Genomic DNA, 70,201 nt, shown 5'->3' on the forward strand with positions numbered 1-70,201 from the left:
TGTAGAACAGAAAAGACAAACATGGACAAGTTGTGAAGAACAAGGCATGAGTGATCGTACAAAGCTCTAAGGAGAGTTTGCTAGACGCAACACCTTCACTTAAACACGAGGTAATCAGTAACCTGATAGAGATTGTCTTTGTGCATAACTTCATGTTGTATCAGTTGGTTGTTAGCGGGAGTGCTAGGAATGGCTTCTTCAGAAGACTGCTTACTAGCAACTGTATGGTTTTGAGATATTCATATACCAATGCAAGTATGTCAAAAGTTTGATCAGTGCATGTGAGTAACAAAGGCGTGAAGATGAATCCACACTGATGAGAATTGGAAATGTTCTACCTTAGAAGATGATTCAAGAGATTGTGTAAATGGTAACTGGTACGGTGGACTGATCAGTTGTCTGAAGATGTGTTGTACCAGCAAATCAGATATATGTTATGTACTTGCAAGTTGTGAGTTTTTTTTTAGTATCACACATGCAAGCTGCTGAAAGGATTGTCAAGTATTTCAAAGGCACATGCAACATAAGGTTGATATTGTTTAAAGGAGCTAGCAGAAACTTGAAGAGATACCGCCTTCTGAATCACCGTGAAGGATCTGGTGACTATTGCTTTCTGGGGACAAAGCTGATCTTCTGCTACGCTCAGAAGCTTTTTAAGGTACCTTGTTCAATTATTGAATTTGAGGTTAATGCCTTGGGAACTTGTTTCAATCACCTGATGAGGATCAAACAATTGAGAACAACGTACGTACATTCTTACACCATGCTTCAATTTTGTGTGATAATTGATTGTTTGTTAATATTGTTGTAGATCATGTATTAGATATTAAAATTAAATTACAGTACCCTGAATATCAGTTAATTCATAGAGTAGTTGTGGAGAAACTGATAGTAATAGAACATTAGGGCATGTTTATAGGGAGATCAGTTTAGGGTGTTCTTAGAGTATAAATATTGTAAAAATAATGTAAGATCAGTAGTTAAAGAACTTTTGTTAAGAAGTTAGTTATTGGGAGAACATGTGTAAGATCTTAAAATTTAATAATATAATATTCTTAAACATATTACAATTATAATAATTTAGAAAATAACATTTTAATTGCAAACTCAAAAAACTTTAACTAAAATTCAAAATACAATACCAAATTTTTATGAAAAAAAAAACATTTTAAATAATTTTTTTTTTTAAAAACAAACAAACATATTACTTAATTAATTAAACAAGACAAACGTTTTATTTAATTAATACATAGATTAATGTCCAAATTTATTCCAAATATTCTCAATCAAATCCTCCTTTAATTTGCGATGTGCTTGTTTATCACGAATTATTGTATGGCCATCACCTAAACCCTCAAGATTTGAAGGTATAGTTACTGAAAAGGTAAGATCCGGAGTAGTTCCAGTTCCATCTTCTTGTTGGAATTCTTGTTCGTCATAGAGTGTATATGAATCTCGTTCATCTTCGACAATCATATTATGCAGTATGAGACATGCTCTCATAATATATGCAATTTTACCTTTTGACCATAAAAGAGATGGATTTTTAATCATGGCAAATCTAGATTGCAGGACTCCAAATGCACGCTCAACATCTTTTCGTGCATCTTCTTGACGTTCTGCAAACAATCGATGTTTCGGGTGTTGAGGTTGTGGGATGGATTTAACAAATGTTGCCCATTCAGGGTAAATACCATCCGTCAGATAGTAAACCAAATTATACTCATTTCCGTTGACATAGTACGTAACTTCGGGAGCTCGACCGTAAATAATGTCATTAAATATTGGTGATTGATCAAGGACATTTAAATCGTTACAAGTACCTGGAGCTCCAAAAAATGTGTGCCATATCCAGATATCTTGTGAAGCTACCGCCTCCAAAACAATTGTTGGCTTATCGGTGCCTCTTGAATACATTCCTTTCCAAGCGGTTGGGCAATTTTTCCACTTCCAGTGCATACAGTCAATGCTTCCAACCATCCTGGGAAAACCCCTCTGTTCTCCATAAAATAGTAGCCTTTGAAGATCCTCTGGTGTTAGTCGGCGTAGGTATTCAGTGCCAAACAAGTCAACTATCCCGACGACAAAATGTTCCAAACATTTACGAGCAGTACATGCAGCAAGACGTATGTATTCGTCAACCGAGTCCGACGCAGTCCCATATGCTAAAAGTCGAATTGCTGCAGTACATTGTTGTAGGGGTGATAGACCATTCCGGAAGGTTGCATCCCTTTTTGGCTTAAAATATGGAACTTCTTCACTGAGACGATTCACAATACGCAAGAACAACGGCTTGTTCATTCGAAACCGTCGTTGGAAGTGGTGAGCATTGTAAGTCGGATTATCAGAAAAATAATCGTTCCACAAACGTTCATGCCCTTCTTCTCGGTTTCTATCGATATATGTACGTGGTTTCCTTTCGACCGGAGTTTCCTCTTCAACAGCTTGAAATTGGTTACTAAATTGCTCTTGAAAGAATTGGTTTAAACTATCATTATTGGGATCATAATGGTAATGAAATTTGTTGGAAGAAGATGCCATAAAAGGTATGTATTTATAAGATGAACAAAGAGAGAAGAGAATTGTGTGTTTTTGGTGAGAGAAAGAAATTGGTTTGTTTTTGAATAAGATGAACAAAAGATAGAAGAGAAGCGATGAACAAAAGATAGAAGAAAATGTATGTTTGATTTTGATGATTTACACTCTTGTGCTATTGTCATATATATATATATGACTGTTAACTTGTGCATGTGAGTGTTTACAAGACTGTGAACTTGTGAGTGTTTAGTTGGTGCATGTGAATAATCAGACAAACTTAAAAAATTTCTTGTGACTCTTGTCTTTTTAACTAAAATCCAAACAAAGAAAACAACAACATCCTAAACAAAAAACCAAACAAGCCGTTCACGGGTTCACCATTCCGAAGCAAACGACAACAACAAACATTCGAAACAAATTTACTTTAGCTGGATCACTTGATCCTTGAGCTGGATCACTTCGTCCTTGAGCTGGATCACTTGGTCCTTGAGCTGGATTACTAAAAGCTTGAGCTGGATCACTTGGTCATTGAGCTGGATCACTTGGTCCTTGAGTTGGATCACTTGGTCGTTGGGTTCAGCTTCATGGTTCTATTTATGCCATCGTCATATTCAGAGAACATATCTTCTTCAACCTGAAACCAAAACATATATCTAAGTTTCCGAAAACACATAGATAAGTATAACATAAACTAGAGTTAAAACATAAACATAACCCGATTCATTAAAAACATAAACTAGAGTTAAGACATAAACATAACCCGATTCATTAAAAACATAAACTAGAGTTAAAACTAAACATAACCCGATTCATTAAAAACATAAACTAGAGTTAAAACTAAACATAAACATAAACATAAACATAAACTTCAAACGAACACCATCAGCAGACCCTAAAGCTAGAACAGTTCAACCATTAGCTTCTTCTTTAGAGCTTTTTCATCTTCATCTAGCGTTTCTTTCTTGGCAAGGAGAGTGTCAAGAATGGACATCTTTTGAAGTTCTTTCATGCCCTCTAAATCCTTCTTTTTGATCTCCTACATGTGACTAAACTCTGCCGATGGTGTAGCCTTCTCTTTAGCTTTGTTCCTTGATTTTTTCATTGTCTTTATGCCAGCAGGCCTGCTCTCGTGCTCACCCACAACAAACGCTGAAGATGGTGCAGCATCATTGCCTTTTCTTTTGTTAGAGCTGGTTGTCTTTGGAGTGGGGTTCATAGGCTCCAAATTAATCCATTTCTGTTCATAGCGAAGCACATTCCAAGCATACTCCATACAAAACTTCCTCTTGTACAGCTTAGTGTAGAGTTGGTGAGCATTCTGCAGAATATCCAAATCATTCATGCCACTAGCTTTCTCACCCTTTGCCTCTGCATAAGCTCCACAGAACTTACTAACATCCCTGCTGATTTTTTGCCATCGTTGTCTACAATGGTCAGGGAGCCTTGGTTCACCACCACCAAGGACATGATCACTTGTTGCATAATAGTCACCAATGCGCTTCCAAAAGGACCCAAACGGTTGATCATTCCCAACTATTGCATCCTTCGATGTGTTTAACCAGGCGCTTATTAGGACTAAGTCATCTTGTGCGGACCATATCCTTCTCTCCCTACGCTGTTCTGCTGTCTCTTCTGTTTGACTAGGAGGTTTACTCGGCTGTGAACTAGTTTGTGAACTAAAAGATGGGATTTGAGACTGACTATTAGGAGTATTATTCGATTCCGTAGCAAAAAGAATTAAAACGGAAGAAGGTGAGGAAGAGAGATTATTGGAAAGTTCTTAGAGATTGGTAAAAAAGAAGGAAATAAGATTGGTTAATATAGAGAAGTTAAGAAGATCAATAAATTCAAAGTTTGGTGTTGGTAGAGAATTTTAATTCTAAATAACCATTACCTACTTCAGTCAAATCAGAAGTAAATAAAGGTCATTTAGTGTTTTAGATAATAAACAAACCAAAAAAGTTTGGTTTCGTTAAAGAATAGAACTCACTTTACAACTATAGTCTACACTATCACAACTAAACAACCAACATATACCATCGCAATCACCATCACAATAACCAAGCAAACAACACTTTAAAGGCAACTACAATCACTTAAAATCTGTGAATAACCAGTTACTACACAACTACACAAACCACTCAAACATATTATACAATAGACAAACCAATCAACCATCCCATACCATCACAACTAAAGTTCAGTTTCGTTAATACCATGCGTTAAACCAACCTCGACCGTCGCATACACCATCACAATAACCAAGCAAACAATACTTTACAAGCAACTACTCAAACATATTATACAATAGACCGATCTATCTTTAAGTGATTCAAACCATTAGACTATAGTATTACATATAATGAGTTTAGACTATGGTCGAACATTGCATTACATATAGTGACTTTGACTTACCTTTTACTTTCGAGTAAGGAATGCTGTTGATGGTGGTCCGATTTAATTTGCCCTCCTTAACCTCACCTACATGCCTCATAAACAAACCAAAATCGATTAATGTTGATTTTCAATACAACGCACGCAATGAGATTAGGTTTATAATACACAAAATCGAAACCCTATAATGAATGAGTGTTGCCTATCGAAACCGAAACCCTAAATTGAAACCTAATCGAAACCCTAAATCGAAACCTAATCGAAACCCTAAATCAAATTTTCCCCAAAATCAAAACCCTGTATCGAAACCTAATCGAAACCCTAAATCAAATTTTCCCCAAAATCAAAACCCTAAATCGAAACCTAATCGAAACCCTAAATCAATTTTTCCCCAAAATCGAAACCCTAAATCGAAACCCTAAATCAATTTTTCCCCGAAATCGAAACCTAATTCAGAGATGAGATTAGGTTTATATCGCCGGAGATTAACTTGTCTATAAAGCCGACAAGACAGAGGAGACAGAGAAGACGACGAGATCTTGAGCTTGGCGAGACAGAGGAGATCTCTTGACTTCACGAGACAGAGGAGACAGAGGAGACGACGAGAATCAGTGGATACGAGGAAACGAGGAAACGAGGAGACGAGGAGACGAGGAGATTGGTTGACTTGGTGTTTCAATGGCCGGAATACACACCGGAAACCGTGACGACGGTGATGAGAACACAAATCTCTTGCCGTTTCGCCGTTTTCCCGTTTGCGAGAGAAAAGAAAAACAAAACTTTCGAGACTGAACAAAATGAAAAATGAAACGAAGCTTCGGTTGGAAAATAATTCTTCCCAATCAGAGAGAGACACGTCACACAAGATCAGGCCCAAGAACAGATCTTGAATAAGATTAATAAGGCTGATCTTAAGTCCACTATTCAGATTTTTTCATCTTTAAAGGGCCTAAGAACACCCCTTTTGATGCCCCGATAAACATGGCCTTGGAGCACTGATTTGCAAATTGCTGATTTATTTACAAAACCATTGGACTTGGATCAACACATGATTCTGAGAAAATTCATTGGTGTTTGTGAGATCTAATATGTTCGGTGAGTTGTGCTGATCAGATACAGGGACATGCATCAGAACAAGCCATGGAATTCCTAGAATGTACAAAGATCAACACTCTGTCTAAACAAAGAGTCAGTGGAAAACAACTGCCTGTCATGCCAATTCACATTGGTGATCTCGTAAAACGTTTTCGTGAAGGAGGAGGTCAAAGAGCTGAGGAGAGACATTATTATACATTCCATTCTCCAAGAAGTACCAGTGGTTTGATTTTTTTTTTTTTTTTTTTTTAAAAAGGGAGTAATGTGGCTGGTACGTCTGCAACAGAGTCCTGAAGAATAATAACAAGGGAATGCACAAATATCCACGGTTTAGAAGTCAAGTGATATCGCTGATAAAAATCAGGAGATTCAGCAGAAGATCGTTCAGATCATCAACTGTGAAGATCATTCATGTTTGTTGGATCTAAGCTCTAAGGTAGTGTGTCATGCAAAGTTAAAAAAAAAAAAAAACTTGATACACTACTGTCAATGCACTCTCCAAAGGAAATTCCAGCTGCCTACTTCACGTTGATGGTGAACCATGAGAATCAAAGGCATGCCAGAGCGAAAGACTAGCCACTGATCGCATAGTTGTTTTTTGAAGATTCACAAAAGGTTGTGGTAGTTTCTGGTGAAGTCCCTAACAAATAGTTGGCACACATCATAGAACAGATCTCAAGGTATGAAAACCTCTTGTTTTTAAGAAGTAGAAAATTAATAGAAGAATGCTCTTAATGGTCTATTGCTTTTTTGGTTCCCTCACTTCCTGTGATTAACGATGTTTGGATGTCTGAGGTTGTGTATAAAAGGATGAAAAGAAAAAAAGTGTTGTAAAATCAATGTTTTGTAGTTAAATTCATATGATTGTTTGCTGAAACACAAGGCTGATTGTAAATATTGTTGATGAGAAATGTTTGTATGTTTTCAACAAGTGTGCGCTGATGTGTGTGTTAAGTGTTTCAGGTTCACGCTCATTTGTTTCAGCTCACAAGAATGATCATGATTCCCTAAGTGGTAAAATCCATAGAGCAGCAATTGATCAAGGGTCTGACTTTTTGAACGACGGATTGATCATGTAAGTAGGATCAAAGAACTGCGTGTTCATCTAAATATTTGGGTGTACCAGGAGTATTGAAGGATTTGAAGTAGTTGTTACTAAAACTCACAACTTGGCACTAGTGGTGAAAGGGCTTCAGAGGATTGTTGTTGAGTCATCATGCGTCTGAGGACGATTCGAAAGACTGGTACTCATTTTGTATCGATAAATGAGTATAGTGTCAGTTCCATGATACGAAAGAATGGAGTTACATGTACCAGAGGCCAATGAGTGCTCCTAGACAGAAGATTGTGCTTGCAAGTTGTTTTTTCATGTATGTACAACAGGTGGTTGTTCATTAGAGTTCCATCATTGATCAACATATTTGATGAAAGGGACTCTTACCTGAAGATGGATTGTGCTACGAAGCAAGTGTCTATGTCCTGCTAGTTGTTTGACGTATCGTCTATATCACCGAGGAGACATCTTTTTGAGTTATGAGAGCATCTGCACAAGTGTGTTGAAACTTCAGTGTCGTGGAGTCAACAAAAGAGGGTCAGGTGATCGTCTCACCCTTGATGATCAACAGGTGCATATGATTGTGATGAGACATGTTATCTACAGTGAAAACAGAGTTGTGTGATACTCTGTTTCAGGTCGTTAACATCCATTGAAGAACGAACGCTTGTGTTTGGTTCCAATAATGATGGATGAGGATGTGTTGGGCTTCTGAAAACTGTGTCTGAGATTAAGCCTTACTTAACCAAAGGTATATGAGTTGTGTGGGCTAATCTGTCAACTGTCAGGGGTTTGATCAAGACAGTGAATGTTCCTGTGAAGTACTATGCATTTGGAGTCTCACATGTACTATCACACTTTGTGTGATTGTGGTGGAGTAAATGGCTAGGCTGGTATTAGACATGTGAGACTGATGTTAGGTTAGTTAACAGATGATCATATGCTTAAGTTCCCTATAGATGACGAATTGGAGAAGTGATATGTGCTTAGCTGATCTGATTAGGTAAGGGCAACAAGACTCTGCGTAGAATCGTTCAGAGAAACTGGTTTAGATGCAAGAATGAAGGATGTCTACAGTGAAGCAAAGGTTTGAAAGTGTATAACATGATACACAAGTTGTGGTTGCAAGAAGAATTGAAGTGCTTACACACATGAAGCTGTTTCAATAGGCGACAAGTCTGATTATCAAGTGCTTAAGGATGCGAAGCATTGTTAACAGGTAAGTGATTCCCATAACTCATTATATTGTTGTGATACATTTGTCTGTTTTTGACTTAGTTGATCACTCAAGCTGGGGGAGAATGATTCTCGTTTTGGTTATTGCCTAATGTTAAGGAGTTCTGAATTTATGGGGGAGAATCCTTGTAACTACTTGGTTTAGGGGGAGAATCATTGTTTATTGGGGAGACTTAATTGATTAATTGTTTGATCTTAGTTTGCTAATGATTGAGAATATGTCAATTGATTAAGTCTGATTAGAGAGCTATTAAGGTCATGGTTTCCGTTGCAACCCGCTGGGGTTTCTGATTATTAGGTTCTTAATCATAGTTCTGTTTGAACAAGCTGTTGATTGATTTTGCTAGATAATGACTGTTGTTTTGTCTAGTTGTTGCTTGTTCTGTTTTGGCTTGTGTTTGTTGGAGTGTATTTTCAGGATGAACCAGAGATATGCTTGAGTATCAAACTCAGTTAAAAAGGGGGAGATTGTAAATGCAGTTTCTGGAACAACTCGTTGAGAGGAACAAGTCGTTGTGCCGAACAGAGTGTTGTGTCAATCAGGAATCTGCATCAGATCACAAACGTCTGAGTTGCTGATGTGGATGTGTGAGCTGACATGGCAGGACGTGAGTGGATGTGTGTATGTGTCAAAGAAGGTTGTTGACTTGGCATTGAAGATAGAGACGAAATTGTACTTGAAGATATGAAGAATATTCTCTACAAAATATAAGGAAAGGATAAGCTTGATGAGCAAGCAGTTTCCTTATCCCGTGATACTTGGAGATTCGCCTTCTAAGGTTTCTCAAGTATTGTATATATATTCTAGGAGTAGGTCACGAGCCAAGTTGAGCACTCTAGAATATTGATACAGTTGTAAACTTCGAAGCCGCAAACATAAGGCTTAGAAGATGTGTTTCCAGTTCTCTATGACGTTAATCAGGGAGGTGATTAAGTGCGCAGAGAATTGTTTTTCTTTCTCTTAGATCTACACTGGTGAGAGTCTAGATAGAAAAGAGAAAGAGTTGGTTTTCTTCTCTCATAGATAAAAAGAGAGAGGGTTGTTTTTTTCTCTTAGATCTACACAGGGTGTTGTGTTAGATAGAAAAGAGAAAGTTTCAGATTTATTCTTAGTCGGGGTCAATCCTATTGGGTAGAATAGGTTGAGTAAGGGCCAAGACAAAATTGTATCATTGTGAGAGATAAATTTTGTTAATAAGATTGAAGAGAAAAGCGTTGGTTTGATGCGTTTCAAGTGTATATCAGTGTGTTGTGTGTCTCTATACCTTTACAGGTGGTGTATACCGCTTAGAAGGTTAATTTGATTTCTGTTTAGTTTTTATCTTCTTTTTCCTCATGTTAAATCATCTTATTCTCTCCCACTTTATTATCCATTGCCCTTAAACTCACAGTTACTTTCCTCAGTAACGTGACTACAAGTCATTAATTTTTAATATCCATCATGATATATTTGATAGGGAGAAAGTGATTTTGTGATCAGTTTGGTTTTAATTACAAAAATATATTTCTACATTTCCGATAGGTGGTTGAGCTTAGTTAATGCATGAAATGTGTGTCAGAGGATTAGAGTTTAGAAGAGGATTAACCCAGAACGAACTACATATGAAGAGGATTAGAGTTTAGAGACAAAGGGTTACTTCATGGGTAATTAATTGATTCCCATATAATTGTTTTAGTCATTTTGTGCTATCAACTATGTTAATGTGAGATTTTGATGATTTATTAGTCTTCTCAAGTACTATGTGTTGGTTTGGTTTAATTTTCTCTATGTAGTTCACGATAATATATGGTGTTGTATTAATGCTAACGTTGAGAGGAAATAAAAAAATAGATACCAAAGCAAGTGAAACAAACGAAAGAGAGTTGTGAGTTCGGTCAACATGGTGTCATGCACATCCTATTAACGATTCTTAAATAAGTTGGTAAATGGTGCAAGTGGAATAAAATTTCCTTCGTATTCGTGAACAAAAGTGTATCAAATTGTTTAGTCTCTAATCGTTTGACGAGTGATTTAGCAATTAGTAACGTAAATAATACACATATTTTCCAAATGTTTTAGAAATGCAAGTTTTATGATTTGAAGGTTGTCAAAGGGTAGGGACCAAGGTTCGAACGCCTGGCGTTCCAATAATTTATTGGTGGATTGGGATATCCACAGTGAAGGATTAGGATCGATGCCCTGCAGGTCCAGCTTGAGGCCTATGGGATTAAGCTAATGGGGGCTAGTGGAGTCCACGGGACGGGTTATCATATAAATTTTTTTATATGACAACTCGTTCCGTGGACCCCACTAGCTCCCCGCTAGCCGCCCCAACGGACCCCAAGTTGGCTTTGCATGGCATCGATTCTAATCCCTCACCGTGGAAAGGAACTATTCATCCAAATCCACCAGTAGGTTATTGGTATGTCAGGCGTTCCTCGAACCCTGGTCCCCACCCTTTAAAAACTTTCCCACAGGACAAGCTGTCACCAATTTATCTTAAAATGTTTTTTCAGCTTCTTCTTCTTTTACTGTTAGATAAAATTTATAACTATTTAAGTTAGTATTTCTTAAATGCGGATTGGAGATATAATTGTTAATAAATTTTATTTGACATAATTTTAATAAGATTCTGAAAGTAAAATTAAGGATTATAATATATAAAAATTTCGCATATTAATAAATGATTTATACATAATTTAAATATAAATGAATACAGAAAAACATTTGAAATTGTATTTTAATATAGTTATACTTATAATCACATCAACTATGATGATAATCTAATAACAAAAGTTGATTTTTTAAACACTAAATAATCACATAAATCGGGCGTAGTCCGGATGTTTCCTTAGTATTAATTAAACAAGGATTGTTAAAGGCTACATGCTTCTTTCCTAAAAACACCTCTAAATAGAAAAAGTGTAATCTCTAAAGTGAGATTAATGCCTTAATTAATCATTTATAAAAGTTTGAGAAAAAAGTGGTATTAAGTTTGTTATCAGTGACTAGATGAATAGTTTTAAGTGCGACTATTGCACACAATAAAAACCCGACTTTCCACCCAAAAAAATAAAATTGTGACCGATGACTATTTTTCTTTCATTCCCATTTTGTGTCTTTTATAAATTTTAAAATTATTTATTAAAACACTTTTGGCAACACTTTTTCTTTGGCCATGACTTATGATTACTAACTTTTAGGTCCCAAAATGAACTAAATTGTTCACTATTCACTACTTTATGAATACTCCAAACAGAAAAGAAAAAAACATGTAATGGACTGCATATGTGTTAAACGTTAGTGCTAACTTTCAAATGTATAATTTCTTTGATATTAAAGAAGAGTAACGTTTATCTTTTATTGTTATTAGAATACAACAACACTCTTTAGGCAAAAATGTTGGGTACATAATACATCAGGTATGATTCTACTGATAAGTAATAAAATTAAATTTTGGAAAATGGATCCAAACTTTTATATAGGAATTATAACTCTTGTCAAAATACCATATGTGTTTATTTTTATTGAGATTCATCTTCATTGATCAATTCCAGCCTCATATGTATGATCTATGCTCAAGTTAGAAATTCGATAACAATAAACGTCATCTTTTTATATGTATACATTGTATCTATACTTTTTTTTTATCTTAGTGGGTTAGCACACATGTCTGTTATGTGTATGTATATTATTCATTAATTAGTACACATTTTTTGTAGTAACAACGTTAGTTACAGAAAAGTATCTTTGTTGCCATCCAGGCTAAGTTATTTATTTGGGTAGACTTTAACATTGTTGTAAGAGATTTACATTATAAACAAGAGTGGGCCGAGTGGCTGATATACTTATCAAAGTCGACACGCTTCTTCTATCCTAAAGGCACCTAATTAAGAGAGAGAGAAAAAAAACGTAACCTCCAATCCACCATATCACCTTTTTAAGTAGACATGCATGCTTAGAACTCAGGAGAGGGTTTACGCCCCAACACATTACATTACGTAGAAACCCCCCATATGCCTCTCATATGATAGGTTCAATAAGATATATATAAAAAAAATCAAAAAATAATAAAAATGAATTCCTTAAATTATGAATTGTTTTACCTTCTTATGCGCATAGTTTATGTGGGTTATATATATTGGCACATTATATGTAGTAACAACATTTTTTACAGAAGATAATCAACATATACATATTGTTCGTTCCCAACCGAAATGAATTCTTTTAGGTAGAATATTAAAAGAACACTGGTGAAAGTACAACAGAGATATAAAGGGAATAGGTAGCTGTGAAATATCTCTGAGGGCTGATATGCTGACGTGGCGTGACGTACTGACGTAGAGAAATATTATGGATACAATGACAAGGTGTATGAGAAGGAAGGAAGAAGAGATCAAGATATACTCGAAGATATTGAGAGTATATTTGATTAGTTGGGATAAGGGAAGATATTCTCTTAGGGATAAGGAATATTTCCTTTTAGTTAGGATACACAAGATCTAGGTTAGAGATCGTGTGTATGGGGTTATAAAATGACGAGGACTAGCCGCAAAAAGAGCTAGCACTCGTGGGATAAAATTGTGAGTTTTGTAAACCTTCAAACAAGTACAAAAGCTTTGAAGGTGAGTGTGGGTAGTATATTCTTTTAGATCTACACAAGGTGGTGTTAGATAGATAGGAGAGTGAGCTTTGTTTTTCAAGTCTTGTAAGAAACGAGGGTTTTTATAAGATTGATTAAAAGTGTTTGTTTGCCGCGTTCCAAGTATAGTTTTTGTGTGTTGTGTTATCTATGTACCTTTACAATTGGTATCAGAGCGGACACCTGATAAAAGTCTGATATCTTTTTCAACAGGTGAGATCTTACGACTAGGGTATGGAGAAATCACTGAAGGTTGTTACGTTACAAGGGCCATTGAAGTTGGATTCGGAATGTTTCGGTTACTGGAAAGTCTCGATCCAGAAAGTCATCTCAAGCATCGACATGGAATCTTGGTTTGCAGTGGAGGATGGTTGGACTCATCCAAATGAGAAGAATGAAGATGGTGAATTGGTGCAAAAACATAGGAAGAAGTGGACTGCTGAAGAAAAGGCTGAAGCCAAACACAATTCACATGCCTTGTCAGTCATCTTCAAATCTCTGCCAAGAGATATCTTCAACCAAGTTCAAGGTTGTGTGTCGGCTAAAGAGGTTTGGGACATTCTCGTAGTCACATTTGAAGGAACTACTCGAGTTAGGCGCACGAGGTTGGACAATCTTGCATCTGATTTTGAGAATCTTCAAATGACTGAAACTGAATCTGTGGCGGATTACAGTAGTCGGTTGGGTGGTATTGCTCAAGAATCTGTTGTTTTGGGTAAACGATACAAGGACAAGAAGCTGGTCAAGAAATTTCAGCCGCACAGATCTGCTATTGATGTGTCTTTGAATTCAGATGAACTCAAGTACAATCAAGTTGTTGGGATGATGCAGGCGTTTGAGATGCAACTAAAGAAGAAAGAGAAAGTGAATGCTAAGTCATTTGCTCTTAAAGCTGCAGAAGAACAGAAGCTTGTTGAATCGCAGGAGCTTGAAGACGAAGAAAAGGTTGGTCTGTTGTTTAAGAAGTATTTTCGCAAGATGGAAAGAGGTCAGCGGAAGGGAACTTCATCACTTGCAAGTGCAGATCCTGTTAAGGGCTTCAGGAAGAATGATAAGTCAGAACGTCAGTGTGCTGAGTGTGAAGGATATGGTCATTACAAGGCTGAGTGTCCAAACAACAAACGGAAGCACTCTCTACAATGCTATGGATGCAAGGGTTTTGGTCATACCAAGACTGATTGCCCCTCCCAAGGAAGTAATCAGAAGTCCTACATCACATGGAGTGAAAGTGATTCTGATGAAGAAGATAACAAAGGTGAAATTCTGAACAATTTTGTGACTTTGCTGGGAGTAATCGAGGAAGATGAAGAAGATGAAATTATGCTGTTGAAAGAAGACATTGACAAGACATTTGAGTCAGACTCAGATGGGGAAGAGGCAGGTTTATCGTTGGAAGATCAATAAGTCTTCTTATTCAGACCATTGTGCAAAAGACTCAAGATAACAGTGAGTTGTCTGCCGAGAGTGATACGCTTCAGATGAACATTGCATTGTTGGCTAAGGAACAAAGTGAAGAAAAAGCCAAGTCTCTGCGTCTTGAGAAGCAATTGGAAGAACAACTGAAAAGCATTAGGATGCTGAGTAAAGGAACTAAAGATCTGGACTTCTTGCTCAGTACTGGACAATCAAGCACTGCAAAGTGGGGTCTGGGTTATCAGGGAATCAACTCTGACAAGTCAACACAGTTTGTTAAAGGGCAGAACCCTAAACCAAAACCCAAAGCACAACCTGTTGCACCAAACGAACGTCATAATCAGATCCCTAAGGTAAATCTGCATTCCAGGCAGATGTTTGTGCAGCGTGAGGTACCAATGAAGCAAACATATGGTCAACAGAGCTATCCCCAGGCTGCTCAGCGACCTGTTGGCCTTAGCAGGAGAAGAGGATGCTGGTACTGTGGTCATCTAAATCACTTCAAGGCCCAGTGTTTCAAGTTTCAGAATCGTGTGACGAATCTAGTGCAGAATGACAGCTTCTACCCAGCTGTTAGAAGAGTTCAGCAAGGGTTTGTCAGAAAAGATGATCTCTACTGTCATGTTGCATACACAGCAGATAGAACTGAAGTTGATCAGGCCAAGTGGTATTTTGACCGCGGATGTTCCAGACATATGACAGGGGCGATTGACAATTTGTCTCACGTAGAAGATGTTGCTGCTGGAAGAGTAACGTTTGGAGATAGAGCAAAAGGGAAAATTCGAGGAAAAGGTACAACCAGTGGTGACACTCAACCCCAGCTGAATGATTTGTTCATGGTAGATGGATTGAAGGCCAATCTGATCAGTGTCAGTTAATTGTGTGATGAGGGCTTAGATGTTACCTTCACCAGGAAGGACTGCAAAGTTGTTGATTAACAAGGGTCTGTCAGACTGAGAGGTAAAAGATCTGGGAATAATTGCTATATGTGGAAATCAGAAATGTCGTGCTTTAATGCCACCGTTGAGTTAGACACAGAGTTGTGGCATCAGAAACTTGGTCATTTGAATGTGCGCACGATGTGGGATCTTTGTAAACTTGGTCTTCGTGATAAATCTGACACTCTTGAATGCTTTCGTATCCTTGCCTTGCAGATTAAAAGTGAGAAGTATTCCATTGAAACCATTCGAAGTGATCATGGTGGTGAGTTTCAAAACGACAAGTTTGAACAATTCTGTGGACATCAAGGCATTACTCATCAGTACTCTGCACTAAGAACGCCGGAACAGAATGGTGTTGTTGAATGTAAGAACAGAACGCTGCAAGAAAAGGCACGAGTTATGCTACATGGAAATCAAGTGCCTCATCGGTTCTAGGATGAAGTTGTGAACACAGCCTCCTATATCATCAATCGAGTGCATGTTCGCTCAGGGACCAGCAAGACTCCCTATGAGCTTTGGAGAGGGAAGTCTCCAACTGTACACTATTTCCATGTGTTTGGATGCCTGTGTTATATCCTAAATGATAAGGATCAGTTGGGTAAGTTTGACTCTAAGAGTGATGAAGGTATCTTTCTGGGTTATTTCGGACATAGCACTGCCTTTCGCGTCTACAACAAACGTCTGAGATCTGTTCAGGAGACTGTCAATGTAGTGTTTGACGACACCTCTTTCCTGCGAGTGGCTTTGGTGCCTATTGTCTCTGACACAGACCTGGTAACTGATGCTGAGAAGTCTGTACAAGAAGTTGTCAGTCTTGTTGTCCCTGAAAGGCATGTATCACCATCTGTTTCAGATCCTATGCCTTCTCAGGTTCATAGGAATCACTCCTCTACTGATGTCATAGGTGCGATTCAGGGGGGTAGGGTTACTAGAGGAAAGCAGATTGATTTTGCTCAGTTGGCTGGAAAGAAACAAAAGGTTGTCGTTCCGGAGTCCGTCTCTCAAGACTCTGATGTAGTGCAATTTGCATGCTTTGTCTCTTCCATTGAGGCAAAGAATCACAAGGAGGCGCTTCGTGATGAGTTATGGGTTGCTGCTATGCAAGATGAGTTGGAACAAGTTGAAAGAAGTGATGTTTGGGAGCTCACTCATCGTCCTGCTGATATCAATGTCGTAGGAACAAAGTGGATATTCAAGAATAAGAGTAATGCTATTGGCTGCATTGTGAGAAACAAAGCACGGTTGGTAGCTCAAGGCTATTCTCAAATTGAGGGAATTGACTTTGATGAAACCTTTGCTCCGGTAGCAAGGTTGGAGTCAATCAGGTTTATGTTCGGTATAGAATGTGCTCTTAAGTTCACTTTGCATCAGATGGATGTTAAGAGTGTCTTCCTAAATGGAATACTGCAAGAGGAGGTTTATGTTGAGCAACCAAAAGGCTTTGATAATTCGCAGCATTCTGAGCATGTTTATCGACTGAAGAAAGCTCTGTATGGTCTAAAGCAGGCACCGAGAGCATGGTATGAGAGGTTGACTACGTTTCTGATGGATCACGGATACAATCGAGGGAGTGTTGACAAAACGTTGTTTGTTCTCAACAGCAACAACAATCTGATGTTTGTTCAGATTTATGTGGATGATATTGTTTTTGGTTCCACGTGTCAGCCTCTTGTAAAACAGTTTGTGGAAAGAATGTCTCAGGAATTCGAAATGAGTATGGTGGGAGAGTTAAGGTACTTTTTGGGATTGCAAGTTGAACAATCAGCTGATGGGATCTTTGTATCTCAAAGCACTTATGCTAAGGAGCTTGTACAACGCTTTGGCTTGGATAAAAGTAAAGAAGCAAAGATCCCAATGGGAGCAAACGACAGACTCTCCAAGGACGACGAAGGAGAAGATGTAGATGAGAGACTATACAGAGGGATGATTGGAAGTATGTTGTATTTGACTGCTAGTCGGCCAGACATATGTCTGTCAGTAGGGATCTGTGCACGCTATCAAGCCAAGCCCAAGATGTCGCATTTACTAGTTGTAAAGAAGAACATCAAGTACATCAAAGGAACATTGGACTTTGGCATCTGCTATACCAAGGATACCAACACCGGTATGAGCGGATACTGTGATGCTGATTGGGCAGGTTCTGTGGATGATCGTCGTAGCACAAGTGGTGGTTGCTTCTTTATGGGAAACAATCTGATCTCATGGCACAGCAAGAAACAAAACAGTGTCTCTCTATCAACTGCTGAAGCTGAGTACATTGCGCTAGGAAGCTGTTGCATACAACTTCTATGGATGCGACAAATGGTCTCGGACTATGGTATGGATTCTGATACTCTTTTAATTCATTGTGATAACTTGAGTGCAATTAATATTTCAAAGAACCATGTTTAGCATTCACGAACCAAACGTATAGATATTAGACACCACTTTGTTCGTGAACTAGTTGAGGCGAAACTGATCGAGATTGACCATGTGAGCACTGATTTACAGTTAGCTGATTTGTTTACCAAGCCTTTGGACTTCAACAGATTTGTAAATCTGAGGAAGTCCATTGGTGTTTGTGAGTTCTAACCTGCTTTACCTAAGATGTGTTGATCAGAGACAGGAACGCGTGCTAGGACAGATCATGGAAATCCTAGAATACATAGAAGATCAGCACTCTGTAAGCAACTGTGGGAAATAGCTGCCTGTCATGCTGGTCTATTCATCCTGTCAAATGTTTTCATGTTTTAAGGAGGTCAAAGAACTGTGAAGAGACACACTAGTACATCCTCAAGTGGAAAACTCTGTTTGGGGACAAAGATGATATCAATGATTGATAATGCTCATGAAATCACTATGATCAGTTCAGTGAAACAGCTAACAGAAGGCTGAGACATATATATATATATATATATATATATATATATATATATATATATATATATATAATATGTGTGTTCTTCAAAGAGAGAATCTCTAGCTGCCTTAACATGTTGGGTTGGATTGTAGACTAAAGGCATGACAGTGTGAAAGACTACTCACTTGCATCAAGTCTCTGATCTTCAACAATTCAAGAGGTTGTGATAGCTCCTAGCAAATGTTCTGAACAAGTGGTTGACATAACAAATGTATGGTTAGTACTGTGATCTGTTTTTGATCTGCTCATATGTGTTATGTCTCGATCTGGGTGTTTTCATGTTCACTATTTGTGGTTGTGTGTATCTGATGTTTTGTGTTCATGAACAGATTCAGTTTCCTTTAAAGGGGTGAAGAATGTGATTTATTAGGATTTTGTGATAAATGCAGTTGAGGTTAAAAAGGAAAAAGTTTCGATGTACCTTAATAGATTCATTGAGTGTTTTCAGGATCGACAAGGTTAATGGGCCAAAGTTCACCAGCCCAAGGAGGTTCATGAGGGTGTATAAAAAGAGAGGCTAGGGTTTTGAGTTCTTCTCATCATCCTTGCAATTTCAGTTCTTTGTCGATTAAGCTTCTAAGTTTTCTTTCTCTCTGATTATGCTCTCTAACTCTTGATCATCATGAAATCGGTCTTTAGTGGTTTCCATTATGATTCCAGTTCTGATAAGGAACTTCACACACCTCCTTCAGCCTTGCCTCCGCTGTCGCCTTTCCTTTCACTTGATCCTACCACGGCGATGGTTGTCTATGAACCTCGAGACGAATCAACAGCAGCACCCCCGATACCTGAGATTCCTTCTCCCAGGCCATTGTTTGCCGAAGCAGATCACGACACCTGCGACTCTTCGTCTTCTCTACCAAGAAGGACGAGATCCCGTTTTCCCGTGGTCGATCTCACCGGCGATGTTCCCGTTCCTACTGTGTCAAATCAGGGAATCTCGTCCCATCTGCGCAAGCGACAAGCATCTGCTGAGACAGACAGCCGCGACTCCAAGCGTCCATCTCTTAGCAAGGACAAAGGTGTGTCAATGTCTCGCAGTGCTCCTTCAAAGGATTTTGACTCGAAACGGTTCATATCTGCTGATGCTGCTCGAAGGTATGGCTTCTTTGCTTCTCGAACTATTGCTGCTGAGGTTCGTTATTCTCTGAGGGTAGATGATCCAGCTAGGGAGCTGCTTGATCAAGTTGGTTTGTTGAAAACTGTCACACAAATCGGATCTTATGATTCCGATGTAGTCTATGAATTCTGGGCAAATCTTCCGGCAGTGAAGGTTGAAGGGAACCCAGTTGATGTATTGGTCAGAGACTTTGTGTATGAGTTTTCCCCAGGTCGTATTAATGCCCTGTTCGGGCTTCAGGCAGTTGATGTCCGAGAACAGAGACCGCAGACAGCTGCAATTCTGGAGGAGGATCTCGCTCTCTTCTTATCTGGCGGTAAAGTGAAGACATGCGAACAATTGGTGTCAACGGCAATCAAGGACCCAATGATCAAGTAATTGAATAAAATGTGCTGCAGCAACTGGTCTCCCACAGTGAATACAAGGTATATTTCAGCAAAAATGGCCATGGTGATCTACATGATCATTCATCGCATTCCGTTTGATTTTCGGAGGATGATTTATGATCAGATCATCCAGTTGGGTCTGCAAGCTCTGTCAGGATTTCGTTTACCGTTTCCCAGTCTCATCTATCAGCTGTTGGAAGTTCAATGACCTGTTCCATGTCTTAAACCGGAAGAGCCAAAGAAGACCAAGGGTAAGAAGACTGCACCACGTCCTACGGAGTCTCCTCTTCGAGCTGGAACGTCTGTAGAGCGCAAAGCCATCCGGTTGGCCATTCAAATTCTGCAGGACACCTTGGACGCTGGTAAGTTGTCACATCTCTGATTATACTCTTATGTGTTTGTTGATATTTTTGACTAATCTTTGCGAAACAAGCAGGGGGAGATGAGTCTGATTCAGATGTTTGAGGGGGAGTTTGAGCTGTGGGGGAGCTGTTGTTTTTATGTTCTCTGCTCCTTGTTGTTGTTTTTCATTTATTTTTCAGACTTATATTTCTTTTGGTTTTGTGCGATACTTTATGTCCGATACTTTTTGCTGCGGTCGTAATGCTTACAAGTTGTTCGATTAATCTTCGGATGTTATTGCGATCTGTGAGGCACTGCTAGTATACAGCTGTACCTGTTTGTTGTTTTGTTGCTGGTTGTCTCTGTTTTGACAGGTTAAATGCATGGATGCTTGTTTGACAAGTTCAGTCATAAAGGGGAAGATTGAAAGTGCAACAGAGCTCTGAAGGGAACAGGCAGCTGTGAAGTATCTCAGAGGGCTGATATATTGTCGTGGAGTGACATGCTGGCGTGGAGAAATATTGTGGACATAATGACAAGGTGCGTGAGAAGGAAAGAAGAGGAGATCAAGATATACTCGAAGATATTGAGAGTATATTTAATTAGTTGGGATAAGGGAAGATATTCTCTTAGGAATAAGGAATATTTCCTTTTAGTTAGGATACACAAGATCTAGGTTAAAGATCGTGTGTATGGGGTTTTAAAATGACGAGGGCTAGCCGCAAAAAGAGCTAGCATTCGTGGGATAAAATTGTGAGTTTTGTAAACCTTCAAACAAGTACAAAAGCTTTGAAAGTGAGTGTGGGTAGTATACTCGTTTAGATCTACACAGGGTTGTATTAGATAGATAGGAGATTGCTTATTTAACACATTCCAAATATAGTTTTTGTGTGTTGTGTTATCTCTATACCTTTTGGTACAAGGGTACTTACAAGAAAATCGATATTTTCAAGAAAATCGATATTTTAAAAAGAGTGGTTGATCACTATCGAATATGGTAAATTATTTCAAGAAAAAAAAACCAAAACTTAGTTCAAACCGCGTTTGAAATTATTCTTCTAGTCGGTGGGCTGAGAGAGAGATAAAGTTAAGTCTAATTTATTTTCGTCTCCGTTTATTTTCATTAGATAATTCACTTATATATTAAAGATAAATCAACTTTCGTGGTTCTTTCCTAAAGACACCTCTAAATAGAAAAACTTGTACGAGAAGTAGTAACTTTGTGTTAGTCGCTGAAGAGTCAAGTACGCAACCCAAATATTTTCACCTTTTTCCAACTATAATTAGGGATGTTTAGAAGAGGTTTTACATTCCAACTCGTAGAAAACTCTTCAACAATATCGCAGTTCTATAATCTCATTATCTTATTTTTTTTTTCCTTTTTCATTTGAAATCTTTGTGGAAAAAATGGCTGATGTTGCAAGCACTAGCGGGTCGTCCGATCCTTTTGTTTTACTAGCTAGAGAAATGTGGGAGGCGAGATCTAATTTTGATAAGAAATGTGCGGAGTTAGTGAGACTTCAGCAAGCCGCTGAACCTAGGCGGGAGGTGGATCGTAAGAAGATGGAGTTGGAAGAGCCGTACGAGAAGTTCAAAGAAGTTCTAAAGAAAATGGTTGCTTATGCGGAGAACCCAAAGTAATACATAAATATATATAGGTTATATAAATACTTTGCTTGTGATGCTCTCTTATAAATAAGTAATTGGTATAGATTGCTATTTAAGTCCAACGAGACTTTCTTGTAAATAAATAACAGAGAATTTGTTCTCTCTAAAACTCTGATGAGTTTAATATATAAAAACAAGGATTTTATGAATTTGTTCAATCTGTGCCTTTTCTATTCTTCTTTTCTTCTTCTAAAACTCTTAAGAGAGAAGTAGTACTAATAAGTTTTTGTTAGTAGTGAGTAGTGACTAGATGGACCATTATTTTCACCTTTTTCCAATAGAGAAGATTGTTTATACCCCCAACACATTACATTAAGTGGTCGTTTCACATGTATGATTAATTGGTTGATTTGACATTTATTATTGACCTAACTAAGTTCTAGTGAGTTTAACAAAGAGAATATGTTTCCGGTTCAATAAAGATATCTGAGCTTCTTTATTATGATATAAGAGTAGTTTTCTTGGGACACAAGACAGTGAATAAAGAAATGAAAATCATTCTTATTGCTTCATCGTTTTGGAGTACTTAATTGTACCTTGGATTTTTATTTTTATAGGAAAAATTCATAATTATGATAAAAATTAAGTCTTTAGATTATGAAGTTTCTTACCGAATATGTAGATTTATTTCGGCTATAGTTTTAAAAGTCTATTAAATATTTAAATACTAGTCAAATACCGTTTAATTTGATTTTTGAGAAATTGTTAGAAACCAATAAAATTTAAATTGTATTCGACTTGTATTTAAATATTTTATATAAATGGTATTTGACTAGTAATTCAAACCATTTGATTTGATTCCTAATATAATATAACTAGAGAGAGACCCGCGCGTTGCACGGGGTTGTTTGCTATTGTTATTTTTTTACGGTTTTTCTGTTTATTATTATATTATAATTAATAAGTTGTTGATTTTTATTACATTTTTCCGTATTAGTTTGGCTATTTTTCAATGTTTTCTGTTATTCCAATCTTACATTTTGTTATTCATTTATGTGGCTTTTTTTTGTTATCATATATTAATGAATATTTTTTTATTATGTTTGGACATATTTTTTATTATTAAATTATAACCTTAAACTTAAACGAAAGTGTGACCAGTGTTATAAATAAGACAAACCTTTTGTTTAGCTTTTTTTCTACGTGTACTCATTTTTTATATTTTTCCTCATTTTTTCTGACTGTCATACTTTAAATTATTTTTGAAATAAATTCATTTTTTTTGGGTTACTAATAAGTTTGGACCATGCTCTACATGTTAGGGTCGTTTCTACTGAATTCTATTTTAATAGTAATCACATTTAATCATACAATCTCCACACTAATATAATATAAGTATTTGATTATATTATTTTTAATGTTATTATTCTTGAGAAATTAGATTTAAATTGAGAGATTTATTGTTTGTTGTTTTCTCTTTTTTTCATGGAATTATTTTAAATGGGATTAATATCCAAACAAATTTGACAAATTAGACTTTCTCTTTTTTTTGTTGATGTTGTTGTCGTTCCTGGTGAGCCAACCATGTTAGCTTTGTTGGCCGTCTACTTCGGTTTTGGGAAATTAATGATGTAGTTAGTCTTCATGGATTTAATTTGATCGAGAATCTTCAATGGTTGCGTGTTCGATTTAATTCTTTCTCTGACATTCCTTCCTAAGCCTATTTAATATTGTAAAGCCACTTCAGCTATGAAAACTGATATCAGTTTCTTTAAACAACAAAACACACAAAAGTTATTTTAGTATTGAAGGTTCCACATATACCAATATAGTTTACATTTTTTTTTGTAAAATTCGGTAATCACTAATTATGTATAGTTTTTAGAGTTTGTTTTTGTTTTGATACGTTTTTCAAACTTAATTGGAAAAGTAGTAGATACACTATTCAAAATTTGAGAAATAGTCAATGGAATCCATTTGTGAGATATACAATCTGTGAGATAGAAATGTGAGGGAAAAATGGTTAATTACAAAAGGTTACTCCTTTTTTTGCATGAAAAAAAGCCACAAAATTTTTTTTCTTTCTTTCTTTTGATTTTGCAATTACACCCCCTCCTATCTTGTTATATTCAAATATTTGGTAACATAATTTTTTTTCTTAAAGTTTTTTCAGACACAAAAATATTTATGTTTTTTTCTCTACATTTTGACATCCATTTTGTTTGATGATTTTATTTGATAATGTTCAATATTTTAAATTTTACAAATTTTGTATCCGTACATCTTATTTAAGTATACAGATGTATGTACAATTTATTAAGTGTACAAATGTCTATACACATTATCAAGTGTACAGATGTAATTTGTTTAATCTGTACATTTAATAATGTGTACAGACATATGTACATTTAATAAGGTGTATAAACATTTATACACTTAAAATAGTATACGGTAATATAATATATTTAAAAATATTAAACAAAATTCATATCAAATTGTGAAAAAATATAGATTTTTTTGTATCTAAGAAGTTTTTTAAAAATAAATTTATATTAACAATTATTTGAAAAAAAAAGATGAATAATGGCATGAGATGTAATTAAGTAGGGTCTTGAATGACAATAAAGGATGTAGAAATAGCTGAATAGCGGTCAACGTTGTTTTTTCCAATTGTAAATAGTATATGTACTAGTTTTACAATTATGTTTGAAAAATATACTAAAACACCAAATAGCTATAGTTTTTATTGAATTTCAATTTCTATAATTTTAAAAATAATATAATAAACATATATGAAAAGAATTTTAAATAAAGAAAAACAATTCATGAGCTGCTCCTTTTCATCCTCTCTCCCCAAATTCAATTTTAATTTGTCCTTTTATTTTTTTTCTTTAGTTTTGTGCTCTAAGTTTTTTCTTAGACTTATATTTTTTTTTGGTTATAAGATGTGAGCTTTTGTTCTTTTATTTTTTTTCTTTAGTTTTGTGCTGTAGGTTTTTTCTTGGACTTATATTTTTTTGGTTTATAAGATGTGGGCTTTTGTTCTTTTATTTTTTTTTCTTTAGTTTTGTGCTGTAGGTTTTTTCTTGGACTTATATTTTTTTGGCTTAAAAAATAACAAAAATAATATTGGCCCATAGAATTTGTTAAATATAAGGCTGATGGCTCGAGAAAACTCTGTTATTATATATATTTGAACCCACGCTATGCATGGTGTATTTGATATATTTTGATGAAAACTATATATCGGTCATAAAATATTATCTTATAAAAAATTTAAATTAGTATTAAGAAAAAATCAGTTATGTTATAAAATTAAATCTGATAAAAAAAATCAAGAATTTAACTCGACGTCCAGGCGAGACAAATCAAACTGATGACCTCATATATTCTAAAGCATTTCTTTGACCACCAGAAAAATGAAACAATTTTATCATCATGAATTTAACTCGTTTTCATATTTAATTGATCACAACCACCTATGTTTTCATGTTTTTTATTCAATTTTTTCTTATTTTTCATATTCTTTCTTGTCATTTCATTTTCAAATTTTGTGGTAATTGTCATCATTACTTTTACCGTCTGGTTCTTTGTTATACTCTTTTTCTTCTTCTTCCTCTTTAACTTCTTCACATTCTTCCACTGAAAAACCTTTTCTTAGACTACCACACAACTTGTTGACCCATCAAACTCCAAGAACAAAATCATTTCTTTTCTCACAAAAATAAAAAATAAGATAAAAAATAAAAAATAAATAAAAGAATATCAACTCATCTATATAATCATACACAAAATATGTTTTACAACTCATAAGAAATAAAAAGCACAAACGTGGATAAATAAGAAAATTATGTTTTACATCAATATTTATAATATTTTAATCTATTAAAAGGTTTCGAAATATAAAATTTGAAATTTTTAAAAAGTTTCAATATTTATAATATTTTAAACTTTGAAAATTTAAAAATTATAATATTTAAAAACTTTTTAAAAGCTAAGAACTTTTAAAAGTTTTCATATTTATAATATTTAAACTTTTAAAATTTAAATATTATAATATATTTTTTTGAAACTTTTTAAAGTTTTAATTTGATCCAATAAAAAACTAGATCAAACCAAATTAAACTTTTAAACTTGGACGCCTGATAAATCAAGCTTTCCTCTTCATTCGTTGTTGGAAGCATATTAATCTTATTTATACTGGTTCTGAACCATTGTCTAAAAATTTTCTAGCTCATGTGGGATATTACTGTACATAGTTCTTTTATTTCCATAAAGTTTTTTTTAAAAAAATTTCTAAAAATTCTGGAAATTTTAAAAAATGTTAATGAATGATATGTCAAATCCTGAAAATTATAAAAATGTTAATTAGTGAGGTGGCTAATCCCTATTGGTGGTTTTAAAGCTTAGGTGGACGCCTTAAGGAGTTTATACCTCCTACTTTTTATTAGTATAGATGATTCTAATGACCAACAATAGCATACAATTTGTAAAAATAAATAAAAACTTTATAACAAATAAATAATAAATATATTTACTTACACTTGTTGTCTCTGAGCACAAAAACCTCTCTGCCTTCAAAAACCTCATTCATACACAGAGAAGAAACAAAACCAAAAAAAAAAAACTCAAAAACCTCATTAATCGTAGATTCTGATTCTATGGAGGCATTGAACAAGCTTTGCAACATTATAGAGCAAAATCCAAAGCAATTTTTGGATACCCTTCCTTGGATATGCCAACAATGTCCACAACCCAAGCAGCTTCGTGCCAAATCGCCCAGGTTTTCTCAGAGTCATCTCAACGCGGTCTTATCCGTCACTCGAATCCTCTCCAGGAACCTCGACACATCCCAAAACGACGCCAAATTTGTCGTTTTAGTTTTCCTCCAAGCTTTGCGTTCGTCGTGTTATGGTATAGAGAACTCAAAACACGCAATAAACACACTTGGAACGCGCCAAGCAAACGCTTTTAATCAATCTTATAAAAACTCTCTTTCTTACAAGACTTGACACAAAGCTAACTCTCCTATCTATCTAACACAACATCTTGTGTAGATCTAAAATAGTTCTAACACACTCACCTTCAAAGCCTTTTGTATTTGCTTGAAGGTTTACAAAACTCACAACATTTATCCCACGAGTGCTAACTATTTTTGCGGCTAGCCCTTGCCATTTTATAACCCCACAAACGATCTCTAACCTAGATCTTAGTGTATCCTAATAAAAGGAAATATTCCTTATCTCTATGAAAATATATTCTCTTATCTTTTCCTATCAAATATACTCTTAATATCTTCGAGTATATCTTGATCTCTTCTTCCTTCCTTCTCATGCATCTTGTCATTGTGTCCACAATATTTCTCTACGTCAGCACGTCACGCCACTTCAGCATATCAGCCCTCTAAGCTACTTCCCAGCTACTTGTTACCTTCAGAGCTCTGTTGCACTTTCAATCTCCCCCTTTTTGACTGAACTTGACAAACAAGCATCCATCGTATTTAACCTGCTGACACATACACAAGCAGCAACAACCCAAAAGCAAACACAACTGTACCAACAGTGCATCACAATTCTCAAAAGCAACAGCAGGTTAACCGATCAACGAATAAGCATTATGACCAGGAAAAATGTCAGACAAACCAGAACAAGTCTCAAAACCAAAAAAAAAAACACAAGTCTGAAAAACAACAGGGAGCAGAACAACAAAAACATAACAGCTCCCCCACAGCTCAAACTCCCCCTCAAGCATCTGAATCAGACTTATCTCCCCATGCTTGTTTGGCACAGATTAGTCAAAAATATCAATAAAATTTAGAAATGCACACAGAAAAGTGATTACTTACCAGCGTCCAAGGAATCTTGCAGAATCTGAATAGCCAACCAAATTGCTTTGCGCTCTGTCGACTCACCACTGTGACGAACCGCCTCCGCAGGCCATGGCACAGTTTTCTTTCCCTTTGCCTTCTTCGTGTCTTGTTGCCGAAGACTCAGAACAGGGCGCTGAGCTTCCAGGAGCTGATAAATGAGACTGGGAAACGGTAGACGAAATTCGGACTGAGCTTGCAGACCCAACTGGATGATCTGATCATAGATCATTCTCCCAAAATCAAACAGAATGTGATGCATGATCATGTAGATCACCATGGCTCTGTTTGCTGAGATGTACCAAGTATTCACCGTGGGAGACCAGTTGCTGCAGCACATCTTATTCAAATCCTTGATTACCGGGTCCTTATTGTCGTCGACACCAGCTGCACTTTACCACCAGATAAAAAGAGAGCAAGATCCTCCTCCAGAATTGCAGCTGTCTGCAGCCTCTGTTCATAGACTACATCGGAATCATAAGATCCGATTTGAGTGACTGTTTTCAACAGCCCAGCTTGATCAAGCATCTCCCTAGCCGGATCATCTACTCCCAGAGAGTAGCACACCTCAGCAGCAATGGTTCTAGAGGAAAAGAAACCATACCTTCGAGCAGCATCAGCGGATATGAACCGTTTAGAATCAAACTCCTTCGAAGGAGCACTGCGAGAGGTGGACACACCCTTGTCCCTGCCAAGAGACGGACGCTTTGTATCGCGGCTGTCTGCATCAGCAGCTTATTGTTGTTTATGCAGCCGGGATGAGATTCCCTGATTTGATAGCGCAAGAACATCACCGGTCAGATCAATCACCAGAAAGCGAGATCTTGTCCTTCTTGGTAGAGAAGACGAAGAGTCGCATGTGTCGTAATCCGCTTCGACATACACCGGTCTGGGAGAAGGATTCTCAGGCACCGGAGGTGCTGTAGTTGATTCGTCGCAGGGTTCGTAGATGACCATCGCTGTTGCAGGATCAATCGGAACATAGGGAGATGGCGGAGGTAGGGCTGACGAAGGGGTGTGAAATGGATCCTCATCTGAGCTAGAATCATAGTGGAAACCGCTAAACACAGATTTCATGGTGATCAAAAGTTAGAGACAAAAATCAGGGGAAGAAGGAAATTAGAAGCTTAAACCACAAAGATCAGAAATCGCAAGGATGAGAAAAACTCAAAACCCTAGCCGCTCCTTTTATACTCCCTTTTGAAACTTATTTGGGCTGTTAAGCCTCGGCCCATCAATTAACTCTACCCTGAAATCACTCAATGAATTTGTTATGGTACATCGAATACTTTTCCCTTTTTAATCTCAAGTGCATTAATCACAAGATCTTAATAAATCAGATTCTCCACCCCTATAAGGGAAACTGTATCTGTTCATGACTCAAATCATCAGATACACACATCCACGAACAATGAACATGAAGGCACCCAGATCGAGAGATAACACATGTGAGCAAAATCAAGATTTTTTTTCTTTGTTTTTTTTAAAAGTTTAAAAACGAAACCGAGAACACAATACCAACCATACCTTTGTTGTGTCAACCACTTGTTCAGAACATTTGCCATGAGTTATCACAACCTCTTGAATTCTTGAAAATCAGAGACTTGATGCAAGTGGGTAGTCTTTCACACTGTCATGCCTTTAGTCTGCGATCCAACCCAACATGTTAAGGCAGCTGGAGATTCTCTCTTTGAAGAGTACACACACACACACACACACATATATATATATATATATATATATATATATATATATATATATATATATATATATATATATATATATATATATATTTTATTATATATGTGTCACAGCCTTCTGCTAGTTGTTTCACCGACATGCATAACAGTGACATCATAAGAACTTCATCACCAAGTCAGTGTTTTCCTCTTGAGAATGTATTTGTGTGTCTCTTCACAGCTCTTTGACCTCCTTAATCATGAAAAAAATTGACAGAATGGATAGACAGGCATGACAGGCAGCTATTTCCAACAGTTGCTTACAGAGTGCTGATCTTCTATATATTCTAGGATTTCCATGATCTGTCCTAGCTTATGTTTCTGTCTCTGATCAACACATCTTAGGTAAAACAAGTTAGAACTCACAAACACCAATGGACTTCCTCAGATTTACAAATCTGTTAAAGTCCAGAGGCTTGATAAACAAATCAGCTAACTGTAAATCAGTCCTCACATGGTCAATCTCGATCAATTTCGCCTCAACTAGTTCACGAACAAAGTGGCGTCTAATATCTATATGTTTGGTTCGTGAATGCTGAACATGATTCTTTGAAATATTTATTGCACTCAAATTATCACAATGAATTAAAAGAGTATCAGAATCCATACCATAATCCGAGGCCATTTGTCGCATCCAAAGGAGTTGTGTGCAACAACTTCCTAGCGCAATGTACTCAGCTTCAACAGTTGAAAGAGAGACATTATTTTGTTTCTTGTTGTGCCATGATATCAGATTGTTGCCCATGAAAAAACAACCTCTACTTGTGTTGCGACGATCATCCACAGAACCTGTCCAATCAGCATCACAATATCCACTCAGATAGGTGTTAGTATCCTTAGTATAGTAGATACCAAAGTCTAATGTCCCTTTAACAGCAAGTAAATACGACATCTTAGGCTTTGCTTGATAGCGTGCACAGATTCCTACTAACAGACATATGTCAGGCCGACTAGCAGTTAAATACAATAGACTCCCAATCATTCTTCTGTATAGTCTCTCACTACATTCTGCCATTCTTTGTCCTTGGAGAGTTTGTCGTTTGCGCCCATTGGAATCTTTGCTTCTTTACTCTTATCCAAGCCAAAATGTTGCACAAGTTCCTTAACATAAGTACTTTGAGATACAAAGATCCCATCAGCTGATTGTTCAACTTGCAATCCCAAAAAGTATCTTAGCTCTCCCACCATACTCATCTCAAACTCCTGAGACATGCTTTCCACAAACTGTTTTACGAGAGGCTGACAAGTGGAACCAAAGACAATGTCATCCACATAGATCTGTACGAACATCAGATCATTGTTGTTGTTGAGAACAAACAACGTTTTGTCAACACTTCCTCAATTGTATCCTTGATCCATCAGAAATGTAGTCAGTCTCTCATACCATGCTCGTGGTGCCTGCTTTAGACCATACAAGGCTTTCTTCAGTCGATAAACATGTTCAGGATGCTGCGAGTTCTCAAAACCCTTTGGTTGCTCAACATAAACTTCCTCTTGCAGTATTCCATTTAGAAAGGCACTCTTAACATCCATCTGATGCAAAGTGAACTTCAGCGCACATGCCATACCAAACATAAACCTGATTGACTCCAACCTTGCCACCGGAGCAAAAGTTTCATCAAAATCAATTCCCTCAATTTGAGAATACCCTTGAGCTACCAACCTTGCTTTGTTCCTTACAATGCAACCACTCGCATCCCTCTTATTCTTGAATATCCACTTTGTTCCTACGACGTTGACGTCAGCATCCTGAATCTTCTTCCCTCTGGTGACTCTACCCCCCTGAATCGCACCTATAATGTCAATAGAAGAGTGATTCCTATGAACCTGAGAAGTCACAGGATCTGAACCAGGTGGTGATACGGGCCTGTCAGAGACAGCATGACTAGCAGCTTCTGGCGTAGACTTCTCAGCATTAGTCACTAGATCCGTGTCTGAGACTCCGTAGGAATGAAGTGTTGTCAAACACCACATTGACAGTCCCTTGGACAGATCGCAGACGTTTGTTGTACACCCAAAAAGCAGTGCTATGACCGGAGTATCCTAGAAAGATCCCTTCATCACTCTTGGAGTCAAATTTGCCCAACTGAACCTTATCATTTAGGATATAGCAGAGACATCCAAACACATGGAAATAATGCACAGTTAGAGACTTCCCTTTCCAAAGCTCATATGGAGTCTTACTGGTTCCTGGACGCACATGTACATGATTGATGATATAACAAGCTGTGTTCACAGCTTCATCCCAGAATCGATGAGGAACCTGATTACCATGCAACATCGCCCGTGCCATCTCTTGCAGTGTTCTGTTCTTACGTTCAACAACACCATTCTGTTCAGGAGTTCTTGGAGCAGAGTATTGATGAGTAATGCCTTGATGTCCACAAAATTGCTCAAACTTCTCATTTTGAAATTCACCACCATGATCGCTTCGAATGGTTTCGATTGAGCTCTTCTCACTTTTAATCTGCAACGCGAGAATACGAAAACACTCAAGGGTATCAGATTTATCACAAAGAAACCTTACCCATGTGTAGCGAGTGTAGTCATCTACCATTACAAAGATGAATCGAAGACCAGATATACTCTGAACTTGTATAGGCCCCATCAGATCCATGTGAACTAGCTGTAGTGCATAACTTGAACGAATGTCTGTAAGGGACCCATGCGATACTTTGATCTGCTTACCCTTGTTGCATGGACCGCATACGAAGTGTGGATCAGCCTTAAACTTAGGCAGTCCTCGAACAACTTCTTGGTTTGCCAATTTCATCATGGTGCGAAGATTCAAATGACCAAGTTTCTGATGCCACAACTCTGTGTCTAACTTCGCAATAGCATTCAGACATTGCATTTCCGATTTCCACATATAGCAGTTATTCCTAGACCGTCGTCATCTGAGTTTGACAGACCCTTGTTGATCAACGACTTTGCAATCCTTTTTGGTGAAAGTGACATCCAATCCTTCGCCACATAACTGGCTGACACTAATCAGATTTGCCCTCAGACCATCCACCAAGAACACGTCCTTCAGCTCTGGTTGAATGTCACCACTAGTTTCACCCTTTCCTCGAATTGTGCCTTTTCCCCCATCTCCGAATGTGACTCTTCCACCAGAAACATCTTCTAAATGAGCCAAATTGTCAAGAGCACCCGTCATGTGTCTGGAACATCCACTATCAAAGTACCATTTAGCCTGATTAACTTCAGTTTTGCCCGTTGGGAATGCAACATGACAGTAGAGATCATCCCTTCTGACATACCCTTGATTAATTCTTTTGGCAGCTGGATAGAAACTACCATTCTGCACTAGATTCATCACACGATTCTGAAACTTGTAGCAATGAGCCTTATAGTGATTTAGGTGACCACAATACCAGCATCTTCTTCTCCTGCTGAGACCAACAAGTCTATGTACAAGCTGTAGATAGCGATGTGCCCCATACGGCTGTCTTTCAGGAATCTCACCTGCAGAGTCATCCGTTTGTGATGAAAATTCATCTTAGGGAACTGACTGTGTTGACCGTTTGATGCACAAGGTTGAACTTGGAGTTTCGGCTCAGAGGTCTGTTCTTTAACAAATTTTGTGGCCTTAGCGGAGTTGGTTCCATGATATCCCAGACCCCACTTTGCAGTGCTTGATTGTACAGTGCTAAGTAAGATGTCCAAGTCCTTGGTTCCTTTACTTAAAATTCTGATGCTCTTCAGTTGTTGCTCCAATTGCTTCTCGAGGCGCAATGACTTGGATTTTTCTTCACTCAGTTCCTTAGATATCTTTGCAATGTTCAACTGAAGCGTATCTCTCTCTGCAAACAGCTCACTGTTATCTTGAGTGTGAATAAGAAGTGCGATCTGATCTTCCATTGACAGGTCAGCCTCCTCTTCATCTGAGTCTGACTCAATCTTCTTCCCAAAATCCTCATTCACTAGCAGTCTTCATCTCCTTCATCTTCTTCAATAACTCCCAATAGAGCCACAAAGTTGTTCAGGATTTTTCCTTTCTCATCGTCCTCATCTGAATCACTCTCACTGCATGTGACGTATGACTTCAGCTTGCTACCTTGTGATGGACAATCAGTCTTGGTATGAACAAAACTCTTACATCCATAGCATTGCAGAGAGTGCTTACGTTTGTTGTTTGGACACTCAGCCTTGTAGTGCCCATATCCTTCACATTCAACACACTGACGTTCTGACTTTTCACTCTTCCTGAATCATTTATCAGTATCGGCACCCGTGAGTGATGTAGTCCCCTTTCGCTGACCTCTCTCCATCTTGCGAAAGTACTTCTTAACCAACAGACCAACCTTCTCTTCGTCTTCAAGCTCCTGAGATTCAACAAGCTTATGTTCCTCTACAGCTTTAAGAGCAAATGACTTAGCATTCATTTTCTCTTTCTTTTTTAATTGCATCTCAAACGCCTGCATCATCCCAACAACTTGATTGTACTTTAGTTCGTCTGAATTCAAAGTCACATCAATAGCAGATTTGTGCGGTTGAAACTTGTCAGGTAAACTTCTGAGAAATTTCTTGACCAACTTCTTGTCCTTGTATCGTTTACCCAAAACAACAGATTCTTGAGCAATACCACTCAACCGGCTACCATAATCCGCCACATATTCGGTTTCAGTCATTTGCAGGTTCTCAAAGTCAGATGCAAGATTGTCCAGCCTCGTGCGCCTAACTCGAGTAGTGCCTTCAAACGTGACTACGAGAATGTCCCAGGCCTCTTTAGCCAACACACAACCTTGAACTTGGTTGAAGATATCTATTGGCAGAGATTTGAAGATGACTGACAATGCCTGCGAATTGTGCTTGGCCGCAGCCTTTTCTTCAGCAGTCTACTTCTTTCGATGTTTTTGCACCAGTTCACCATCTTCATTCTTCTCAATTGGATGAGACCAGCCGTCCTCCACTGCAAACCAAGCTTCCATGTCAATGCTCGAGATGACTTGCTGGATTGAGACTTTCCAGTAACCAAAGCATTATGGATCCAGATTCAATGGACCTTGTAGTGTAACAACCTCCAGTGATTTCTCCATACCCTAGTCGCAAGATCTCACCTGTTGAAAAATATATCAGAACTTTTTATCAGGTGTCTGCTCTGATAATAATTGTTATGGCATAGAGAACACAAAACACGCAATAAACACACTTGGAACGCGCCAAGCAAACGCTTTTAATCAATCTTATAAAAACTCTCTTTCTTACAAGACTTGACACAAAGCTAACTCTCCTATCTATCTAACACAACACCCTGTGTAGATCTAAAAGAGTTCTAACACACTCACCTTCAGAGCCTTTTGTATTTGCTTGAAGGTTTACAAAACTCACAACTTTTATCCCACGAGTGCTAACTCTTTTTGCGGCTAGCCCTCGCCATTTTATAACCCCACAAACGATCTCTAACCTAGATCTTAGTGTATCCTAACTAAAAGGAAACATTCCTTATCTCTAGAAAATATATTCCCTTATCTTTTCCTATCAAATATACTCTCAATATCTTCGAGTATATCTTGATCTCTTCTTCCTTCCTTCTCACGCATCTTGTCATTGTGTCCACAATATTTCTCCACGTCAGCACGTCACGCCACGTCAGCATATCAGCCCTCTGAGCTACTTCCCAGCTACTTGTTACCTTCAGAGCTCTGTTGCACTTTCACGTCGTTTTGCCGTTCGTTCTGGCCGTATTCGTACACGTTAGAGTCGATTTAAGTGTTTTATTTCAGTTTCTTAGGTTACGTTTCATATCTATCGTTGTGGAGCTTGTTCTGATGAGTTGTTGTGGTGAGACTGAGAGTGAAGACAGAGATCAATCGATCTCTATGGCTTTCTTGTCTGCTGTGTCTCAGCGTTTTCCCACTATTCAGTAGTCTGATGGGGATAAATTGATTACAGTGCTTCTCCATCAGTTTCCTGCTGATGAGCTGAGTTCTAAAGATGTGCTTTTGCATAAAGTGGCTTCTTTTGAGGATGAATCCATTGAGTGTAAAGTGAATGTATGCTTCTTTTGAGGATGAATCCATTTCAGCTATACCTTCTGGTGAGATCCAGAGCTAAGCGGCAGCTCTAATCAATGTATGCGTTTCTCAAGGTAATGCCTTTAAATCAGCCTGTTAGGGTTACCATCGAACCATTGAGTGGTGGATCTGTTTTTGGTCTCATAATTTGGCATGCTCTCACGAAGGTTGTTTTCTTGATACTGTTTCACAGTCAAGAAGGCAGGACTGGAATACACAAGACCCACGTCTGAAAACTAGGGTCAATGCCAAACTGTTTGTGTATCAGGCTGCGGCTCAAATGGAAATTGGTAGTCTTATGTACCTTGAAACAGATGGAAAGAAAAGATTGATCATGGAAGCTCTTACATTGCTAATAGATACAACAGAGGCCTGCGTCACATCACTGTGGCGGAAATTGAAGGCGTGCAAAGATTTGTTCATCTCTCTGCTTTGTGGTACTGCAAAGATTGCAGCGGCAGAGGCAGGACAGCCACTTCGTCTTTTGCTTACCCGACTTAAACCATTGATACTAGCTGTCTACGCTCAGGTAATTTTGTTTTTTTCATAAATTATATCAGAACACAAGTTTACTCTGCTTTGGGGTATTTTCATGTGTCTCTAGGGTCCCTAAAAGTATAGTCACACAAATCATTTGGAGTCTAGATAAATCTATCTTTTTGTACATTTTCAGTGACTGAATGAGATTTCGTTTTATTTCTTGCCTTTTGTTGGAACAGCCTGATACTAGTGTGAGCAGTCAAGGGAATATGTTTGAGAGCGTATTTAAAATAAGTTGTGAGATAATTGTATCTAGTTGGGCTAAGGATCAAGCTTCAGTGAACGCCTTCATCGTGGGGTTAGCTTCAAGTATTCGTGAAAGATATGATTATGGCGAGCAGGTTGGTTACTCTAAACCTTTCCTTTAGTTGGCTTATTCGTCTCTCTTGTGTTGCGTAATAGTTCTAACTTTTTAATAAGCCTAATCATTTGGTCTTTAGGATGGTAGAGATAAGCAAGTTCCTGGTGTCCTGCTGAATGTAATCCAGCTGCTTGCTGATATCAGCGTTGCTGTTAAAAAGCCTGAAGTAGCAGACAAAATTTTCCCATCTTTGATTGAAAGCCTAGACGAATGTGATGTTTCAACTCCTCACTCTTTGCGAGTCCAAGTATGGCTCTCTTTTCCAAGTGATAACTTGCTGCCTATCTGTGTTACTTTCTCAAACTTAGATTTTTTGTTGGCACATTTACTTATGCATCTTTTCAAAAGATGTGGGTAAACCCGTGGGTACCGATTTTTTTTTTTGTCTTATGTGATGTATTTTGTATTTTACATTATGTACTTTTGTGTCTATAGTCTTTTTTTTGTATCAAAAACAAATGTGATTTATATTATGTATTTTGTGTATTTTATTATATTTGTGGCATTTTCAAAAATTTATAATCTCTAATTAGAAAAAGTAAAAACAAAAGTTCTTCAAAAATTGACAAATTACAATTCACAATTCAAAACCCTGAAAACAAAATTGAAACTTGATTCAACCCATTATCAAAGGCTGTAATTTAAAACCAGCCCAAAAATTGAAAAATCAAAGAGGAGTCGTACATGCTTCCTCGACGAGAGGTGTTAACAAAGAGAGGTAATTTATTGTTGTTAGATCCCTCAGGTGTAATGAAAAGCAAAACCTGGCACCAGTTTGTGAGGTAATCACCAATTTCTCCTTGTAAATATTTTGATTCTGGAAGATAATTTTGTTTCTTTCTACATATAAAGCTTGTGCGTCAAGGGATACTTAGCTGCTCGGTGGCACATGGACGGAATCATCAGCACGGTGCAAATGATGCTACACAGTTGATTACCTTGCTTTAGCATAAGAGACCCAATTGGTAATCTTAGGAAAAGATATCACCCTGAAATGAGCGAACGTGAAGCTGCACACTTCATGATTCATGTATGCTCCAATGCATATAACAAGTGGAGTACTGCTGGATACAACTTGATTCAGTGTATTTGCAACAATAAGTCGAGAAGTATACGAAATTTTTGGTTGCAATAAACTCATAAATACACATTATCTAAAGTATCAATTAGTGTTCCTTATCTTCTTACATAGAAAGTAACATTAATTTACATTCAAGAAAGTAATGTATAAATAATATCATGGCTGTAGGAAAATAACATGACCTGAGGTACAATTATAAATTCTTGTAGAAAGTCTTTTTCATTAAAGATGGGTCAAAACCTTCATGAGTAATAGATATTTTAACTGATCCATTAAAAAAAAAAAAGGTAACCCAAAAAAAAAATTATATTATTAGAAAAAATAAATATTGATCCTAGGTATAAACGTCATAGTGTACGTTGTTGTAGCGTGTTGAATATTACTGGGCAGTCACAAAAATAAGTTGTAAAGACATGTAATGTAACAGCAACTTTTTTTCGTAGAGACAATTTATCTAAAAATGAGTAGTAGTTTGAATAAGAGTATGTTGGCTGATGTAGTAAACTAGTAATCTGCCTTTGAAATCGATGGGATAAAATGAGTGGTAATTAGATATTTTTACAAAATCAAAAATTGAGATATAGCCATATAGGTGAATGGAGTTGCTTGTTAATTTTCTTTATTTTAGGAGATGAATTTATTTTGCAGAGAAACGAACCTTCACGATTCTTTCCTAAAGACAACTCTAAATAGAAAGAAGGTAACCTCTACAGAGAGATTATTGCCTTAATTAACCTTAGACTTGAGAGAGAAGTAATAAGTTTGTTGTAAGTGACGTACTGCCCGGATCCAATAGGATATAGTTTCGAAAGTATATTGATCAGTAACAAAATTAAAACTTTGTTTTATTTCCTTACATTGCCATTGAAAATATTTACTTAAGTTATAATCATCAATTCCTGTATATAGTGTGAAGTCTAGAGTTTAAAATTTCCAAGCTATATTTAATCTACAAGAAATTACAAATTAAAAGAGATGAATATAGTTCAACCAACAATGAAATGGTCTCGACCGCTGAAATGAATTGGGGATAGAAAAAAACTATTTCAATATTCTATGTAGTAACAAATAATGGCTGAGTAGTAGAATAATATTTTAAGACATTAGTGTAAAAGAAATTTCATATATTATTAAGAATAGAGAGACTGATATTATATCAGTGATATAGTAATCACATCCATAATTATTATACTAAAGAGAGTAAGCTTAGTTCAAACCGCCTTTGAAATTCTACTTTGCTAAAAACTAATCTGCAGAGAAACGCATTACTTTCACAATTCTTACCTAAAGGCACCTCTAAATGGAAAAAAGTAACCTCCAAAGTGAGAAGATTGGGAAGATCCTTTAACAAAAAAAAATGTGAGATGAATGCCTTAATTAATAACCATAGACTTGTGAGAGAAGTAGTAAGTTTGTGTTCGTCGCGTAGCCACTCAACATTTTTACTTCTTGTTTTCAGCTATAAATAGAGAAGTTAGAAGACGTTATACATTCCTTAACACAGAAAAAAACCCTTTCAGAAAATTGCAGTTTTAAAGAATCTCTTAATTTTCCTTTTAAAAAAAAAATCTTTGTGGAAAAAATGGCCAATGTTGGAAATACTAGTGAGTCTACTCGCTTAGATGAGCTGGAGAGTGAATGGACGCAGATGGAATGTGAAATGAGGCAGCTGGAAGATGAGATATCAAAGGTTCCAGAGATCAAGAAGCTTGATGATAAGTTAAAGAAGTGGGACGAGATCGCCGAGAAGATGAAAGAAGTTATGAAGGAGATGGTGGCCACCATGGAAACCCCAGAATGATAACCTTGATAGGTTACTTTTACTACTCCAGAGTCAAGCTCTCTTATAAATAAGTAATTGACATAGATCTGTGTCTAAACTCTTGAGGGCGATTGATATTTAGTAATATAGACATGCTAATATTAATCTTTCTTGAACTATCTAATTCCAGCGACACTTTCTTGTAAGTAAACATTTGGGAAATTGCTGTGTCAAATTTATATATAATAATATGCATGATTCTGCATTCGTTTTATTTCAATCTATTCTTTTTTCTCTTCTTTTTCTTTATGAGTCGCACCCTCTGATTAAATCTTATTCTCATTTCTTGATGGCTGTCGAGTTCTTCGGAAACTCCCCATACCAGATTTTTCTTAATCAGAAATCACCTTTAGAAAACCCTAAAAAAGGGAGAAGTCGTGAATATCCATTATATGATGATCCAATTGCCTTGAACCCCGAGATATGCCGAAGAAGATAGAATGGTCCTGATCACGGGTGAAATTTATTAACTAATTTAATTATTTCGGAAGATAAAAATAATATACTTACTCAAGCTATAGTTTTTAATATTCTAGGTGTCTTGAGTTTTTAGTATTCTAGCTACAGTTTTGAATCCTAAAATATCTTACAAATTGAAGGAAATTAAAATACTTCAACCAACCATAAAATGATCATTTCATGGAATGGTCATCACCGATTACATGAATTGGGGCTAAAAAAAGGCTATAAGACTTATTTCTTTCATTTCCTTATATGTTCATTGTTTTTTTTTTTTTTTTTTTTTTGGACAAACTCCTTATATGTTCATTGTAAAGTTCAAATTCTCTACTAAAAAGTGAACAACTAGTGGAGAAATAAACACTCTTAGTAACACGTTTTCCTTCATCATAATTACTAACTTCTTCCTTTCTCACCCCAAATTAGGTCCCCCTAATGAACTCATATTATCACTAATCGATTCTGCAAAAATCTACAGAACAGAAAACATAGCAAATTACTAGAAAAAGAAAAACAAAAAAAGACGTCTTACCCTTGACCTCTAGTCAACTCACATTACAACAGAAAAAGTAATATTATTTTTATATTTATTAATAGAATATAAAACGGGAAATTTATAAAAATAGACATTTTTTTGGAGAGAGATTTGATTTTAGGCATTACAATAGTGAAAGGCATTATAACACATTTTTACCCTTATGTGTTTTTTTAGTGTAATTGTCATGATGTCAGAGGGGAGAAAGATAGTTCTTTCTAAACTGAATATATCAGTCATCAACTTTGCTTTGTTACAAAATCTACCATGCAAAAGATTCTTTTCTAACAAGATTGGTTCTTTCAGGCGAAGAAGAGGTTGCTGCTGAGGACGGTTGTGGTTTCAGGCGAAGAAGGGGTTGTTGGTAGGGGGGGTTTTGATGCCTAAATTTTAATTAACTCATATAAAACCATCTGGATTGGTTATTTCACACCGTTTCTCATTAATTAAAATAATAAATAATAATAGAAAAAAAGAAACTATGAGAAAATAAGGAAAAAGTGAGAAATTAGTGTCATTTGAGAATCCCCTAAAATTGTTTCTGGACAGATGTCAAATAGTTAATAATTGAATTTTTTTGATTTAATTTTAGAGAAATATCCTCAACTAGCACACATCTAACTTTTTCTTCCAACCATTCCAAAAGTAGCATTATGTTATATAATAATGAATTAATTATAATCTTTTACCATTTAAAATTAATTGAAAAACATATAAGATCGAAGAGAATCTAAAATATCAATAATCTATCGTCGTCGCCGAAGACCACTTCCTCCGCCGATCGTTGAATACGACTTTGAAATAAGGTACTCTTTCTAGGCTATAGACAAGCATCATGGAGTTAAGATGGTCTTGCTTTGGTTTTTATCTCTCTGTATGATTTCGATTTTCCATGTAGGTTTTATCTCACTCATCGTTGGTTAGTGATTTTATTTTCTGAAATTCACTTCAGATTTCTTGAAAAAGATAAGACAAAATTATGAGTGGAGCTGTATTTGTTGTTGTTTTTGCTGCTGTTGGTAACTTGTTACAACGGTGGGATAACACCACAATTGCATGTGATTGATTTTGGTTGTTTATAATAATGCTTATAAAATTTTACGACCGAGATAGAAATGATTTTGATGGGTATTTGATACAATTCACAGATTCTGGTTTCATCCTTATAGCTTATCTCTTTTGCTTATGTATGGTAGATTTTTAAAGCTTTCTTTGGAACTTTGCAGGAGATGTGTTGTACATAAAAAAAAATAAGTTTAATTTGGAGAGTAATCCATCAGTGGAAGGTCTAATTGTGGTGATGTCACTTGTTTTGCGAATAACATATAGTGGAATGGACGGAATTGGAGTAACAGATGTGTGAGAAAAGCTCCATTGCTGTGTGGAAGACAGAAATGTGAGTGATGGTGGTGGTGATGGAGGAAAGGCAAATAATTTCTTCAAACTGCAAAAGATGAAAGTGCCAGTCACTGCAGAACGTTCTGAAGCTAATGAACAAGGTCTTCCTGAATACTAAGAAACTTTTCCTAACATTATGAAATCCTTCTTCAATTATTAAAAATGTGTTTCTGAGTCGTTTAAGAGTTTTTAGCTCAATGTGTTTTTGATACTCTTGGTAATGTAAGTAGAACAAGTTTTTTTTTTTTCAAGAAAGAGAGAGATAAGAGAAATTTATCAAAAGTAAGGCCCATTTGGATGGTGTCTTTTTTTCAAATAATTTAAACTTAATGCTAAAATTTTCACCATAAAACTTGTTATTCCTTCTGTTTATATAAGATCTGTAGTTTTATTATAGGAAGGACTCATTCTTTGAAATTTAGGAGACTTCTTAAAGTATAGGAAGGCCTTCCTAAAACCAAAGCAAAGAGAGCACTGACGAGGATTAAGGCGAGAAGGCGAATGAGAGGGTTTTATATAACTAATGGCAAAGAAGAACAAACTTAATTTTGTAAGCTTAATTATAGTATCGATTAGTGTGTTAACCAGAGAGAGATTTGTCAATAGTTTTAATTGAATTGGAAGGGGACATGTAGGTCTCGCAGCTGAAGTGGCTTGTGTGTCTTTCTCTATATTAAATTTATTATATTGCTTTGCAACAATCTTTTATCTCTTCAGTATTTATTTCATAATTATTGCAGTGTTATATGAGGCTCAAATGATTGTAACAGATCATTCTATTTGTTATTGCAGTTTTTTATACCCCTTTCTTTCACATTATTCTACTATGTAATCCGTTTTATATGTCATAGATGTTCATGATGTTTTAGGAAAACCATGCTGAATTTAAAAGTATCTTTCTTAAACATCTTTCAGTTATTCCTGAAAATTTTTGTTTGCATCCAACCTAGTTTTTTTCCTATATTGATGTTAATTGTTATATTTTCTATCAATTCCTAAAGGTTTAGGGTTTGAATCCTAACATATGCTAAAGGGCTCATCTTTTTTTCCTCAATGAAGGCCTTCTTGAAATTTGAAAAATCATATTTACTACTTGTAGAATCTATATCTAATGCTTCATAAAAATCTAGGAATCTTTCATAATTTTCAAGAAATCATTCCTGAATTTAAATAAATGTTTTTAGAGTTTTTTTCTTGTTATAATGGTTTGCCTCAAATCTATCACAACTTACTCTACTCAGGATAATGATCTATCAAAATCTCTTTTTATGTTTTCCCCAAGGATGTGTTCCATATACATTTATTTATATGTTATCCTCGAATGAAAATCTTGGTTTACCTGGTTACACGCTCTAGTACAATTCCTAAAGGACATGGGCTCGATTCTTAGTGTGGACGAGTGTACACATATTTTTTTTCGTGAAGGCTTTCCTAAAATTCCAGAAATATTTCCTAAATATCCGAGAATGTTTCCTAATTTTAAAAGTATCTTTTATGAATTTATACTAGTAAAAAGTAGGAGGTATAACCTCCTAAAGGCGTCCGCATAGAATTTTAAACCCCCAATTGTGATTAGACACTTCATTAATTAACATTTTTTAAAATCTCCAGAATTATCTATATTAAGAATTATTTCAACCAATCAGGATTTGACATGTCATTCATTAATATTTTTTTAAATTTCCAGAATTTTTTAGAAAAAAAGAAAATTTTAAATTTATGCAAATAAAAGTACTGTGCACAATATCCCACACTGGCTATAAAATTTTTAGACAATGGTTCAGAACCAGTATAAATAAGATTAATATGTTTCCAACAACGAATGAGCAGGAAATCTTGATTTATCAGGCGTCCAAGTTTAAAAGTATATTCGGTTTGATCCGGTTTTTATTTGATCAAATTAAAACTTTCAAAGTTTCAAAAAAATAAATTATAATATTTAAAAATTTTAAAAGTTTTAATATTATAAATATTGAAACTTTTAAAAGTTCTTAGCTTTTAAAAAGTTTTTAAATATTATAATTTTTAAATTTTAAAAGTTTAAAATATTATAAATATTGAAACTTTTTAAAAATTTAAATATTATAAATATTGACACTTTTAAAAGTTCTTAGCTTTTAAAAAGTTTTTAAATATTGTAATTTTTAAATTTTAAAAGTTTATAATATTATAAACATTGAAATTTTTTAAAAGGTTCAAAATTTATATTTCGAAACCTTTTAAAAGTTTTAAATATTATAATTATTTATATAAAACATATATTATCTTATTTATCTACGTTTGTGCTTTTTATTTCTTATGAGCTGTAAAACATATTTTTGTGTATGATTTTATAGATAAGTTGATATTTGTTCATAATTTTTTTATTTTTTATCTTATTTTTTATTTTTATGAGAAAAGAAATGATTTTGTTCTTGGAGTTTGATAGATTAACAAGTTGTGTGGTAGTCTAAAAAAAGGTTTTTTAGTGGAAGAAAGTGAAGAAGTTGACGAGGATGAAAAAGAAAAAGAGTATAGCGAAGAACCAGACGGTAAAAGTAATGATGACGATTACACAAAATCGGACCACGAACTCGGACTAGTTGCGGACGAGAACAGTAGCCGATCACGAACACGGACGGATCACGGACAGGAACCGATCACCGAGCTTGGATGAACAAGAGGTTTTGTGCGGTGGCGGTTTTAGGGTTTTTAGGGTTTTTCTCAGTTGGACTTTTAGAACAAGTCGTGCTGATAACGTGTTGTGACTAGAGAAATCGAAGGAGGTTTTCTCTTGTCTTATTCTTATTCATTAGGTTCGATAATCATACAGATATATAGTGAAGGACAAACCCTTATCACTTTAGGAACACTAAACCGACTAAGTACAAAGGAGGTGGTCGATGGGCCTAATGGGCTTGGACATACATGGGAAGTGTATGGACCGTGTATAGGCCGGTTATGGAAATCCACCATCCATGTTTTACAACACTCCCCCTTGGATGACATAACCGTGCAAGTGCTATGAAGGATTTCTGTAATGCGCTTGGGAGTGCTGCCTCATTAAAACCTTACCAGAAAAACTCATTGGGACAAAACCATAGTGAAGGAAAAAGAGTACAGCACGCATTACTCCACCTGTTCCAAGCATCCCTAGTGTGTGAGCTTCTTGAATGTTGATGTCGGTAATAACTTGGTGAAGAGATCGGCTGAATTGTCGCAAGAAGGAACTTGTACCACTTGAACTTCTCCGGCCTTTTGTAGTTCATGTGTGAAGAAGAACTTAGGTAGAATATGCTTTGTCCGATCTCCCTTGATATATCCTTCCTTAGACTGTGTGATGCAGACCGTATTGTCTTCATAGATAATCGTAGGCTCCTTATCGTCGGCCATGCCACAATCTGCCCTAATATGTTGAGTCATCGACCTCAACCATACACACTCACCGCTCGCTTCAGACATTGCCAAAATCTCTGCATGATTAGATGAAGTGGCTGCAACGCTTTGCTTCATAGAACGCCAGAAAATAGTTGTACCACCGTGTGTGAACACATAACCGGTTTGAGACCTAGCATTATGCGGATCCGATAAGTAACTTGCATTAGGAAAACCAACTAAACCTTCTCTGTTATGGTTAGTATAATATAACCCAAATCTAACGTTCCTTGTAGGTAACACAATACATGCTTAATACCGTCCCAATGCCTTTGGGTTGGACAAGAGCTAAATCTAGCTAGGAGGTTAACGGCAAAACATATGTCCGGTCTAGTGTGGCTAGCCAAGAACATTAACGCTCCTATAGTACTGAGGTATGTCACTTCCAGACCAAGAACTTCTTCATTTTCCTTCTTTAGACTGAATGGATCTTTATCCATATCAAGGCTCCTCACAACCATTGGGCTAGTCAATGGGTGAGCTTGGTCCATATTAAACCTCTTGAATACCTTTTTAGTATATGCCATTTGATGCACAAGGATTCCATCATTTATGTACATAATTTGCAATCCCAAACAGAATTTTGTCTTGCCTAGGTCTTTCTTCTTAAATTCTTTCTTTAGATATTCGACTGTTTGGGCGATTTCCCCAGAGGTTCCTAGGATATTGAAATCATCCACATATACTGCTATATTACAAACCTTTTGTTTGCAAACTTCTTTATAAAAATACATGGACCACATACGCCCTCTTTGGCTAGGTACTCACTTAATCTATTGTACCACATACGCCCACTTTGTTTCAGTCCATAAAGGGATTTGTTTAGCCTTATGCAGTATTGTTCTCGAGAACCGCTCTTATCTTTGAGCTCAATACCCTGTGGTAATCTCATATAAATCTCATTATCCAGTGGACCATATAAGTATGTGGTTACAACATCCATTAACCGCAAATCCAGTTTTTCTCTTATAGCCAGACTTAGCAAATATCTAAAAGTCGTTGCATCCATCACAGGGGAGTATGTCTCCTCATAATCAATTCCTGTTCTTTGAGAGAATCCTTGTGCTACAAGTCGTGTCTTATATCACACGATTTCATTATTCTCATTTCTCTTTCTTACAAAGACCCACTTATGTCCTACTGGCTTTATATCGAATGGTGTCCTTAAGATCGGACCAAACACATTCCTTTTCTTTAATGAACTTAACTCCACGTAATTGGTGTCTTTCCATTTTAACCAATCTTTACTTTGAGTGCACTCTAATATAGACGTGGGTTCATGATCCTCATTTATCTCAAGTGCTACTTTATATGCAAATATTTCATCAATGTCGACATCTTTTCTGTTCCATTGTATTCCAGACATGATATAATTGATTGAGATCTCATTATCATCAATACCTTCAGGACCTTGAGGTTCAGCGTCCCAAACCTCATTCGGCGCCTTCGGATAATTCACCAGCATGTAATATTGTGTGTCCCCAAACCGACACAGGAAGCTTCGACCTCATAAGTAATGGCCGAGCAATCAATTGAATACGTTTAATGAAGGATTCAACTAATCCATTTTGTGTATGGACATGTGCCACAAGATGTTCCACACTCACCCCCATGGACAAACAATATTCATTAAACGCTTGGGATGTAAATTCACCAGCATTGTCTAGACGTATAGTCTTTAGTGGAAAATCTGGAAAGTGGGCTCGTAGTCGTATAATATGGGCCAGCAATCTAGCAAACGCAAGGTTTCTAGTTGACAATAAGCAAACATGCGACCCTCTGGTCGATGGATCAATCATGACCATAAAATATCTAAACGTCCCACAAGGTGGGTGTATTGGTCCACATATATCTCCCTGTATCCTTTCCAGAAAGTTTAAAGTTTCTTTAACTACTTTCATTGGTGATGGCCTTATAATAAGTTTCCTTTGTGCACATGCTACACACGTGAGATGTTTAGGGATAACTTTTCTCTCTTTAAAACTGTGCCCATTTGAATTCATTATTAACTTACGCAGCATATTAGAACCCGGATGGCCAAGCTGGTCATGCCATAAGGTGAATTGTTCATTGAACATCTTGTTGATTGCCAAATTAGCTTCTATCATATTAATCTTAGCATGGTAGAGACCAGTGGCTAGTGCGGGTATAGCCTCTAGGACTTTCTTATGTCCTTGGGTGATTTCAGTAATATATAGGAACTCTTGGTTTTCTTCACCCTTAGTTTCAACATGTAGACCATTCAAACGAATGTTGTTAAAGCTCAATAAGCTTCTCATAGATCTGGGTGAATATAATGCATCACTTATTTCAAGATGTGTGCAATTAGGTAATAAATATGAGCTTGACTATAGCCCTCAATTAAGCTCGCTATACCCGCAATTGTACTAATATTGGCATTTTTCATTATGAGATTAACAAAATATCTCTTATCCTTCAAAATCGTGTGGCTTAATCCACTATCAACCACAAGTATATTCTTGTCCTCAGCCATTTCTAATAATGTACAAGAATTTATATTTAAAACATAAACAAATATAATGAAAGAAATAATTGAATTTAAACCAAAAATAATAATCCAATCAATTGCAAAGCATAAAATATAAAATTAAATCAAGACCACATTTGAGTTTAATTATCCTCTCTTAAACAATCAGAGGTTACATAATCCAATAGGTCATCCTTCTCATGGTCGAAATCACCTTCACCATCGAGATGAACCAGGTTAGCTCCTGGATCCTTTTTCAAATTCTCTTGATAGAGATCAACAAGGTGCTTAGGAGTTCTGCATGTTTTTATCCAATGGTTATCCATACCACATCTATGGCAAGTGGACTTGGTCTTATGTTGCAGTTTAAATATACCGCGGCCTCTACCCCGACCACGGCCGAAGCCGAATCGGTTTCCACGACCTTGACCACCAAAATTGTGTCCTTGGTAACTCCCACGACCAGGACCACCACGTCCACTTCTCCTACGGCCACGGCCAAACTTGTCCCTATGGACATAGTTAGACTCTTTAGTCTCTTCCGGCTCTTTAGGCTCTTTGGGATTTTTCTTTGCCATGTCAACCTTGTGAGTTTCCGGTAATGGATCTGTACCCGGAGGTCTCAAAGCAATATTCATCATCAATAGCTCATTGTTCTTCTCAGCGAGCAACAGACAAGAGATGAGGCTTGAAAACGTCTTAAACTCCTTTTCACGATACTGTTGTTGAAGCAGTACGTTATTGGAGTGAAAGGTAGAGAATGTCTTCGTTAGCAAGTCCTCCTTAGTCACCTCGGTACCACATAACTTTAGGATTGAGACTATCTTAAATAGCTCTGAGTTATACTCATCCACGGATTTAAAATCTTGGATCCTTAAGTTTTTCCAATCAAATTGAGCCTTTGGTAGGAGCACCGTCTTTTGGTGTCCATATCTGTTTTTTAACGCTGTCCAAAGGTCAAGAGGATCTTCAATAGTGAGGTACTGGTTTTTGAGACTCTCAGCAAGGTGATGGCGAATATGCATGATTGCCTTGTACTTGTTCTTTTCAGAACAGTCATTCTCATCCTCAATGCACTCGCAAAGATCCTTTGATTTCATATTGATCTTAGTGTCCAATACCCATTGCAAGTAATTATCTCCAGAAACATTAAGGGCAGCATAGGAGAGGTTGTTGAGCTTTGCCATCTATAAAATAGAAAAACATGCATCCGATTAGCATGCAGTATTTAAGACCAAACCATGCAACAAATTTAGGCCATGCGGTATTTGAGACAGAACCATGCCAATCACTTTAGGGCCATGCGGTATTTAAGACCGAACCATGCCAATCACTTAGGGCCATGCGGTATTTAAGACCGAACCATGCCAATCACTTATACTCAAATTTTCGTGGTTTATGTCTTGTTTTTATCTCATAATTTCGTGATTCAATATGCATGAGACAACAATCCTAGAAAATAATTATAATCTAGCATGCAATGATTTCCTTTTCTTTAAATTTCCTTTTTCTAGATTATGATTAAGACAAAGTTTTAGGAAATATTTTCTAGGATTTTAGGATAATGTCTAGAATTAATTTGTGAGTTATCCTAATTTTATTTTCATGCAAACATGGAACAATTCCGATTTTAATTTCTTAGTTTTAGGATTTGATTTTAAACAAACAATATTAATCGGATTTAAACCTTAGAACAAACATATTAATATTTCTCCATGAATTTCGATTTAGGTTTCTAGTTCTAAGGTTCTCATGCAACAAGCAAACAATCAAACACAATTGGATTTTAAACATATCATAATCGGTTTAATTTGCAAACAATCTAAGCAGCCCTAAACCTCATAACAACCGATTTTAAAGTTTTAAAGATTTAGGGTTTTAGGTTCTAAAGCTTAGGGTTTTTGTTTGTTGATTGTTTACTTCTAGATTTTAGGGTTCCATTAGATTTAAGATCAGCTTCAGTTTCATAGGTTCTAAGGGGGTTTGATTATTGTTTACCTTCCACCGTTTGGAGATTGACTGGATTTGAACCGGGAGCTAAAGACCTCGGTTTTACGTTTCTCTTTATCACGAACCTCGGCCTAGGTAAGAAGAAGAACCGATCACGAACACATGTCCCTCACAAACACGAACTGATCTCCGAACGGAACTCACCCCAGACAGAATTGGACCACGAACTCGGACTAGTTGCGGACAAGAACAGTAGCCGATCATGAACACGGACGGATCACGGACAGGAACCGATCACCGAGCTTGGATGAACAAGGGGTTTTGTGCGGTGGCGGTTTTAGGGTTTTTAGGGTTTTTCTCAGTTGGACTTTTAGAACAAGTTGGCTGATAACGTGTTGTAACTAGAGAAATCGAAGGAGGTTTTTCTTGTCTTATTCTTATTCATTAGGTTTGATAATCATACATATATATAGTGAAGGACGAACCCTTATCACTTTAGGAAACTCTAAACCGACTAAGTACAAAGGTGGTTGCCGATGAGCCTTATGGACTTGGACGTACATGAGCCGTGTATGGATTGTGTATGAACCGGTTATGGAAATCCATCGTCCCTGTTTTACAACACTTTTTATGTTTTACCCAATATGTGTTTCATATATATATATATATATATATATATATATTTTTTTTTTTTGTATAGAATTCTTATATATATATATATTTTATACTACCTTTGAAAAAAAATCTTGGCTTACTGGGTACACGTTTTAATACAATACTTAATGGTCCTGATTTTGAATCCTTGGGGGGGGGGGGGCATGTATGCTCTCTTTTTTTGTTTTTTTACGAAGGTCTTCCAGAATTCGAGAAATATTTGCTGCTATCGAATACTACATAAACATCTAACATTGTTATGATGTAGAAACATTAAACATTTGTATAAGTTATAACTATACGACCCCAATAATTATAAACAATTACATTTTTCCAAAAGAATCTTGCAAATTTTTTAGGTATTCTATTCTTATCCAATAACTCGGTTAGTTATTATTTGCTCATGATCTCATTATTATTCTAACGAGACCGATCAACTAGACCTCAACCCAAAAATAGAAAGAGGAAATTCAAAGTTTTAAAGCGATCCCAGTACTTGTATATGATATATCATGGTTTTTGTGGTTTTCAACCATAATATAAGGAGTCTTTTAAAGTTTTTTGATTTGTTTTCTAAGATATTTTTAAGTCATTACAGATTTTCTAGGATTTTGGCATTAAAAGAGCAAAGTGGAGCAATTTGGATCGTTTTGGAGCATTAATCTGGAGGAAATCACTTGGAATCGATTTAGAGAGATGGTGTCGATCAACACTACTGAGCATCGGTCGACACCCAGTCCAAACCGACGAGAGAGCCAAGTTTTGGAAGTTTTACAAATTTGCCTGAAGTTTTCCATAATTGCAACATAAGTCCCTCACGTGTTTTAGGACATATTTATAGTGTTTTTGAGTTTTGTAAACCCTTAAGTTTTATTCTAGCCGCTTAAGCTTTATTTTTTCCTGCAACTTTTGAGAGAGAACTCTGAGAGGTTTTGAGAGAGCTTTTGGAGAGAAGAATCAAGACTGCTTCAGAGAAGATTCATAACTCCTTTACTTCTTCCTTTAATCTCTTAATGATATCTATTTTATTCATGATTTTTGTTTCATTGATCATTTATGAGTAGATCTCTTGTTAGGTTAAGGGTCTTTCATAGGATCTTTACGGTTTATTAGATCTGTTATTATTTAGGATTCATATTCTACTGTGATCTTCATCTTTGGTTGTTCTTAATGCTAGATCTTTGATTAGTCATCTGAATTTAGATCTTAGAAGTATTGATTGATATGAGAATATAATTGATTTTCCTGATAAAACTTTTGATGAGCAAAATTACTTCTTGCAAAAAGATTTGATTTAGTAATTTTGTGAACAATCTAAACTTGTTTTTAAAGCTGATTTTTAACCTTGAATTTTACAAAGAGATTTGGATTTTCGGGTTTTAAATTTAGATAATATTTGCAGTAAGAACTGATTTATTTTACATAAGAGTTTAGAGTTCTAGATCTGGTTTTAATTGATTGAATCCTAATTTATTAATTGATTTAATATTCCATAAATTCCTGAGAATTTTCCTAGACCTAGCGTTTTTAATTCCTGAATTTACAACACTTTTTAATTTTGTTTCTGCATTGTTTTTAAATTAATATTTTGATTTAGCTTATTAAAAGATTAATAAGTCTATTGTGTGATCTAGAGTCTCTGTGGATTCGACCCCTAAAATACTAAAACTGCAAGGCTGTTAGTACCATTAGGGTATTACAATTTGAGCTTATCAAATTTTGGCGCCGTTGTCGGGGACTCTTTGATTTACCATTAGATTAAAGTCTTTGATTTTGTCTAAATTTTTATTTTTCTATTTTACTCACAAGCTTTTTTTTCTTTTCTCTTGTGTGTTTCAGGTACATGCCTAAGCCTAGCACCAGGAAAAATCCTACTGGTCCAGTTGTGAAGCTTACAAACCAAGAGTTAGGACATCTAGAGCATGAGAACACGAAAGCAGCCAAATCAGCTAGTTGATGAAGATGGTGCTTTGAGGGATCAAGAGGGCCACTTGCGCAATGAGCAAGGCCAAAAGCTTGATGCAGAGGACAATATGATTGCTGAACCAGTTGTCAACCAACAAGCTTTTGTCAACCAGCAAGCTGTTGCCGATGAGGAGGTTAACCTTGGTATCGATCAACGCCAACCAGAGGGTATCGATCGACACCCACCTCCAGCATACATACGTGGAGCTGCCAACCACGTCCAGAACCCAGTTCGAAGACAAGATCAAAACCGGGATCTAATCAGAACCATTGCGGACTTTAACAGAGCTGACTTGATGTATGAAAACCGTTCTGCAATTGTTCCACCTCCATTCCCAAGGAATGATTTTGAGCTGAAGCCTGCATACTTCCAGCTAGTTGGACAAAGGCCCTTCTCTAACCTGCCAAATGAGAAGGCTCTGGATCATATTGAGCACTTTGAAGACCTGGTGACTATTATCAAGGCCAATGGGGTGACTGAAGATTACCTGTACTGCAAGGTTTTTTCCATATTCACTTGCAGGAGAAGCATCTCAATGGTTGAAACAGTTGCCAGCTCGATCTTTGACCTCATGGCAACAAGTAAAGGTGGCTTTTCTAAATTACTTTTATGATGATGCCATGTCAGATGAGCTAAGAGTCAAGATGTCATCCTTCAAGCAAAAACCAGATTAAGCTTTCAAGGCAACTTGGGTAAGATTCAAGGTATCAAAGGGACTGTCCTCACCATGGCTTTTCAAGAGTGCAACTGCTAAGCATCTTTTTCAAAGGAATTGACTGAGAATATCAGCTATCTTTGGATGTTGCAAGCCATGGGAACTTCAAGACAAGATTTCCAGAGGATGCTGAAGCTTTGATTGAGAATTTGGCTTCCAGCAATAGCACTAAGAGAGCAGATACTGAAAGGAAGAGATTGCATGGAGGATTTGATTCAAACCAGTTAGCTTCTGTTAATGCTAAGCTGGATTCGGTGCACAATCTTCAAGTCAGTCCAATTTGCTGCTGAGGTTGAGACATTTGAGCCAGAGCCAGAAAATACAGAGGACAATGTCAACTATGTGTATGGAGCTAGGTATCAAGGACAGAGATTCGGTAATCAACAAAGTAACAAGCCTTACAGTGGGAACTCTTCAGGCTACACACCTAAGCCAGATTACCAGAAGCAGCAACAGAACAATGGTTATACTAGAACCTATGGAAACTCATCTTATCAGTCTCTTCCTCCACATACTTCTTCTGAGAGTAGAATGGAAGCTATGCTAGAGAAACTTTTGCCAGGTCAGGAACAGTTAACAGTGACATTCAATGGGAAGATTGATAATGTCTAAAATGAGCTCACTGGGAGGATTGATGCATTGAATATTCATATTAAGAATCTGGAGAATCAGGTTGCGCAGACTGCTGGGTCTGTTAAAAGGCAAGAGGGTTTTCTTCCTGGAAGAACTGAATCAAACCCCAAGTATGCTTGCAATGCCATATCAGTAAGAGATCAAGATGCGGAAGATGGGGTTCTTGGGTCACATTGTTTCTGCAGATGGAGTTTCAGTGGATCCTGAGATGATTCAGGCCATTAAGGAGTGGTTGAGACCGCAGAGTGCCACTAAGATTAGGAGTTTCTTAGGGTTGACAGGTTACTACATGAGATTTGTTCTGGCCTTTGTGAGTATGGCACAGTTGATGACTAAGGTTACAGGAAAGGATGTTCCATTTGTGTGGTCACCGGAGTGTGAGGCGAGTTTTGCAAGCCTCAAGCAGATACTGACTACCACGCCGGTGTTAGCACTACCAGAGTGAACGAGCCTTACATTGTGTGATATATCATGGTTTTTAGGTGTTTTTAGCTATGATATAAGTCTTATTTATAGAGTATTTCTGGTGTTTTTAGAGTCTTTTGAGTCAATTATAGGATTTAGCATGGATGGGAACATAATGGAGCTAAATAGGAGGATTTGGAGTATAATCAAGCATTGAGGCTAAGATGTGAAGTTAGGAGACAAGTTCAGAGACTTGCATCGGTCGATGCAAGTGATGGTGTCGATCGATGCATCATCCAACAGAAGAATCGGAAGTTTTCCCACAAGTTTTGAAGATTTACAAATTTGCCCCAGAGTTTTCTATATTTGCATCATTAGTCCTTGGACGTGTTTTAGGAATATAAATAGGATTTTTATGGTCATTGTTTAGACCTAAGCTTTATTTTTCAAACAACTTTTGAGAGAAAACCCTGAGAGATTTTTAGAGAGCTTTTAGAGAGAAGAATCAAGACTCCTTCAGAGAAGATTCAGAACTCGTTTTTCTTCTTTTTTAATCTCTTAATGCTATTTATTCAGTCTATGATGTGTTCTTCATTGATTATGTCTGAGTAGATCTGCTTGTTAGGTTTAGGGTTTCTCATTAGGGATTTCATGGATTGTTAGATCTGTTATTATTTATGGTTCATTATCTTTCTTGTTCTTCACCATAGGTTGTTCTTAATGCTAGATCTTTAATTAGTCATCTGGATTATTGATTGATATGAGAATATAATTGATTTTTCTGACAAAAACCTTTGGTGAGCAAAATTACTTCTTGCAAAGAGATTTGATTTAATAATTTTGTGAACTTATCTAAACTTGATTTTATTGCTGATTTTTAACCTAGAATTTTACAAAGAGATTTGGATTTTCTGGTTTTAAATTTAGATAATATTAGCAGTGAGAAGTGATTTATTTAACAATTGTGTTTAGAGTTCAAGAATGGTGCTTAATTATTGAATCCTGCTTCCTTAATTAATTGATCTGATTTTTCATGATTTCTTGAGAATTTCCCTAATCCTAGCGTTTCATCCATTTGAATTTACATCTCTTTATTTTCTGTTTAATCTTGCAATTTAATTATAATATTTCTGTTTAGCATAATTAAAAGATTATTAAATCTATTTTGTTAATCTGGAGTCTTTGTGGATTTGATCCCTAAGTACTACAATTGATCTCTTAAATTGAAAGAGTGGCTTAGGGTTAAATTTGAGCATATCATTGTGTATATAGAGTCGTCTGGGGTTAGACTGGGTTATGTGCTGATGCAGCAGGGGAAGGTTATAGCCTATGCTTCGCGACAGTTGCGGAAGCACAAGACCAATTACCCTAACCATGATATGGAGATGGCAGCAGTGGTTTTTGCCTTGAAGATTTGGAGGTCTTATCTGTATGGCGGGAAGATTCAGGTAATTACAGATCATAAGAGCACATCTTCACTTAGCCCAAGCTTAATTTGAGGCAAAGGCGTTGAATGGAGTTGGTAGTGGATTATGATCTGGACTTACCATCCTGGTAAACCTAATCTGGTGGCAGATGCTTTGAGTCGAAAGCGGGCGGTTTTGGCTCAGGAGCATGATATGGAGGTGTTAGTGGGTGAGATTAGTGCATTGAGGTTGTGTGCTATCTCACATGAACCTTTTGGATTGGAGGCAGCTGATCGAGCAGATTTGTTGAGTATTGTGCGGTTAGCTCGGGAGAGTGATGAGGGGCTGATGAAAGCCTCTAACGCTGCAGGTTCAGAGTATCAGGTCTCAGCTAATGGGACTATCCTTGTGAATGGTTGGGTTTGTGTGCCTAAGGGTGAGGGTCTTAGGCAGGAGATACTTAGAGAGGCTCATTCGAGCAAGTTCTCTATTCATCCAAAAGCGACGAAGATGTACCGTGCACTTAAACGGTATTATCACTAGGTTGGGATGAAGAATGACGTAGCTGATTGGGTTGCGAAGTGTGACACATGCCAGCTGGTGAAGGCTGAGAATCAGGTTCCTGGTGGTTTGTTGCAGAGTTTACCCATTCCAGAGTGGAAGTGGGATATGATCACCATGGATTTTGTGGTGGGTTTTCTTTTGTCGAGGACGTTTGATGCAATTTGGGTAACTGTGGACCATTTGACTTAGTCTGCACACTTTCTGGCCATCAAGAAAACTGATGGAGCAGCGGTTTTGGCTAGGAAGTATGTGAGAGAGATAGTCATATTTCATGGTGTGTCTGCTAGTATTGTGTTTGATCAAGATTCCAAGTTTATTTCGGTGTTCTCGTGGGCATTTCAGGCAGAGATGGGCACGAAGGTGCATATGAGTACAGCCTACCATCCTCAGATGGACATTCAGTTAGAGAGGACGATCCAGACTTTGGAGGATTTACTGAGGATGTGTGTGCTGGATTTGGGTGGTCACTGGGCAGACCATTTACCAGGCTAGCATTAGGATGGCTCCTTATGAGCGTTGTACGGGAGGCCATGTCGTACACCATTATGCTGGACTCAGGTGGGGGAGAGGAACATGTTTGGTGCAGACTTTGTTCAGCAGAACTTGGAGAAGATTTGGGTTCTGAAGCTGAACATGAAGGAGGCTCAGGATCGGCAGAGGAGTTATGCTGATAAGAGGAGGAAGGATCTTGAGTTCCAGGTGGGTGACAGTGGTGTACCTCAAGATGGCCATGTTCCGGGTCCGAACAGGTCATTGCTAGAGACTAAGTTAAGTCCAAGGTACATGGGTCCGTTCAGAGTGGTTGAGCGGGTGGGACCAGTGGCATACAGCCTGGAGTTGCTTGAGACTATGTGTGCGTTCCACAAGGTATTTCTGAGTAAGTGTCTTCACGAGGGTCATTGGTTGTTGGCTAAGATTCCAGAAGATCTTCAGCCCAACATGACCTTGGAGGCGAGACCATTGAATGTGCTCGAGAGGAAGGTCAAGGAACTTCATAAGAAGAAGATTCCTATTGATTAGAGTCCTATGGGACTGTGATGATGTAGAGGAGCAGACTTGGGAGCCAGAGCCGAGGATGAAGGCAAGGTTTAAGAAGTGATTAGAGAAGCAGGCCGCGACTTAAGCTTGTCAAGCCGGGTTCCAGTTGGAGTTCGTGCTGAGCATGCAAGTTGTTGACTCGGATGGTTGTATCTTATTATTTTTTTCCTATGTATTTTCGTTGAGGTTGTCCCGATTATGACATTTTTAAGATTAATGAGATGAGTATTTCTTTATTTTTGACTGGTGTTGTCATGGGAAAGAGAAATAGCTCGGGTTTTTCTATAATTGGAAGTTTCCATAAAAGGGAAATTTTGTGGATAGTGTTGAGGTAGATCTAGTCGGGAGATACTCGATGGCATCAGACTTGTTTGCTCAAGGCCGTGTGGGCCTAACTCATATGATACCGATAGCTCGATGGACTTTGTGGCCAGAGAGTGGGAGTGGTATGTTGCTTCGAATGACGATCCGAGAGCGCGCTTTAGGGTGACGGCCCAAGAGCGGGATTTTTAGATTCCCTGGATATCGTAGTTGTTAGCCGCAGCTCGGTAGTGAGCCGGTATGTCTCGAGGGGTGCAACCCGAGAGCAGCGGGAGTGGTTGTGAGTGACTACCTAGATGTCGTAGATTAAGGCGGTTGGCCTGATAGCGAGCCGACATGATTTGTTGGTTGCGACCATGGACAGGGGAAGCACGGAGTTGTGAGCAAATAACGTCTAGGATGTGAGTATAGTGACTAGAGGGAAACCTCGGGTCTTAGTCGGAGGTGTGCGGACTGTTGCAACAGTTGCACGAGTAACCTTGGCTGACAGTGTTCAGTTCGATCGGAGGACGTGCGGGCTGTGTTGACGGTGGCACGGAGGTCCTAGGCGGATGGATGTTGCTGCGGGATATGAGGACGAATCCTTGTTGGTGGGGGAGAATTATAACATCCGCGAACCGGAATCCCGGTTTAGAGGGTGCATCGGTCGATGCACTATGTGCATTGGTCAATGCAGGGTCGTATTTGTGTGGTTCGACTTAAGTTAATCGTTGAATTTTGGGGAAAGGAAACCCTTGTTGCGAGTTTATAAGGAGGGTTTGTCGTTTGGTGGCGAATTTATGGCCGCTTTTGAGAGAAAAGCGAAGTATTGGTGTTCTTGAGCGTTCTTGGGAGATTCTTGGAGCTTGAGGCTGTTACTGTAGAAATCTGTAGCTGGGATTGTTGTAGGATCTTCGTAGGAGCTTTCTCTTCCTTTTTTAGGGTCAGATTTTGTATGTGGCAAGGTAAGTGCATGACCATGGTGCTCCACATATGCGTCGGTCGATGCACTTAGTTCGCCAGTTGATGCACTTTGTGTGTTGGTCAATACAATGCGAGGACAACGCAGATTGACCTAGGAGCATCGACCATGTGGAGGCGTCGATGCAATTAGGGATTTCGTGCAATGTCGAGCATGCGTCGGTCGATGCAGTGTGTGTGTCCGTCAATGCAAGTGAACCTTGTGTCGGTCGATGAAAGCTTGTGTCGGTCGATGCCGACCCAGTTGGTGTAATTCGATGCATGGTTGGTGTTGGTCGATGCAGTGTCCTGTTTGTTATTGTTGGTTATTGATTGTTGGTTGATGGTTAGAGATGTCTCTATTGCTTGTCTGTATAGCCCAATATATGGGAGGATTGCCTTACTGAGTGTTTATAAAATACTCATGCATCTCAATTTATGTTTGTGATGCACGTAAAGGCAAAGTGTGATCATCGAATACAAGCGATGAGGAGGAGGATGTTCTAGAGGCTTGATTGATTGCGGTCTAGCTATTGTTATATTACTAAAGTTGAGTTGATAGAACATTATAGGATGATGGATTATGCTATATACTGGATTGGTTTTTGGTTTATGTTCTTTGTTGGATTTTAACTTGGTTAATGGAATTGTTTAGTTATCTGCGGTTGATGTTTGTTGTTAGGTTGCAAGTGGGTATTGGACCACTTGAGAATTATTATATATATAAAAAAGCGGGAAGGGTTGTTTCAGGGTATCGTAAAAAGGGTATTTATAAAAAATTCTCATGATAATAATAATACACATCAATTTATAGAGAATGTATATGTCGGCGATTTTTAGGTTTTCGTTGTGATATGGACGTATACGGCAGCGATGGGAGACGAATGAGATTTAGTTGCTTTCGGAGGATGTCGGATACAGAATTGGTTTGTTTCTTTATCTCAGTTATTACCATGGCCTCATGTTGGGGATCTCCGGTTGTTTGGGATTCGAGGATACGGGTCCAAGGAATATTGAATGGACAAGATCCATGGGTCTATGGTGATGGGCGTCTGCTTATGCGATCCTAAGGTATATCTGGTGGGATCTACGTAGTTGGTCGATTAAATTTGCGGATTCCATTTGTGGCTTGTAGGGTTGATTTAAATTTCAAATTGGTATTGTGGTTTTATAAGATCTCTGCTTTGAGGGATATGAGTCTCTTGACAACGGGTAATGGGATTTTCTTTCCTTGTATTTGGTGGCTCCTTGGTAAGAGAATATTCGACTATTTACAATCAAGGGAAGTTTTTGAAATCAATCGGATAGGATCTTCGATCTTTAGGGGTTATTCGTTTTGGGCTTCGGCTGTATATTTACCCGGTTTCGCGGCTTCTTTTTCTTGACATATCTCTACTTTTACTCATTTATCGGTGGGCTCGTTGGTGTTGTCGTGCCATAGTGTTCCTTCTTGTGCTTCAGAGTGTTTATTGGTGGGTTTATTGGTGTTTTTGTCTGCGATCAACAGTTTTCTTTCACTATGAATCCAGCAGTGCAGAGGATGGAGTCTCTGATTGCTAATCTGCCCAAGATTTGGAAGTTGGATGCAAAGGTTATGGGTGCGGATTTGGATCAGTGGACTTTCCAATTCGATTTTGAAGAAGAGGAGGATCTCCAGGGTGTCTTGCATAATGGTCCTTATCACTTTGATGGTTGGATGATCTCTCTGGTTCGTTGGGAACCTAGTGTCTAGCTCCTAGCCATCAGCCATCAGCTTCTGGGTGAAGGTGGAAGGAATCCCTATGCATATATGAGAGTTAGCAACACTTGAGGCTATGGGGAAGAAGATTAGTCGAATTAAGGAACTTGATGATGAAACAGGAATTGTTTGCGTCATGGTAAATGGATTAAATCCTTTGCTTTTCAACTTGGTGGTTCCCTTTGATACATGCAACGAGGTGGTGGTTACCATTGATTACGAGAAGTTGTCTGGGTACTGCAAACATTGTTTCCGCTTAACACATGATGCGTTGGTGTGCCATGATTTGAAAAATGTTCCTGTAGTTTGGGGAAACATGGATCATACGGATAAGAGGGGGGTGCATCAGCGACAACAGGTTCCGACTAATCAGGGTCCTGCTCAACATGATGGTGGGTGGGAGAAACCAAGGAAGCATGTTAAACGGGCTTTGGACTTCCAATCTGAGCATTCCAATGAGAGGAGACTACCACAGTTTTGGGTTGGTGAGTCCAACTCTTCTGGTTATTCTCTTCAAGTGAGGAATCAAGGTCATGCTTGGGGTCAGCAGATGAGATATCAGAGTTGTGGGTCGGGAGCTAACATGGGTTATGCTTCTTGTTTGTAGAGGGTTGGTGGCGATATGGTGGATATTGGCACTGGTTTACCACCTCAGAGGAAGGGAATTAAATCAGTGTGGCCTAAACCAATGTACAAGATTAAGCAAGTTTCTGGTGAGAAAAAATCTTAGAGTCTTGATCTTGGTGGTGCTTCGTCTGGGGTGGTCGAGGATACCTCTATGGAGGTGACAGTGAAAAATGGTTTAGGTGGAGGAGAGTTTGATGAAAGTACTGATGATTTGTTAGAGGATTGGGAATTTGATGATGGTGATAATTCTGAGGATTTAAAGCAAGAGTCGGATGTCCTTACAGATGCTGGTACTGAGTCGGATTTAGGTGCGGATGACACTAACACCCAAGGTACTCGTGTTTCTGATCTTATTAATTTGAGTTTAAGTGATGTGAATATTGCTATGGAGTTTGTTTCTTTGGGAAAGACGCTTAGTGTTAAAGATACAATGGGTAGTTCCTACGTTAGTAAAGGGATTCATAGTTCAAGCAAAATGGTTATGCCCCTTGCTTCACCTAGGAAACATCTTTTAGCTAAAGCTTTGTCTCTTAAACATGCATGTAAGGGCAATAAATCAGGGGTGGTGGGTAAGCAAGGTCAGAAGGCAAAAGATGGCTTTCCTGGTGGGGGTGGAAGTCGTACTCTTAAGAAAGGGATGGTGGCGCTCCCGAAACCACTGGCTCAAACGTGAAGATTTTAAGTTGGAACTGTCAGGGCATTTGGACAGATCTGACAGAAAATTATTTGGGTGATTTGTGAAAGAAGCATCTGTCAGACATTTTATTTTTATTAGAAACAAAGAAATATTTTTCTTATTCACAAAAATTCCAGAATAAGTTTGGTTATAATAATTTGTATACTGTTGGTCCTCGCGGGTCTATGGTGGGCTTGCTTTATTTTTTATGAATAAAATAAAACTCTCAGTTCCTTTTGATAGTGATCGTATTATTGATACAAGCTTTTATTAGAAAACAAATGGTTTTTATGTCTTTTGTTTAATGGTGATCATATTCCCCAACACCGGGAGAAGGTTTGGGATAGACTGAAGGACATTGGGTCCTTCCGCGTCGACCCTTGGTTTTTAATTGGTGGTTTCAACGAACTAGTTGGGAATCATGAGAAAAAGGGTGACGCTCTGCGACCAGCTTCTTCTTTTCTGCCTTTTAGCTCAATGATTCATCATTGCGGGATGCTTGAATTTCCTTGTTATGGGGAACAATTTTCCTGGAGAGGTAACTGATGTAATAATCAAGTGGTTCATTGTCGGCTAGATCGGGCAGTGGGTAATGAGGATTGGCATGGGTTTTACCCGAATTTGAAGGTAGAGTATTTGGAATAAGGAAACAGAGGCGAGTAAGGAATAAGATTGTTGGTTTATTTGACACTAATAATGTATGGAACAATCGCCCTCAGGGATGGAGCATATTGCTACTAAGTATCTGAGGATCTTTTTAAGAAGTCGTCTTGTAGTGGTATCTCAGAGATGATTCAAGAAATCAAGCCACTCATTACGGATAGTATGAACAGAGATCTTACTATGGATATTTCTGAGAAGGAAGTCCATAAGGCCCTGTTTGCAATGCATCCGGAGAAAACACCAGGACCTGACGGTATGACAGCTTTGTTTTTCAACGGTTTTGGTCTTCTTTGAAAAGGGATTTGGTGGCTTTGGTTCAAGAATTTTTTCGAATGGATCGTTTTAATCCTCGTTTTAATGAGACCAATATCTGTCTTATTCCCAAAGTTGATAGACCGCAACGGATGGCGGAGTTTAGACCGATAAGTCTTTGTAATGTGAGCTATAAAATTATTTCTAAAGTACTGTGCTTTCGTTTAAAACGGTTTTTGCCTCTCTTGGTTTCAGAGAATCAGTCGGCCTTTGTTTCTGTTCATTTAATTACTGATAATATCCTTGTTGCTGCAGGAGAAATTTCATGGGTTAAATACTAACCGACGATGTCAGACGGAGTTTCTGACATTCAAAACAGATATTAGTAAGGTGTATGATCGGGTTGAATGGGATTTTTTGGAGGCGGTTTTGGTTAAACTAGGATTTGACAGAACATGGATTTCGTGGATAATGTGGTGTGTTTCTTCTGTGTCCTATCAAGTTCTGTTCAATGGTCAGCCTTGGGGTTCTATTCTACCACAGAGGGGTTTACGTTGGGGCATCCCCTGTCACCGTATTTGTTCATACTATGCACAGAGGTTATGATAGCGAATATTAAAAAGGTTGAACGAGAAAAGGAATTAACGGGTATCACAATTGCTCTTGATAGTCCCACTATTTTGCATTTGTAAAGCAGAGGCGACTGAGTGTAAGAAGGTAATGGAAATAATAGCTGCTTATGGTAAAGCCTCATGACAAGAGGTTAACATGGAGAAATCTTCTATTATGGTAGGTAAAAAGGTTTCATCTGATATATGATCCCACTTAAAATCCGTTATTTGTATTTCTAAAGAGGGCGGCATGGGTTCTTATTAAGGTATTCCTGAAAGCCTCCAGGGTTCAAAAACTAAGGTTTTCAGTTATGTTAAGGATCGATTGGATGATCGAGTAAATGGTTGGACTGCAAAATATTTATCAAAGGGGGGTAAGGAGATTATGATTAAGTCGGTGGCGGTTGCACTTCCTACCCATGTTATGTCGTGTTATAAACTACCGCAGGAGTTGACATCCAAACTAACGAGTGATATTTTTACCTTCTGGTGGAAGTTGAATGATAAGGCGCGTGGTATTCATTGGGTAGCTTGGGGCAAAATGTGTAAAGATAAGTGTGAGGGGGGTCTAGGTTTCAGAGCTATGGACCAATTTAATGATGCCATCATGGCTAAACATTTTTTTGGCGTTTAATTCATTTTCCGAATTCCTTAATGGCTCGGGTAATGAGAGGTCGATATTTTAGGAATAAACATCATTTTATGAACAAAAAACCATATAATCCTTCCTTTGCTTGGAAGAGTATTTTCTCAACTAAGGAACTGGTGGAATAAGGCGCGAGGTGGACGGTAGGCTCTGGCTATTCTCTCTCGGTTTGGCGTGATCCGTGGTTACCAGATATCTGGTCGAGACCAGCTAGTGGTCGGGGCGATTATTGCTCCCGATCTTGATGGTTAATCATTTAATTAACCCAACTACGAATGACTGGAATTTACCTATACTATAGGAGTTTTTCGATCCGGAGGACATACCGATTATTCGGAGTATAGCGGTTAGTAAATTTTATAAATCGGATCGACTAGTATGGCATTTTACTAAGTCAGGGAAGTATTCGGTGAAAACAGGATATCAGTTAGCCCGAGAATTAATTGCGAAAGTTGAATACGGACCTACGTGTACGGCTCTCCAGGCTCAATCGTGGAAACTTGAGGTTCCCCGAAGGTTCAGCATTTCTTCTGGCAGATTGCTTCTGGTACTCTCCCAGTGTTGGAGCGGCTTGCGCAACGGGTGTCCGATGTGATACCTTGTGTAAAAAGTGTGTTTATGTGCCAAAGACAATCAATCACGCTCTTTTTGAGTGTCCTCCTTTCCGAAGTATATGGGAGCTGTCTCCTCTATCGCTAGATCCGGAAGGTTTTTTATATGCTTCAATCTATGCGAATCTAGATTTCATATTTTGACGGGCGGCATCGCAGTCGGGGATTTCTGATATCACTTTTCGTCTTCCCTGGATACTATGGTAAGTCTGGAAAGATAGGAATAAAAATGTTTTCCAGGGAACAGAGGCAGAGCTAATTGATATCTTAAATCAGGCTTATAATGATAAATTATTGTGGGACGAAGCCAAATCTTCTTCGAGGAGTTATCTACATCCTCCGGCCCTTTTGGAGGACATGGAGTCTTCTCCTCTTCAGGGCTTGGGGTGGGTGTATTGCAATGGTGACGAGTTGACGCTTCTTCTGGGAGGCCGGAGCCATAGACGCAGCCTTACTCCCTTACATGCGGAGCTTCAAGCTCTGATTTGGGCTATGGAGTCACTGTTGGCGGTAGGGATGGATTGTCAAGCATTTAAGACGGATTGTGCAGAGTTACTCGTGATGGTGCAGATGCCCGAGGATTGGCCCGCTTTTTCAAATTTGCTAGAGGATTTTCTTTGCTCAGAACGTTTTTCCCTTCCTTCACCCTGAACAGGATCCCCCGAGAATCCGATAATACCCAAACCGAACCGAATCCATGTATTAAAAAATATCTAATAGATTCTATTTTCCTAAACCAACGGGTTAGCTAAATTCCAAGGCCTAGTCACTTATATCTTAGTTAATACAATGTATGTATAGATGGACAATTGTTAAAATATTTGTTTTATTTCCAGTTTTTCTTAATTATTTATCACAAAAGAAAAACATTAAATATAATAGTAGTGTACATTTTACTTGTGACACTTGTCAATGGGCACAGAAACCTCTTCGGTCCCTTCAAAAACTTCGTACGTAGAGAGGTAACCAAGAAAAACACAAAATTTCTGATTCTATTCCTTTAATGTAAAACCAATCAGATAAAATTTGATTCATAACATAATAATGAACAAAAATGGCATACATTCTTTTTTTTTAAAATAAAAAAATATATATAATAGAAGAAAAAAAAGGAAAAATACAATAATAAATACATTTACTTACACATTTTGGAGTTGATTGTACCTTAGATTTTTATTTTTATAGGAAAATTCTTAATTATAATAAAAATTAAAACCTTAAATTATGAAGTTTCTTACCTTCTTATATGTAGATTTAATTTGGGTATAGTTTTAGAAGTCTATTAAATATTTAAATACCAGTCAAATACCATTTAATTTGATTTTTGAGAAATTGTTAGAAACAAGTAAATTTTAAAACCAATAATGTGAAATTTGATTCCTAATATAATATAATTCTAATGACCAACAATAGCATAAAATTTGTAATAAAAAAAAATTATAACAGAAGAAAAAAACAGGAATGAAAATAATAATAAATACATTTACTTACACTTGTTGTCTCTGAGCACAAAAACCTCTCTGCCTTCAAAAACCTTTCTGCCTTCAAAAACCTCATTCATACACAGAGGGAACACAAAACCACAAAAAAAAAAAAAAAAAACTCAAAATCTCTGATTCATGATTCATCGAAGATTCTGATTCTATGGAGGCATTGAACGAGCTTTGCGACATCATAGAGCAAAATCCGAAGCAATTTTTGGATAAGCTTCCTTGGATATGCCAACAATGTCCGCAGCCGAAGCTGCTTTGCGCCGAATCGCCCAGGGTTTCTCAGAGTCATCTCAACGGGGTCTTAGCCGTCACTCGAATCCTCTCCAGGAACCTCGACACATCCCAAAACGACGCCAAATTCGTCGTTTTAGATTTCCTCCAAGCTCTGCGTTCGTCGATTTCGGCGTTCTATTTCAGTTTCTTAGGTTACGTTTCGTGTCTTTCACTTGAATTTGGTACTATCGTTGTGGAGCTTGTTATGATGAGTTGTTGTGGTGAGACTGAGAGTGACGACAGAGATCAATCGATCTCTATGGCTTTCTTGGCTGCTGTGTCTCAGCATTTTCCCACTATTCAGCAGTCTGATGGGGATAATTTGATTACAGTGCTGCTCCATCAGTTTCCTGCTGATGAGCTGAGTATCGGATACAGTAAGGGTTCTAAAGATGTGTTTTTGCATAAAGTGGCTTCTTTTGAGGATGAATCCATTGAGTGTTTGGAGAAGCAAGAGATTGCTTTCAAATTGGTAACCAATGTTTTGTGTAAAGTGAAACTTGATTCTCAGCTATACCTTCTGGTGAGATCCATAGCTAAGCGGCAGCTCCAATCAATGTATGCGTTTCTCAAGGTAATGCTTTTAGATCAGCCTGTTAGGGTTATCATCGAACCATTGAGTGGTGGATCTGTTTTTGGTCTCATAATTTGGCATGCTCTCACGAAGGTTGTTTTCTTGATTTTGTTTCACAGTCAAGAAGGCAGGACTGGAACACACAAGACCCACTTCTGAAAACTAGGGTCAATGCCAAACTGTTTGTGTATCAGGCTGCGGCTCAAATGGAAATTGGTAGTCTTATGTCCCTTGAAACAGATGGAAAGAAAAGATTGATCATGGAAGCTCTTACATTGCTAATAAATATTGCAGAGGCCTGCTTCACCTCCCTGTGGCGGAGTATGAAAGCCTGCAAAGATTTGTTCATCTCTCTGCTTTCTGGTACTGCAAAAATTGCAACGGCAGAGGCAGGACAGCCACTTCGTCTTTTGCTTACCCGACTTAAACCATTGATACTAGCTGTCTGCGCTCAGGTAATTTTGTTTTTTCATAAATTATATGAGAACACAAGTTTACTCTGCTTTGGGGTATTTTCATGTGTCTCTAGGGTCCCTAAAAGTATAGTCACACAAATCATTTGGAGTCTAGATAAATCTATCTTTTTGTACATTTTCAGTGACTGAATGAGATTTCGTTTTATTTCTTGCCTTTTGTTGGAACAGCCTGATACTAGTGTGAGCAGTCAAGGGAATATGTTTGAGAGCGTATTTAAAATAATTTGTGAGATAATTGTATCTGGTTGGGCTAAGGATCAAGCTTCAGTGAACGCCTTCATCGTGGGGTTAGCTTCAAGTATTCGTGAAAGATATGATTATGGCGAGCAGGTTGGTTACTCTAAACCTTTCCTTTAGTTGGCTTATTCGTCTCTGTTGTGTTTCATAATAGTTCTAACTTTTTAATAAGCCTAATCATTTGGTCTTTAGGATGGTAGAGAGAAGCAAGTTCCTGATGTCCTGCTGAATGTAATCCAGCTGCTTGCTGATATCAGCGTTGCTGTTAAAAAGCCTGAAGTAGCAGACAAAAATTTCCCATCTTTGATTGAAAGCCTAGACGAATGTGATGTTTCAAGTCCTCACTCTTTGCGACTCCAAGTATGGCTCTCTTTTCCAAGTGATAACTTGCTGCCTATCTGTGTTACTTTCTCAAACTTTGGCAATGGAAATTTTTTTTGCCAAACATACATACCTTTTTCGTTAGATTTTTTGTTGGCATATTTACTTATTCATATTTTGCAACCTGTATGTAGCTTCTCGAAGTTGTATCTCGGATAGCATCCTTAGGATTTGAGAAGTCCTACCGTCAGACTGTAGTTCTGATGAGGAGAAGTTACTTGAGCCAAATATCTGTGGAAAGCAACACATCAGCCCCAGAATCCAGATCTAAACACATTGAGGTTTAATGTAATCGGATATATGAATCATTTTCTCTGTTTCTTTTGTATCTATCCTATTACACTAGTGCTCACATATCCAATTGCATTACAGACTCTGCCTGCAGGTTTTCTTACAATTGCTTGTGGTCTTATGAAGACAAAATTGCGTGCAGACTATCGCCATCGGCTGCTTTCCTTATGTTCAGATGTAGGCCTTGCTTCTGAGTCCAAAAGTGGAGGGTAACTAAATATTTATTTGAGCAAAGCTTGTGTATACAGCTAGCTATGGTTAAATAGAGAAACATAGAAAAAAAAAATAGACATTTATTGGTTCAACAATAAGAGACATAGATTTAAGAGATGGATTGAGAGTACCAGTGGTGTGGTCACGGTATCAACCTTGAAATTATATCGAACATTGTCCTTATAGCTTAGTATAATAATTTATCCATAAAATGTTTTTCCATGTTAAATGATTGGACAATTAATAATGTTCTTCATTTTATTAGGAGCGGTGCAGAATTTTTAGGCCCCCTTCTTCCTGCTGTTGCAGAAATATGTTCGGATTTCGATCCCAACTCAAATGTGGAACCATCACTTATAAAATTGTTTCGCAATTTATGGTTCTATATAGCTCTTTTTGGCTTAGCACCTCCTATTCTGAACACTCCCCTTTCGGAAGTAAAAACAACTTCTAAATCAGTGAATAGTGCAGGAAGAATTAGCACATTCTCTCTACGAGCTGTACTAGGGCCTTACATGTGGAATACTCAATGGGCTCTTGCTGTTAAGAGGATTTCTCAGGGCAGTACTCCCCTTGTAAGTTATTCTAGCTACAATGTCATTTTATTGGGTTCACATCAGCCTTCTATATACTGATTACTGAGTTTACATCTTCCAAAAGATTATTCTTTTTTCTTTTAAATTTGTAATGATGACTGTGTGCTTTTGTAGGTTGTCAGTTCTGCAAAATGGCTCGAAGACGAATTTGAGCTCAATTTGCTTCATAATTCAGATAGCTTGCGAGGAACTGGGAATAAGAAAGTAGCTTCAGCTCAGAGAACTGCTCTTTCAATTGTCGTGGGTGGTCGAATTGACATGTCAAGAAATTCTATTATACAGAGGCTGCAAATGGTTGCTTAAAACAAAAAAAAAGTGAATTGAATAAAATTGGGTTGAATAATCTTCAACTCATTCATTTCTAAAATAGTGGTTGAACAAGTTGAACATTTTTGCCGTACAATTTCTGCTATTATTTTTGATCTGCCAAGGAGAATGATGATTTCCAATGCTTGCTTGAGCTTGAAGTGACAAATTATATGCTCTCTCTTCATTAAGCTTCCAACTAATTGGACATGTTAATTAGATTAAAAGTAAAAACAGACATAGGGACAGTAAAGAAGAAAGGTTTGTTTGTCCATTGGGCTTTTCGGCTCAGAAATAAAACTCTGGGTAATTTCGGTAATTCACACTTACGCAGATCATGTATCTCGAATTTTCCACCGTTGATTATGATATAAATCTAACGGTGAATAATAGCGATCCGCGTACTTTTTTCTAATTGGTTAAAAGGAATCTAAAAACAGTATATAAGCTCTGGTGAAGAGTCTCTTATAGAACCAGCAACACAATTCAACTCATTTAACTTTTTTTTTTCCCTCTTCATCTTTTTTTTTTTTTTTTAAGTATAACTCGAATTCAATAGCAATGGCGGGTCGTGGTAAAACCCTCGGATCTGGATCTGTGAAGAAGGCGACGACAAGAAGCAGCAAAGCCGGTCTTCAATTCCCTGTTGGTCGTATCGCTCGTTTCTTGAAGAAAGGCAAATACGCCGAACGTGTTGGTGCCGGTGCTCCCGTTTACTTAGCCGCCGTTCTCGAATACCTCGCCGCCGAGGTAATTCATAATCTCTATATATACCCTTGCGAAATTTCCTAATTTTACCTCCCGCAAACCCTAATTTTGACTCTTTTTTTTTTTTGGGGGGGGGGGGAATTTTGTGAAATTAGGTATTGGAATTGGCTGGGAACGCAGCGAGAGATAACAAGAAGACTAGGATTGTTCCGAGGCATATTCAATTGGCGGTGAGGAACGATGAGGAGCTGAGCAAGTTGCTCGGAGATGTGACGATTGCTAATGGAGGTGTGATGCCCAACATTCACAATCTTCTTCTTCCCAAGAAGACTGGTGCTTCATCCAAGCCTTCTGCTGAGGACGACTAAAAATCAATCAACCCAGATCTGCTCTCTTGCTCTTAAAATTTTTAGTTTTATGTTTGGGTTTATTTTAATTGCGTAATTTTAGATTAGAGATCTATGGTGAAGAAAGAATCTATCTTTTGTGTCTTTTTATCAATTTGAATGTTCATATATGCTCTTTCTTATGGAATCAAAAAAAAAAAAAAAAATTTAAACTTTTTTTAGGGTAAATATTTAAGCTTTTTAAAATTTCGATTGGTTGACATAAAAAGAAAAGATTGTTGTGAGTGACATCACGGGAGGTGTATGATTGAGCAACTACGACGATATTATAAAAGAGATCTCAAGGATTGATAATGATTGGTGGACCAATGGTGTACGACGTCCATGAAAATGAGAGAGATGAAACAAATTATATATATAATAGAAACCGATTTAAGGGAGAGTATCCCATCCCTACCACCACCACCATATCTGTTCTCTCTTTCTTTCGTTTTACCACACATTGTCTCCTCCTTTACCT

The 70,201-nt window shown here is 37.4% G+C and overlaps 9 protein-coding genes and 1 long non-coding RNA gene across 19 annotated transcripts in view; 7 read left to right on the forward strand and 3 right to left on the reverse strand.

Annotated features, from left to right (window-relative positions):
• The first annotated feature begins 13,173 nt into the window (after positions 1-13,173).
• LOC147947785 (uncharacterized) lies at positions 13,174-15,230 on the forward strand. Its single transcript, XM_087507450.1, has 2 exons — positions 13,174-14,316; positions 14,358-15,230. Exons 1-2 carry the CDS (start codon positions 13,174-13,176, stop codon positions 15,228-15,230), a joined length of 2,016 nt encoding a protein of 671 aa, XP_087363576.1.
• Positions 15,231-21,079: 5,849 nt separating this feature from the next.
• LOC109132296 (uncharacterized) lies at positions 21,080-21,857 on the forward strand. Its single transcript, XM_019243934.2, has one exon. It carries the CDS (start codon positions 21,448-21,450, stop codon positions 21,679-21,681), a length of 234 nt encoding a protein of 77 aa, XP_019099479.1. The 5' UTR covers positions 21,080-21,447; the 3' UTR covers positions 21,682-21,857.
• Positions 21,858-27,871: 6,014 nt separating this feature from the next.
• On the reverse strand, positions 27,872-28,591 carry LOC147947786 (uncharacterized). Its single transcript, XM_087507451.1, has 2 exons — positions 28,309-28,591; positions 27,872-28,236 (listed from the first exon to the last, which is right to left on the reverse strand). The coding sequence occupies exons 1-2, from the start codon at positions 28,589-28,591 to the stop codon at positions 27,872-27,874; spliced, it is 648 nt and encodes a 215-aa protein (XP_087363577.1).
• Positions 28,592-29,608: 1,017 nt separating this feature from the next.
• Positions 29,609-30,235, reverse strand: LOC147947787 (secreted RxLR effector protein 161-like). Its single transcript, XM_087507452.1, has one exon. The coding sequence runs from the start codon at positions 30,233-30,235 to the stop codon at positions 29,609-29,611; it is 627 nt and encodes a 208-aa protein (XP_087363578.1).
• Positions 30,236-38,802: 8,567 nt separating this feature from the next.
• Positions 38,803-39,056, forward strand: LOC147947788 (uncharacterized). The gene has a single exon (XM_087507453.1). The coding sequence runs from the start codon at positions 38,838-38,840 to the stop codon at positions 39,054-39,056; it is 219 nt and encodes a 72-aa protein (XP_087363579.1). The 5' UTR covers positions 38,803-38,837.
• A 1,728-nt stretch (positions 39,057-40,784) lies between these two features.
• On the forward strand, positions 40,785-41,751 carry LOC147947789 (uncharacterized). The gene is made up of 2 exons (XR_015587386.1): positions 40,785-40,877; positions 41,298-41,751. It is a non-coding gene; the product is annotated as an uncharacterized LOC147947789 (long non-coding RNA).
• A 5,763-nt stretch (positions 41,752-47,514) lies between these two features.
• Positions 47,515-48,558, reverse strand: LOC147947790 (uncharacterized). Its single transcript, XM_087507454.1, has one exon. It carries the CDS (start codon positions 48,556-48,558, stop codon positions 47,515-47,517), a length of 1,044 nt encoding a protein of 347 aa, XP_087363580.1.
• A 16,677-nt stretch (positions 48,559-65,235) lies between these two features.
• LOC104778016 (phosphatidylinositol 4-kinase alpha 1) lies at positions 65,236-68,769 on the forward strand. 10 transcript variants are annotated; one of them, XM_010502370.3, is made up of 9 exons: positions 65,236-66,126; positions 66,246-66,342; positions 66,421-66,581; positions 66,771-66,932; positions 67,032-67,199; positions 67,355-67,501; positions 67,593-67,720; positions 67,990-68,299; positions 68,435-68,769. In XM_010502370.3, exons 1-9 carry the CDS (start codon positions 65,431-65,433, stop codon positions 68,621-68,623), a joined length of 2,058 nt encoding a protein of 685 aa, XP_010500672.2. In that variant the 5' UTR covers positions 65,236-65,430; the 3' UTR covers positions 68,624-68,769. The 10 variants fall into 10 exon arrangements, 4 of the variants coding, with proteins under 4 accessions (XP_010500672.2, XP_010500671.2, XP_087363077.1 ...); XR_015594530.1 differs by having other exon boundaries at positions 65,266-66,126; positions 67,355-67,508; XR_015594531.1 differs by having other exon boundaries at positions 65,266-66,126; positions 67,355-67,508; positions 68,196-68,299.
• A 258-nt stretch (positions 68,770-69,027) lies between these two features.
• HTA10 (histone H2A 10) lies at positions 69,028-69,895 on the forward strand. The gene is made up of 2 exons (XM_010502373.3): positions 69,028-69,376; positions 69,490-69,895. The coding sequence occupies exons 1-2, from the start codon at positions 69,188-69,190 to the stop codon at positions 69,700-69,702; spliced, it is 402 nt and encodes a 133-aa protein (XP_010500675.1). The 5' UTR covers positions 69,028-69,187; the 3' UTR covers positions 69,703-69,895.
• Positions 69,777-70,201, forward strand: part of LOC104778018 (transcription factor bHLH115) — a 2,103-nt gene continuing 1,678 nt past the window's right edge. Inside the window, exon 1 of the mRNA XM_010502374.3 lies at positions 69,777-70,201. This exon is cut by the window's right edge and continues 184 nt beyond it. The gene's annotated coding sequence lies outside the window, so the exon portion shown is untranslated.

Source organism: Camelina sativa, chromosome 3 (assembly GCF_030686135.1).
Source record: "Camelina sativa cultivar CO46 ecotype springtype chromosome 3, ASM3068613v1".
In the NCBI taxonomy this organism is placed as follows: domain Eukaryota; kingdom Viridiplantae; phylum Streptophyta; class Magnoliopsida; order Brassicales; family Brassicaceae; genus Camelina; species Camelina sativa.

Excerpts from the sequence above, each read along its gene's own strand:
- LOC147947790 (XM_087507454.1), bottom strand. The coding sequence starts at position 48,558 with ATGGCAAAGCTCAACAACCTCTCCTATGCTGCCCTTAATGTTTCTGGA.
- LOC147947785 (XM_087507450.1), top strand. The coding sequence starts at position 13,174 with ATGGAGAAATCACTGAAGGTTGTTACGTTACAAGGGCCATTGAAGTTG. Across the intron at positions 14,317-14,357 it reads CAGACTCAGATGGGGAAGAG|ACCATTGTGCAAAAGACTCA; the intron begins GCAGGTTTATCG and ends CTTCTTATTCAG.
- LOC147947787 (XM_087507452.1), bottom strand. The coding sequence starts at position 30,235 with ATGATTGGGAGTCTATTGTATTTAACTGCTAGTCGGCCTGACATATGT.
- LOC147947788 (XM_087507453.1), top strand. The coding sequence starts at position 38,838 with ATGGCCAATGTTGGAAATACTAGTGAGTCTACTCGCTTAGATGAGCTG.
- HTA10 (XM_010502373.3), top strand. The coding sequence starts at position 69,188 with ATGGCGGGTCGTGGTAAAACCCTCGGATCTGGATCTGTGAAGAAGGCG. Across the intron at positions 69,377-69,489 it reads TCGAATACCTCGCCGCCGAG|GTATTGGAATTGGCTGGGAA; the intron begins GTAATTCATAAT and ends TTGTGAAATTAG.
- LOC109132296 (XM_019243934.2), top strand. The coding sequence starts at position 21,448 with ATGGCTGATGTTGCAAGCACTAGCGGGTCGTCCGATCCTTTTGTTTTA.
- LOC104778016 (XM_010502369.3), top strand. The coding sequence starts at position 65,431 with ATGGAGGCATTGAACGAGCTTTGCGACATCATAGAGCAAAATCCGAAG. Across the intron at positions 67,200-67,354 it reads CTCACTCTTTGCGACTCCAA|CTTCTCGAAGTTGTATCTCG; the intron begins GTATGGCTCTCT and ends ACCTGTATGTAG. Across the intron at positions 67,502-67,592 it reads CCAGATCTAAACACATTGAG|ACTCTGCCTGCAGGTTTTCT; the intron begins GTTTAATGTAAT and ends ATTGCATTACAG.
- LOC147947786 (XM_087507451.1), bottom strand. The coding sequence starts at position 28,591 with ATGAAATCTGTGTTTAGCGGTTTCCACTATGATTCTAGCTCAGATGAG. Across the intron at positions 28,237-28,308 it reads TCTGGTGATTGATCTGACCG|ACAGCCGCGATACAAAGCGT; the intron begins GTGATGTTCTTG and ends CTGCTGATGCAG.